The sequence below is a fragment of the Abrus precatorius genome, unplaced genomic scaffold, assembly GCF_003935025.1.
Source record: "Abrus precatorius isolate BTA unplaced genomic scaffold, Abrus_2018 Scaffold2, whole genome shotgun sequence".
Classification (NCBI taxonomy): Eukaryota; Viridiplantae; Streptophyta; class Magnoliopsida; order Fabales; family Fabaceae; genus Abrus; species Abrus precatorius.
Genome location: NW_020874362.1, coordinates 1,347,614 through 1,419,702, shown reverse-complemented (window position 1 = coordinate 1,419,702; position 72,089 = coordinate 1,347,614). Strand labels below are relative to the sequence as shown.

The 72,089-nt window shown below is 30.7% G+C and overlaps 6 protein-coding genes across 6 annotated transcripts; 2 read left to right on the top strand and 4 right to left on the bottom strand.

Annotated features, from left to right (window-relative positions):
- Nucleotides 1–5,057: 5,057 nt before the first annotated feature.
- Nucleotides 5,058–7,241, bottom strand: LOC113858468 (probable esterase KAI2). The gene is made up of 2 exons (XM_027491135.1): nucleotides 6,657–7,241; nucleotides 5,058–6,014 (listed from the first exon to the last, which is right to left on the bottom strand). Exons 1-2 carry the CDS (start codon nucleotides 7,022–7,024, stop codon nucleotides 5,564–5,566), a joined length of 819 nt encoding a protein of 272 aa, XP_027346936.1. The 5' UTR covers nucleotides 7,025–7,241; the 3' UTR covers nucleotides 5,058–5,563.
- A 12,171-nt stretch (nucleotides 7,242–19,412) lies between these two features.
- On the bottom strand, nucleotides 19,413–20,730 carry LOC113859029. Its single transcript, XM_027491845.1, has one exon. It carries the CDS (start codon nucleotides 20,474–20,476, stop codon nucleotides 19,436–19,438), a length of 1,041 nt encoding a protein of 346 aa, XP_027347646.1. The 5' UTR covers nucleotides 20,477–20,730; the 3' UTR covers nucleotides 19,413–19,435.
- Nucleotides 20,731–24,468: 3,738 nt separating this feature from the next.
- LOC113858151 lies at nucleotides 24,469–25,056 on the bottom strand. The gene is made up of 2 exons (XM_027490646.1): nucleotides 24,969–25,056; nucleotides 24,469–24,849 (listed from the first exon to the last, which is right to left on the bottom strand). Exons 1-2 carry the CDS (start codon nucleotides 25,054–25,056, stop codon nucleotides 24,575–24,577), a joined length of 363 nt encoding a protein of 120 aa, XP_027346447.1. The 3' UTR covers nucleotides 24,469–24,574.
- Nucleotides 25,057–38,181: 13,125 nt separating this feature from the next.
- On the top strand, nucleotides 38,182–39,882 carry LOC113858144. Its single transcript, XM_027490636.1, has 3 exons — nucleotides 38,182–38,301; nucleotides 38,698–38,907; nucleotides 39,004–39,882. The coding sequence occupies exons 1-3, from the start codon at nucleotides 38,182–38,184 to the stop codon at nucleotides 39,880–39,882; spliced, it is 1,209 nt and encodes a 402-aa protein (XP_027346437.1).
- A 5,894-nt stretch (nucleotides 39,883–45,776) lies between these two features.
- Nucleotides 45,777–49,002, bottom strand: LOC113858237 (subtilisin-like protease SBT1.7). Its single transcript, XM_027490767.1, has one exon. It carries the CDS (start codon nucleotides 48,494–48,496, stop codon nucleotides 46,217–46,219), a length of 2,280 nt encoding a protein of 759 aa, XP_027346568.1. The 5' UTR covers nucleotides 48,497–49,002; the 3' UTR covers nucleotides 45,777–46,216.
- A 6,237-nt stretch (nucleotides 49,003–55,239) lies between these two features.
- LOC113858142 lies at nucleotides 55,240–56,348 on the top strand. Its single transcript, XM_027490633.1, has 2 exons — nucleotides 55,240–55,738; nucleotides 55,834–56,348. The coding sequence occupies exons 1-2, from the start codon at nucleotides 55,240–55,242 to the stop codon at nucleotides 56,346–56,348; spliced, it is 1,014 nt and encodes a 337-aa protein (XP_027346434.1).
- The last annotated feature ends 15,741 nt before the right edge of the window (nucleotides 56,349–72,089 follow it).

Here is a 72,089-nt window from a genome sequence, read left to right as displayed (position 1 = left end):
AGGCCTAAACTGGTAGAAAAGTAGGGCTTCGTAGTAATCAACAAGCACGTGAGTGTTTCGAGTCCAATTAATAAAGAACTTTTCGGGTTTTCAAACCCTATTAAAGAGAGACTTTAGGCACCAAGTTTGACATCTTGTCTTTTAATCTTTGATACACATTTCATCTTGTCTCTTTTGCACGAGATTGTTGACATACTCTTGGTGGGATTTGGAGCTTCGAGCAACCGTACTTAAAGATTAATAAATCATCTCTTTCTAGTTTGCTTTTCTCTATAGCTTTGTTTATGATTCTTTTATTTCTTCTCTTTAGCATGAGTAACTAAGTCCATTAGTAGGGTTGTGAGAACTATTATTCATGAATTTATGTGATTTTAGAATTTGAATCTATATTTGATTTTCGTTCATGATTAGCTTTTATCCTATTGCGCATAATTATAATCCTAATTTATTATATCGTCAGGCGTACCTCGATTAGTTAATAGATTTATAGGATAAAATGAGACAAAGGATTAGGTGAACCAACTAATCTTTTTCTTTCAATCGTTATTAAATTAACAAGTTAATAGGTGCTTTATGCTTTCTTTAATTGATATCTTGCATGATTATCGGGAATATTAATTTAGATAAATGAATATTAGTATTGCATAATCATTGGGTATTAATAATATTTGCATGAATGATTAGTGATCACAAGGAAATTAACTTTAGAGTTAAATAAAAAAATAACATAAATGATTGAATAAGAGAACCTATATGTTCTAAGTTTCTCTCCTATAAGTTCGACCAAGTCGTGTGTTGCGTTATTTGCTTTTATTCATAATTAATTTTATAATTAAATTATAATTCTTATCTAATTTCACATCTTTTAAACTCAAATAATAAAATTAAAGATATTTTAATAATTAAAAATCAATCTTTCTGGTACATTTTCTCTTTGTAAAGTATTGTAGCTCTATTTTTAAAAGATTTGAAATACACTAGACAACTAATTTAGTTGTATTGTTATAATAAAGTCCCATATGATATTGCTCATGATCCAATATAACAAGATCTTACAATACATATTAAAATAAATAGATATTTCATTATTAAGATAAGAAAATTTTAGAATTGCCAAAGATTGGAATTAGAAATTAATTGATTTATATTCTCACCAAATCAGTTTCACAATCATTGTTTTTTAAATTTTTAAAGAAATTGAGCCATGATTAACATTTATGCATCAAGTTGAATCAACTTGTAGGGGAGTGTTAAGATTTCTTTAATTGATTCACTGTAAATAATTAATATAAAATAATTTGCTGCTTTATAGCTAATTTTCAAAATTAGTTGCAAAGATTAGCTTAATTACAGGGATTTATGTGCCTTTGTTTTTTCTTTTCAGAAATACATTATTTACAATATAATGACCATTTTAACGGTCAATATAGATATTGTATGGCAAATAACACTTCTATTATCTCGATCCCAAGTCAATTTGAGACATGGAAGAGAGCCATACGCACTTGAAATAGCGAGGAAGCCATAGAAACCAACAACCCAATGACTTGCATGATCACACAGTGCGCCTCTGAACCTTGCCATCCTTGGGTTACCTACCGCACTCCCGAGGCAACAAGGCAGCGATAACAAACAACCACAATCCCGCAGTTTCCTCTAATGCAGCATTGCATCCGCTCCTTAGCATTCTAAAGAATGGAATTCTTTATAAATTCCAACAACTCCTAAATGCCACTTTAGGATAGCTAGCTTCGTTGGTAACATGCCTCCTTTATTTCTTTGTGTTTGTCGAGAAAGTGTCCACGAATCATGTAATGGATCTCATTAATAATCAGATTAGAAAATGATATTAATATCACAACTTATATTTATAAGATTTTATTTATTCAAAAATTAAGGAAAACTTCACATAATTAGATAAACTTAAAAAAATTCTCATTCATTTATTACCTTCTCAGTACAATAATTAAGTTTTCGGATATATAAACACTTTTGCCAACTTAATTAGGAAAATAATAAGCATTTTGTAACTATAGAAGTAGTAACCAAGAGAATTAAAGGCCTGTTTGCTTCTGTTTTAGTTTTAAATTTTTAAAACAATTTTAAAATATTTTTAAAGTAAAAAAATGTTTTTAAAAGCAGAAAACAAACAAGGCTTACTCTCTCTATATTCTTTTTTCTTTAATACTTTAGTATTTTTTTTGTTTATTTTTTATTGTCAGTTTATAAAACCACTGAATATTTAATATTTATTTACAATTGTACCCTTAATAATTAATTTTTCTTTGATAGAAGATAATAAACAAGTTAGATAACTAATATAAAAGATGAGATATAACAGAAAGTTAAATAATAACTTTATAAAATATAAATAATCATTCTCTTAATTTATGTTCAAAACCTAGAAATGACAATGGGTAAAGTACTCGATGGGTATCCACAAAATTTACCTACAATGGTAAGGTATTTACCCACTATACGAGTACGAGTATGGGTGTGGGTAAAAACTCACAAATTTTAATGGGGATGGGTGCAAGTATGGGTATCTAAGTACCCACCCCGTCCCATACCCGCATATATATATATATATATATATATATATATATATATATATATATATATACTTGAACTTTATTCTACAATTATGCATTAAATTTTTATATTATTATATTACTTATGTGAAGTTATATAAGATTAATATAAAAATTTATATTTTTGATAAAATACTTTCGTATAGTATATGAGTTAAAAATACTAATATTAATATTAATATATATATATACTAATTATATTATATTATTTTAATTAAATCTATTATTTTTCTTATAATTTCAAATTCAAAAGTTAAAAAAAAAAATTTATGTATCAAGTTTCTGTTGTTAGTATTGAACTTCTCTACTCTAACTCTATTCTCATTCTCAATGTCTGTCTCATTAAAACCTAACAACTATGAAACGTTATTCATTAGAATTAGTTGTCAATGTCGTCACAAGAGGTTACCAAGTAATCCCACACGAAGGGACAACCATTGTACAGATCTATTTCGTTGTCGCTCTGACATTGTCAATCGATCAAATTTCACACAAGATAGGGTTATCACTGACAAATAACTTGTGTGTTTAGTTTTGCTTACTGTTTCTAAGAATTTTAGTGTAAAAAATTATTATATTAAGATACATTTAGCATTTATGATCTTTGAATATTTATTTTTTATGTATGTTTGTACTTTGTTCGGCAACTACATATTAAATTTTTGTATTATTATGCTACTAATGTGAAGTTATATAAACATATTTTTCTTTATAAATATTTTTTTCTCAAACAAACGCGGGTAATAGGTATAAGATGGGTATACGGGTACCCAGAGAGTACGGGTACAAGGATTAATGTTCATACCTTCGCAGATATGGGGCCAGGTACGGATTTTTTTTAAAACGCGAGTATAGAAATGGGTACTATAGTACCCTACCCATTGCCATCCCTACCAAAACCTTAAATGTTAAAGAAAAAAACAAATGAACAGAGTACATTGATTGCACTTAAAAATAAAAATCGTGACTTACATAGTTACATTTATTTCATTTAAAGCTGAAAATGTTGACTAGGAAAATTAATTATATTTTATTACCCTTAAAAGAGAAAATAAAGTTTATAACTTGTTCATAATCAACTAATTACAAAACATTATTTTCAATTCAAAAATATTAATATTACAAAGTTAAATAAAGTATGCAAAGGTATGGTTTAGGATTCATTACCTAAACTTTTTATTTTACAACATTCTAACTAAAATCTCTGTTAACAAATATTTCTTCAGCCTAAAAGTATATGAGGTGATCAAGTTCAAAAACAGGTTAAAGAGAATTTCATTTAGTTTAAATTTCTTAAACTTATCCATTTAAAGTTTTCTTGAACGTCTTAGTTTGTTTTCTTATAATGAGCCCACTTAAAATTTAAAATAAATCTCTTAAAAAAATTAGATTAAGATACATCAATCCTAATTCACATAATTTATTGTTATTAAATTCATATCAATATCCTGCAAAATTAGTGAAAAGAAACAACTTAATGTTTGCTAGTTATAACTTTCAAACCCACGCAAGATGTAACCCAGCTTATGTACTGATGGTGCTCCTACTAATCAGAAGGCTTCGAATTCACATAATTGTTACGGTTCAAACTACAAGTCTTGCACATAAATCCATTACAACTTGCTTATTATATTTTTCTTTATATTGCTAATCCCATGTTCATACCTTCCTTCTTGTTGGAGGCATTACAGATGTTACAGAGTTAGTTGAATTTAGTTAAGAGGTAGGTTGGTTTTGCTACTTTCATGTAAGGCTTATAGAGCCTTATTTACACATTTTCCTTGTTTTATCAATAATATTATGATTGTTTCTTTACATTCTCTCTTAATTTCTTGTTATCTTAATCTAACCTATTTCTCAACAGTTATTTGAATCCAAATCTATTCAATACAGGTAAAAAAACATATATTAATTTGATAATTTTAAATAAAAATAATAATAATATAACAATTTTAAAAATAAAACAACTTAATTCAAAAGAACCCAGAGAACTAATATTACATGTAGTATAAATTAAACACTAAAAGTATGATTAAGTCTTTCTAAAAATATAACTACAATCGAAAGTCAAATTTAAATTATAATTATATTGTAATTAACAAACTTAAGTATGATACAACATCCAGTCGAAAAAAGGGGAAAAAAGAGTTATATTACCACACAACGATCATAACTCTGAAAACAGAGTTAAAAAAACATGTGCACCACGCGCGCTCATAGCTTCTTGTTCACTGTCACAGTGTGCGTATGGATATGGGCAAATAAAGCCAGCCATCAAGGAAAATGATAGCACGTTACCCCAGGACAAAAGATGCAACGCAAACTATTTGTTTGTTTTTTGGTGTTTTTTTGCGCTGACAGCACCAAAAAGATGAAACACTATTCGCACGTCTAATAATAATATTTATACACTTGTCCAATATTTTTATTTTTTATTATTTTATATCATTTATTATATTTTTAATTATGATGTTCATATATTTTTACATCTTTTAGGCTTTCTATTCTTCTTTTCTTTACAACATCACATTATTCATCAAATTTTTAACTTTTTCTCTTCTTCCTCTACCTAAGTAGTACACCCAAAATCTAGTGACATGCTTGAAATTTTTCTTGCAAGACATAACCAAACTTGGATTTTCATAACGAAAATCACAAACACTCAAACATCTACACTTGGAAATTTCACACCTAACCTAGCTATAAAGGTTAATGCTAAAATATCATTAGTTAATCAGCTATGTAATTAGTTAATGAATTAACAACATAATTTTTACGCAAAAAATAATGTCGATACACAAAATAATTAACACACTGTATTAACTATATAATAATTTAGTCATTATTAATGGCGTGGACTATTTAACCGCATGTAGGAAGAACATAAAGTGACAGGAAAAAGTTAAAAATAAAAAACTATACCCGTAAGGAGGGAACTTAAAACGGGACGAACTACATGAGTTGAGAGAGAATCATTTTGGCGCAGTGAGATCGTAACGGATATGGTTAAGCAGCACAGGAATTACGATATCGGGCGAACTCAACTGTGGCAAGTGACCCTCTGTGGGCATGACCTCGACGATGGTCTTTCCCCCAATGTTGCGTTGAAGATATTCGGCAACAACAACGGGTGCGGCTAAGTCCTTTGTGCTCTGTATGATGTGGCAGGGTACGGTGACGTGGCAGAGAATTGGCCTCATGTCGAACTGGAATATGGTTTGGGCCAAGCTGAGTGCTATGTCAGGTCTCATGTTGAATAAGGTTCTGCTGAATTCCTGCACCGCCACCGACTCCATGTCGCCGCCAATCACTAGCGGAGCGAACCCTGAACACCATGCCTTGTAATTCGACCGTATCCCATCGTATAGTTGGCTCAGATCTTCTTGCTGAAACCCTCCAAAATATTCCGGGTCATTCAGAAACCTGTACTAAAACACATCAATTTTGTTATACCTTCCCGCGCGCGTTTCTAATAATCATGTATTCATGTTTTTGTTTTATATGTATAAATATATAATCTTCAAGTATAAAACATGTTTAATATTTTATTTATTTAATACCTAAGATGATTCATAAATATAAAGCAAGAAGAACATACGATAGTAATATCTACTGTTTTTATTTTTCTATAAAAAATAATTAATTTATCAGGATTAATGAAATTAGTTATATGCTAAAAATTGTATTTTATTTTGAAAATACTTCTAATATTAAATATTAAACATGTGTCTTGATGATATAAGTTTTACAATAAATTAAGAGTATACATTTTTAATAATTAATGTATTTTAAAATGATTTTTTTTTATAATTAATCTCTTTTACTGAAAGAGATACTTGTTATAATCACACAAAAATACACTCAAAATAAGAAAATTAAATAGTGTGTAATTTAATTATGCGTTAATTTAATAAAATATTATTAATCATAACTTGTTTCAAAATTATTATCATAAAATTTACATCACAAGAGTTTACAAAAAGCATAAATTATTTTGAATAAAATAGAGGGAGTTTGGTAAAGAATTTAAAAATATCTGAAAATAATTTGTGGTTAGTAGTGTACCTTGGAGAGGCAGAGATCAAGATGAGCTTAGTGAAGAGATGAGGGTGAGAGATGGAAGCGAGGAGACCCACCATAGCTGAAAGAGAGTGGCCAACGAAGATGCAAGATTGCACTTGAAGCTCTTCCAAAATGGAAAGTAGGTCATAGACAAAGCCTTCGATTGTGGAGTATCGTTCAAAGTCGAAGTAGTCAGGGTTTGTGGTACCAGCACCCATGTTGTCATATAGAATCACGCGGTAATCATCGACTAGATGCGGTACCATGTGCTTCCACACAGATTGGTCCGTGCCAAAGCCATGAGCCAGTATCACGATTTGATTCCCCTTTCCAACTACTCTTACGTTATGAGCTTCTTCAACGATTCCCATCTTTCCTTTTCTCTATTCGTGTCGCTCTCAATTTTTTGTCAATTTAGAAGGAAGGTGCATAGCCTTCAGGGGCTTGAAAATTTTTTTCTTTTGGGATGGTTTTCAAACTTCCGACATCTTTGGCTAATTTTGTCCGCCTTTCATGTCATAACCGTGGCCGAGTAATTAAGAAGGGGGGTGGGGGGGAGGGGAATTTATGGTGGTGGAGTTGACATTGTACAATTGATGCAAAAGCCAACTTGCATAATGCGGAGCGTGAAATTCCACGTGACAAGACGTTGGCATGTAGGTGCGGTAAATTACGTTGTATTTAACTTGGATAAGTATCACATTCATAACTATTTTGGTCCATGGGCATCATTTTATCTACCTCTCTCCTATATGCGGAGGGTGGAATTAGAATTTCAGTTTTCAGATTTATGTGGCTAGGTTAAGATACTCAAATGTGATATTTATTTATAGGGTAAAGTAATTTAAAGAAATTTTCCTTTTGAAATGTGCTCCGACAAGCACAAATACAGAATAAACTTGTCGCAGAAAATTTTCCACATTCACGTATCTTCAGCCTCCCATTATTGGAGATGTTAGATTTAGCATGCAGAGCACATGGCACTTGCTTCTCTCTAGGCAAACATATCTACAGTCAGATTCGGTAAGTGTTGTTTCTTTTTTGGTAAGACGGCTATAGATTTATTAAATTCATGTTAAAATTTGCTTTAATGTAAAATTTACATAATTTGTAGAATTAAAATGTGTTATATTCAAGTAAATTATAATCTAATTTAAACACATGCACATTTACTAATAAAGATTAGTTTAAGTGATAAGCGACTCAATATCATTTAACTAAAATTTTAAATTTAAGTTTTTTATATGTAAAAAAAATTTAATAGTAAACTTATCTGCTATATCTAAGTATGTAATACAGGTTAGATCATATTAAATCGGATGAAAAAAAAAATACATACACACTTAATATGTTTACTTACATTACAGGTTTTTATAAGGTATTTAGTATTTTTTTTTTTCATTTTTCTATTAACAGTACAAAAAGTTGTCATTTAGTAATGTATAAAAATTATCAAGAGTTAAATATATTTTTTGTTAGTATAGTCATTGTCTAATAAATTTTTTTTATTAATATATACCTTGAAAATCTTTACTAACACTAAGTATTTTGATAGTATATATCAATATTTTTATTAACAAATTATTTATTGATATAATATATCATTTTATTAGTATAATTTTTTAAAAAGTATACTAATAATTTAATTTTTATTAGATAAATATTATATCAATAAAAATTATCCTAATACTTTAACAATTTTTGTTTCTTAGCAAATGAGATAAAAAAAATTTCAGTGAAACCTACCACTCTCCTAGTGTTTCCGAATGAAATGAGGATTTCTTTAACATTACTCGAATAGCTAGTAGGTTTCCATATAGACCATAAGAAAATTTGAAAGATTAAAAATTTCTCGTACAACTTATATAATCAAAGCCAAACCCGAACACATTTGAATAACTATATTATTGAAGACAGTGATTGTTGGAAACGATAGAAATAAGAAAAATTAAGTAAAAAATGCACTAACCAGGAACATGAAAATATATTCTGACTGTTTTATCTTGTCAATAACTTTAATTAAAATTTTATATTTTTTTTGTAATTTGAATTTCTTTCAGTATCTCATTTGTGTCACTGTTGTACTCTGTTAATTTGTTTTTGTGTTCATTACGTACATGTTTAGTTCAATGAAGAGAAACAGGAAAAATAGACTCTTATCCATATGTTTTTATGGCAATTGAAATGGACAAGATCATTTCTAGAATAGTAGGAATTTTATCACAAATGTAATGGAAATCCATTTCATTTATCTTTTTTCAATCATTCCGTTTCTCTATAATAATAGGGCATTTTCTTTTTACACCACATGCTTTTTATATGAAAATTTTATTTCGGAATATATTCCTCCAAAAAATAAATCTTAGAAATGATTCGTAAATCATATTTCTAGAATTTAATTTTCAAAAAATAAATTTTAAAAGTAACTTGCAAATTACTTTCAAAATTTTATTTTAAAAACAAAAAAAATACTTATGAGATACAAGTTAAAAAATGGTAGGTGCAAAAAAAAAACTCTCAGAAGTTAAAGTTACAGAACACATTCCACCTACCTATGTAGCCCATTTCTCTTTTGGATTAATCTGCAATTTTAAACCCATAGCAGTATGTCAACTCAGGCTTTCTCCAAAATCGCCATATAAAGGGGAAGCATAAGAAAAATATAAAAAGAAAGAAAGAAAAAGAAAATTAGAGTTGAAGGGTCCCCATTCTTTTCTGAACCATTGAAGCCCCACAGAGGTTCTTAAAATTATGACTAGAAAATGATGTCATAAGTGCATGTATTTAATCTTTATCTATCACTGTTGTTGGGAAGAGAGTTGATATCATTATTGAGCTCATGGGTCAAAGGGAATGCTGCGGTTGAATCAATCCATGTAAACGAAGAAACTATATTATGTATTTTCTAGAGGCATAATTAATGGAAATGTGGCTAATAAGGAAACTAAAGAACATCACTTCCCCAATTTTTATTATTTTTAGTCATTAGAACTGATTTTAAGCGTTTAATAATAATATTTTTTTATTAAAAATGTAAAAGTTCATTATTAAACATGTGGATTAACTAATGTGAAATCTTTTATCTTAATAAATTTTATAATGATTTTATCTTAATAAAAATATAAAAGTATAATAAATATTTCTATAATAAATTTTATTATTAATAATTATTTAAATTCAACGCTAAAAATTAATATAGACATTCTCATTTTTTTTAACACGTTCAGACACTAATTTTAGCCAACAAATTAGTCATACAATATTTGTTCTCCTTTCTAACCTTTTCTTTAATTATTATTGATCATGGTTAAAAAAAATTTATAAGTGTAATAAATATTTTTAGTAAATTTTATTATTAATAATTATTTAAACACTATTCTAAAATGTTAATGTTCTATTTTTCTAACTCATCCCAACACTAATTTTATACAACATTTTTAGTCATGCGATGCATGTTTTCCTTTTTAACCCTTTCTTCAAATTATTCCTTTTTGTTTTTACATATTCATATATTAAGAAAGTCTAACAACGATCAAAAGCATTTTTTAATTAAGTCTTCTTCTGTTAATTTTTTAATTAAGTAAAAAGTAGTAAATGAATTATTTTTCTCTTTTATATTCGTTTTAATTAAAACAATTTTTTACATATAAACATAGAACTTATAAATAAAAATAAGACACAATGATAACTTCAAATTAATTTAAATAATAAACTTGTAAACACATTGAAATAATAAAATATATTTTAAAAAAATACTAATAATTTGCATATTTGAATGTAAAATTATGAAAAAATAATTAAGTATTATAATTCTATAAATATATAATCATATATTATAAATAAATAGTTGAGTTCGAAATAAAAATTATATTTATAAATAAAAGTTTGGTTTAAATTGGATGGATAGATTTTTAAAATTTAATCTAGTAAAAATAATATCAGATTTTTCATTTGTTATTTTTTATTAATTTAAATTTTATTCTTTTAGTTTAATTTATACCACTTACATTAACTTAGATCAATTAATCAACATTCTCATCATAAATTAAAATATGATAGGCATTAGAAACATTGTTAAGATGTCAAGGTAGGCATTAAAAGTCCTTCTACACGAAGTTCCTCTAAATATAGTAGGCTACATGTTTTGAATCAAGTAAAATAAATATTGTGTGTAATTATACACACAAATATAACTGAATATAAAGTCCTAAATTAATGCCTTGTGTTGCCTAGAATTGTGATTTAATCACGTGTAATTAATGGCTTGAGTGACCTTTTTACCAATTCCAGATCTTTTAAAAAAATGTTAATAATACAAGATAATATATACATGTTATAATAAGATAATTTAATAATTAAAAAGCATAACTAATTATTTCTCATCCTCTATGAACAGGATATTTATTTCATATACTTAACCTTTTGTTAGCTTGAAAATACGATTTTGATTTATTTTACATAGACATTTGACAGTTTATTCACTTAACTTGCAACATGTTTTTTAGGAAATTCCTTGTCAATTATAATGAAAGAAAGAACCAGCAAAATGGAATTAAAATTTACTCTCAAATCTACACATGTTTACAAATCCACAAATTAATAGAAAACAATATGGAATAGCAATTTACAAACAAATAAATTAAAAAAGTCAATAATTAACAAACAAGTACTCGTAAACAGGTAAAAACATACACACGTCAGACCAAGAATTAAGCTTTGAGCAACACACTAATCTTTTAAGTTTTAAATTCGTGGAAAAAAGCTGAAGCCCATCAGCGTAACCCTTAGCATAGGCATCATTGTCCGCGACAAGGTACAATGTTCTCTATCTTATTAAAATATTTCTTCATTGACCCAAAAATAAATAAAAGTATTTCTTCGACACAGTCGATGCCTATTCACTCAAATGCTTCAAATTGTCGTCAAACTTGGTAGACGACAGATCCTTATCATCCAAATACCCTTTGATATTTTTTTTATGGGATTACTTGAAAGTGTTTGTTTTAATTTTATTGAATGAAGTAATTCGATAATATTTTTGTTATTTTAATAATTTTAAATTTTTAAGTCTTTACAATGAGTATATTTTATTAAAAAATATAATTAAAAATTATTAATGTTATAAATATTTTTAAAAAATTATATAAAAAAATTTCTAAAAGTACCTCTTACGAGTTTAATAAACTCTACCTTCATATTTCGTGTATCAAGAGAGGCAAGCATTAGAGTTAATTAATGGCTTAGTTGTGAATTGTTTGTGGCCTCAATGATGCTTTGTTACAGGCCCATACGTTCTTTGTATCCTAACTTTGAATATCTTCTTTACCAGATTTCACAATCTTAACGTGACAACTGTATTAATTACATAACGAAGCTTAGACATTAATACTTTTAATGATAATTTAATAGTCAATAAATTCTTCCATCGCATGTTAGTATTGTCAACGGTTTAAAGTAACGTGCAATAAAGTACGCAATTAATGCCACATTAGCAATGGCATGGCAAAAAATATTAGGATTTCGTTAATTCGATTATTTTAAATGTGGGATCAGTATCATAACTTAAAAAAATAGAAAAGAAATTTTACTAAACTCTTTAAATTATTATTAAAAAATATTTATTAATTTTTTTATAGAAATAATAACTATTTTATCTTTTTTAAATAATTTTTAATTTTTAATATATCTCTAAACATATACTAAAAAAATCTTTGTTAATTGAAATATTTCTCTTATCTTTTCTTATAAAAGGTTAAAAATTTAAGTTATTTTTGTGATGCCTTAAAGATTAAAAAAATATTTTATGTTAATAATAAAATAATCATAATTATTAATGTTATATTAAATATATTAAATAGACAATAAAAGTTAGTAGTCTATATTAAAAAGATATAAATATTTTTTAATTTTTTAAAATATTAAAATAACTATATTCGTTGATTTAAAAAGAATATAAAATATTTTTTAAATTTATCGGGACAGTAATAAATACTTTTTTTAATCTTCAATATAACATCTTTATAAAAGTATATTATTTTTATATTTACTGTTTATTATTAATATTTTTAAATTTTTAATAATTAATATAATAATAAACAAATTTTGATTTTAACTAAAGAAATACTTAAAATGTCATAATTATCTTTTATACTAATTGTTTTTTTAAATTTTTTAATTTGTGTGATTTAGTTGAAATTATTTTATTAAAAAAAACTTATTGTGATTTTTTTTTTGTACTTCCAAGTGTTTGGTGTGTCAAATAGAATTGCAAAATAAAATGTTCTGTAACTTGCACTTTTTATTGACAGAAACATTAGTACATATATACATAGCAACAAGAGAAACTAATTATACTAACGTGGCAACAGAAAAAATTAATTACAGTAACATTACAACCAAAATCTCTAAAATAGTGTTATTGCCTTTTATATGATTGGCTGTGATTGATACAGGATTAAAATCATATCCATGAACATCGTTAAGAATTCCACAAATGCTTGTTACTCCCTTTCCTCTTAGGTTGGTGTATGAAGATTGTGAATATCCAATATGCACAACAATGAATTAAACTGAGAGCAACCGAGAGAATTTGTCAGAATATCAGTTGATTGAAGAAGAGTGCATGAAAATTATAATTTTTGGTTATATGAAGTGTTACTTGACTATAACAGTACAAGTTCATAGGTTGAAAATGTAAAATTCCTAGACATTGCAAAATATGCTTTAAACATGTTAGTTCACAAGAACTGATGGTCATAGATAGAAATTGAAAGTGTTATTTCAGCCCTTCAACAGAATGAAAGGAAACAATTTGTCTTTCGTGTGTGTGCTTGAGAGAGGATCCTAAGTAAGTGTGTGTGCTATTCATACAAAAATGAAAGAGAAAAAGTACAATCTATCTGTGGGTCCTCTTAATAGGTGGAGAAAGATAAAAGAAGTAAGTCCTTTGTCGTGGTTGAGGGAGAGAGAAAACAAAAATATGTTAATTAGTTGTTTGTTGTTTTTATATAAAATTAGTTGAATTTTTGTAATAATTATTAAAACTATATTTTAGTCTTTATTTAAATATTTATTTTTTTATTAAGATAAATGAAATATTAGATTATTTTAATCTTTTACTTTAAAAGTGAATTTTTATTTCTTAAAATTTTTTTTCTGAAAAAGAATTTATTACTATTATTTTTAGGTGTATTTTATTTATTTTAGTCTTTAATTTGTCTTAGTTGTATTTATTTTTATGATTTAATCTTTTTTATATACGTTAAAATTGAGTTTGAATGAAATTGAGTGTTCACAACTCTCTTGTGTCTATATTATATAATTTCCAATCTTTTTTAGCTATAAGAATATCCAACAAAGATGCATTGCTTGGTTCTATTGACAAATTCTTTTTTGTTATGGGCGTAACACAAGCATCCATATATTTTCATGCAAAGAAATTTGGTATTATTATTATTTCTAAAAATTTTGACTTCTTTATCAATTGTCTTTAAATAGACTAAAGAAATTCAAAAGTATATATGACATTTTTTTCTTATCAACAAGTAGTTAAATCCATACACTGTGAATAATCCTCAATTATAATCATGAAATAAGAAGTACCGTAAGAAGAAACAATTTTATATGGACCCTACAAATCATAGTTGATTAATTCAAAAATTTCACTCGTATTATTGTTACTAATGGAAAATTTATCATGTGATTGTTTTGTTTTTTTTTTAAAGACAAATATCACAATATTTATTTGATAATCCTTCACTCTTATTTTTGTTAATATCATGTATCGACTAGATAATCTTGTAAATGTCCCATCCTCCTATGCCAAATTAAGCTCTAATTGACTCATACCATTAGGTTTGCATATCTTAACCATCTATTTGCCACAATAATAGTGGACTTCATCTTGATGCTTATCGGCAACAATCAACAACTCAAATTTGGCACACAGGGAAAATTTGTTAGATCCAATCCTCCTTCTAAGAAAATTGTACCCTCTTTTGTTGCATTTGTTTGTCCTTCATCTAACATCCCTATTGAGTATGTGACGATGCCCTATTTAGATAAGCTTGTAAATAAGTCATTATAAAACAATATAAAAAATTAATAAAACTCTTCATACTTCATATAAGTTAAAATTAACTTATAATTATCTATTTTTAAAAGTTAATATTATTTAATTTCTATAAAATTTAAAGAGAGAAATTATTTTTAACTTATGTAAAAAGATTTGTTACTTTTTTATATTATCTTTTTTTCTCAATTTCACTAATTGCAGCCAAATATCACGTATGACACATTTCTTTCAAAATTCCCAGTCATATAATTTGATGCCCCGGTATCAATAATCCATAAAGGGTTACCTGTGATATTCTCGTTAGTGTTTGGTTTGTAAATCATCTCCACAGGTCTTTGCCACTAATCAACGATCAAACGTGGGAGCTCAAGTTTGCCTCTTCTGTTATGAAAATAGACGTCCCTTCACTACTCCCAACGCATGCTGCATGGGCTTGAACACCAATCCATCTTCGTTGACCTGATGCCATACGCTGGTGGGACTTGCCCTTGCCACCTGATTTTTCATCACTTCTTGGTCTACCACTCACCATTCAAGATAACCAATTACCTAGAAGCACTCATTCTCATCCTTTTACGACATGAGTATATGTTTGTGTTTTGTCTTGGGTCTCTTCTCGACCTCTCCCTTTTACACGAGCAGCCAGTCCCATGACGTTGCTTTTATCTTCCTTAGGCTTGACAATAGTTCTCACACGTTCTTCCTATATCATTGTTGAGTAGACTAGATTTAAGGATAGCAGAGGATCATTTGCCAACAGATTAGAGCGCACGATGCCATAAATAATGTCATTCAATCCCATCAAGAACTAATGTACCTTCTCCTTGTCTCTTCGCTTCTCTAATTTTGAGGCTGTTACACTTGCAGCCTCCACACTCACAGGTTGGAATCTGTTCACAATCAGTCAACTCATCCCACAAGGTTTTCAATTTTTCATAATATGTTGCTACCGTGTGTTCGTTCTGCTTACAATCCACTAATTCTAATTTTAGTTTATGAATTATTGGGTCATTAACTATCGAAAATCTTTCTTTGATGTCCTTCCAGAGATCTTTGGCATTCTCCATATAAAAGATCGCAGAACGTGTGCTTGGCTTTATGGTATTCATTATCCAAGAGACAAGTATAGATTCGACAGTCAACCAATCTTCCATCTTAATTAAGTTTTCCTTTCTTCGGCTGTTAATTGTCCCTTCAATCTTCCATTAGGATTGTCGTTTGAATTGAAGTCATACGGAGAAGCTGCTTGCTTCCCTTGATCCACATGTTGCTCACATTGTTCTGGTATTTGATTTCAAGTGTTAACCATAACAAGAAGCTAGCTTCTGGTACCATAACAGGTTCTGTAACGCTTGCACTTTTTATTGATAGGAAAACCAGTGCAGATATACATAGCAGTAGGAGAAACTAATTACAGTAACATTGCAATAAAGGAACAGTGTCATTAACTTTAATATGATTGACTGTGATTGATAGGTGATTATAATCATATCTATGAAAATCGTTAAGAATCTCGCAAATCCTTGTTACAAGAGTTGTTTAGTTGCTTTATGTATTTTTTCTGTCACTTATCAATTCTAGGAGAAAATTTCAAGATTAATCATAGAAGAGTAGCACATTTATTTTAGTAACATTTTCTTGCCAAATCATAGTTAATTTTCTTTATAACTTATGCTATATTACCACAAAATCACATTAATACATGCAACTTTTTTTTTCTCTGCTCCTATGCTTCTTTCTTTCACTTCTCCATTGAAAGTTCCTTTTTAAGAGGAAAAATATTCATTGAGATATTTTTGCAAAGCAACCAAATTTTTGACATTTTATTTTGTGATAGATACTTATTGTCACATGCACTAAAGCAACGTGCTTTTCATTTGAGAGAAATACCGCTTGATAATAAATTATTGTAGCAATGTATCCTGTAATAACGTAAATGTTGTCAATTATTAATGTAGGTACGTGGGAGTAAGTAGACTAGAAATTGGTGATCCAAGATTAATAAAGACATTCAAGTAAGATTTTTAGTTGTTATTTTATTAGTTTTCTCTTTTAATGTTTTCTTCTTTTTTATTTTACCCTCCCATGAGTTAAAATTTAATTTGTGATTGTGTTCATATTTAATTTAATAATTATTTATTTCTTTCTCTTAAAACAACCAAAATGCTTCAGAACACTAATTTCTTTTGTTATAAATATTTCTCAAAACGGCCATAATTCTTTCACACATTGTAGTAGTTGATTTTGCTTTTGTATGCTTTAGCTTTTATTGAGCTCGTTTTGATCGTAGATAATAATTTCTATGAATACTAATCCCTTAGCCTAATGGGAAGGGAAGTTAGCTTTGTTTTGTTTAGTTATGGACTTGTGTACTTCAACCAATGAGGTGTCCACTATAAAGGTAACTAAGATATATAATGTCTGTCAAATTCATCAACTTTGCAATTTTTCAACGAGAGACCATCATTCCTTTCCAAACAAGATTATTTATTTTGATTCAAATGTTATATTACCATACATCATATGTTGTTCAAGCTTTCTATATTGTTTTTTGAAGACTAATTGAACTGTGTATTTAAAAATAACATGTTTTTCTCTTTAACTTCTTAGTTATCAATTCATTTAGTATATTGTATGAAAAAGTAACTTTAGAAGATGATTAACATGTAACCATTTTTAGAAAACAATTATGTACTAATTATTATCTAAAATCACCTTTAAAGAGTGGTTAAATATTAATTACTCTTTAAAATTATCTTTTGTACGCAGTTATATTAGTTTGTTATACAAATAAATGTTTTAAAAGATATAAAATGATGCTGTGTTTGTTATCAAATTTTTTAGCTACTAAATTAGTAACTTAGCATCCAATAAAAATCTGGTTACTAAAGTGACAAGCAACTAAAATTTAACCACCACCTTTATTCGATGACTAGTGACTAATTTAGTCACTAACTTAATTTAGTGGTTTTTTCAATTAATTTGTTTATTTTCTTTATTAACTTAGCTTTAAGTTTTTTTATTTTATTTCATTTATCAAAATTTTGCTTGGTTTGATTATATTTAATAAATTATTTTTTATTAAAAATGATTTTTAGACATCTAGCAAGGTGTATCCATTCAAAGAGAAATATAAAATAAAAGAAAAGAGAGAAATAATAAATATAATAGATGTTGTAATGTGATAAAAAATTAAACGAAATGAAAGATACTATATTAACACTATTAAAATATTTATAAATCAAAATTATTGTTATTTAGTTCGTTAAGTATTTAACTGCTTAATGTTATAATTTTTTCAAAACCCATTTTATCAAGTTAGACCTTATGGTAACGCAAAAGTTGCTTGTTGCATTGATATTTGTATCTTTGACTTTATAAAAAAGTTATTTTAAGATCTAATTTTATAAAATGTTATTATTAAAAAATATTTTTTAAAAATAAACTATTTTTTAATTAAATAAAATAATTAACATAATTTAAGAGACAAAAATGAATATTTACTTTTAAAAAAAATCTAAGAACTTCGTTTTCCTTCGAACCAAGCAGCCTTCAAAGCCTAATTAATTTGTTTTTATTCATGGCATGCATGTCTATGCTCTTTTTAATGTAAAAAAACAATGTTTTTAAATTGTATGATGATAAAATATTTTTGAAAAATTATAAACGTAATTTTAGTGTTTTAAAAAAACCGAAAAGGATAGTTTCTAGAAATAAAAAAATATATAACTTATTCTTAAGCATGGGTTAATAAGAATAATTTGAATTTAATTGTTAAAAATAATTCTTTAATCACAAACTGAAAGTATTCAATAATTTTGACATTTATAAGATATTAAATGTTTTTTTATTTAATTAAGATCTTGTGAAATAAATATGTTAACCTAAAAACAATTAACTCCTGCGACATTCTCTCCACCCCTTTATTTTAGCTCAAATTTCGTCGTCTCTATTGCAGATTCTGAGGGGATAAGATAGGATTATCTTCTAATCCCAAGTGGTACTTGGGATTGGACCTATGTATTTAAGCATGATGACCAAAAACCATTTAACTGCTATCTTCGTAATGCCATTGACCACAGACAAAAACATTTTTGGCCTTCTACGTGTACATCTTTAACAATAGTACGAAATGAGAAAGACAAGAATCAAAGAAAAACCTTCTTTTCCACCTCCGTATCACTTTATTTCTAATCTTTTTTTCATTTCACGGCTTTCCCATCTTCGTTTCGTCTTTTCTCCCTCTGACTCTCGCCTCGCGTGACTTGGTGCAGTCCCCAAATCCTATTTCACATTCTCCACCCAACCAACCACAAAGCATTGAAGTTCACACTTCAATCATGACAAGCATAAGCACCAATTTTCACGACCTTTGGTGGAGCTTATCATCTAAGACGCCATCATGCCCACTAATCTCTCTCAATAATATCTTAATAAGTCCATTTCAATTATTGATTTACGCCCAAATTAACACCAACCCAATTTAATTCAAAAAAAGGGAAATTAAAAAAAGAAGTACAATTTTGATTACATCCTCATCCTCACGAGAAAGTAAGAAATTTTGATTACAGAGCCTACACTGGAATATTATAATTTAATTCAAATTAAAGGAAACAAAAGCAAAGCCAGAAAGGCAATCTAATCTAAATTAATCTAATCTTAAAGTAAACTACAAGCATGCGACTACACCACTCATGATTATTCATTTTCATGGGTTTGATAACAAAGCCTCCTCATCAATATTACTTGCATTTGCATGAAGCTCCTTTAACCATTCAAACGTTCGACGACGTGACATAACCTTCTTTCCCTGCTTTTGCTTATGCTTCTGCTTCTTCAACTCCACAACTTTATCTTTCAAGGCGTGCGTTGTACTTTCTGTCTTGTTGGCACTTTTGATCATGACCGTGTTCGATTGCACCGTTTCAAAGGAACAATCACAACCACTCAATAAACCACCACCTTTGCCAACTAACTGTTTCAAAACATGATTGCTCTTGTTCCCATGATGACCCTTGTTATTCGTTTTCACACTTTTCGCATTGGAAACACTGTTACTGCTACTGTTACTGCTACTATTGCGACTGACACAGTTTTTGTTTGCACTGTTACGAACCTTGAGGTCTTGCAACCCTATCTCAGGTGCAGGGACCACACCCAAACGGAAAATTTCCCATGCTGATGACGATTTTCTACCTTGACTCGCTAATTGTCTTGGGGTAGATACTCTTAATTGAGGTTTGGGACTTGGGTGTGTGTGAAATTGGTTTCGAATTCGTGGGGGTGTAACTGTTGTTATGGTGGTGGTGGAGCTGGTGCTACTTGATGAGTTCTGGCTTCTAACACTACTGCTTCTACTGCTATTATTACTTTGAAAATCACTCACAGAACCGTGGTCTAAGGATTCAGACCTTGATTCATTGATGAATTGCTTACCACGATGTTGAGAAGGTGTGGTTAATAAGCCAGCTTCGGAGCTGAATGAAAGACGCAATGGGAGGATTTGGCCTTTGAAGAAAACTTCATCTGCGACACACATTTCGGATTCTTTGGAAAAGAGACCACCCCATGAACGAAAATCGAATTCTTCTTGCGTTGCTTCGTTGATCTGAGAGCGTTGTTGGTTTTCTTGTTGCTCCTTGTGGTTGATCAAAGTGACGGGGAGATCGCAAAGAGACAATGCTTCTTCCTCTTCATCATCCTCTTCTTCTGCTCGGTTCCATTTTGCTTGGACACTGTTTGTCGCCATCTAATGAAAGGAACAGGTTAAGGTTTGAAAGCTGCTGGTGTCGGAGGTGGGAAGGGATGAATGAATAAGGTTAAGGTTTATAATGATAGGGTAAAGATAAATGTTTAAACAGAGGAGGGTGAGTGTGGGTGACAGAGTGACACGGACATAGACATTTGGAATATAAAAAGAGGTTAAAAGAGGGTGCTGACCAGCACTAAAGTGAAAATTAAAATGGGACAGGGTAGTGATCACTTACCAGTGTAGTGAGAGACCCAACAAAACAGTGTTTTAATTTACTTGTTTGGGAGTGCAGAAAGATAGCAAGCGTCACTTGTTGGGCCTGCCACTAGTGGAACCAGTACCATCGCTTTAGATGCTATTCTTCTGCTCCTAAAAGAAACAATGCTATTCTTCCCGAATCTGAGCGAACCAGCGCGAGTGGCTTTGTCAAATGTTTATGCCTAAGTGCGGGTGGGGACTACTGTGGACTGTAGTATACATTTCAAATTCAATTTTATGGGGAGATGAAACATCAACTAGGTACCGTGCTGCATTATCTAAACAAAACAAAGGAAAAATAAATGTTGTTGATACTTTGAATATTTTTTATTGTTAGATATATGTTGGTCTTATTAGTAAACGCATTTGAATTATTAAATACCACCATCACAAACAATTTGTCTATCAATAAAGTACATCTAAAAGATAATAGAAAGTTTGTTAATGACCTTCCTCATCGAAAGAATGATTCATGAGGTAGCAACACTTTTTTTTAATTGCCATTGAATGTTTAAAAAAGTTTATCTAAAAAAAAACTGTTAAAAATTTATATTATAATCATCATTTCACACCAAGTACTTTGTCACTCTGGCCTACCTCCAAATATGAAACCAAAACCATTATACAAGAAATTATTATAGGTAAAGGTTAATTTTCATGATATTCGTATTTTGTATTAATAACCGTGGGAGATAACATTAATTTCCAAGACCCTCAATATGATAAGGTATATTTTATTGTAAACTATCTTTATCTGATATGGTCTGGTAAGTCTTTTTTTTTTCAACAATACCTATGAGTGGCCTAACTTTATTCATCCAAGGACTTTCTTCCTTGATAGTTATGGCAAAACCCAACTTAGTTTTGGCCCAGTATGGGTTTGTGTTAGGCTAAAGCCCAGTTGGCTGGAAAGTACAAAGCATTGGAGAGCAGAATAATGCTGAACCAAAATGAGAATTTGACCTCAAAACGATGGACAGTGTAAAATAGCGTCTTGTATCGGATAGAATATAAGTTGAAATTCATTCATCTCTTTGCAGTGAGATATTTGTAAGTGCTTTTTTAAATTTCATGATTTTTCGTATCTTGAAGCGAGGAACCATTTTCTTCTCCTAAAATATTATGTGTAAAAAAATTAACAATAAAAGTAAAAAACAATTGCATGTTTGGAACCAAAAAGACGACTAGGGATGACAATGGGTAAAGTACCCAATGAGCACCTGTGAAATTTACCCACGATGAGTAAGGTATTTACCTGCTATACAGGTACGGGTATGGGTGTAGGTAAAAACCCGCAAATTTTAATGGGAATGGGTGCGGGTATGGGTATCTAAGTACCCATCCTGCCCCATACCCGCATATATATATATATGCTTGAACTTTATTTTATAATTATGCATTGAATTTTTGTATTATTATATTACTTATGTGAAGTTATATAAGATTAATATAAAAATATATTTAATAATAAAGTAAACTAAAATATTTATTTTGGTTTATATTTTTAATAGAAAAATTTATTTACTATTTTATATAATTTAATTAGGCTAACACAATTTAATTATTACATAATTAATATAAGATTGACTTTTTTTAAAATATTATTTATATATGACACACATAAAATATTTTTTACACAAATATTTTTGTTAATAAAATCATATTGATGTTTAAATCATAAAGTGAATGATAAATAATAAATATATTATAAATATTTTATAAATTTTATAATCACTTACTATTACCGTAAACTTATTATTTATTAATAATATTTAAATTTTATTTTTATATTTTAATTTAAAATAATATTTTTCTATGTAACATATGTATTACAAGCACAACTATAATCTATTGAATCTAAATAATATTATTCTTACTATTTATTCACATTTAAAGAAGTTTTTGAAAAGATATAAATATAAAAAATTATTGTTAATTTTTATTTGTTAATTTTTTTAAGATAAAAAAGTATAATTTTTTTAATATACACGTATATTTCTTTATTACAAAATTTTATTGTAACTATTTATCTTTTATTCAAATTCTTTTTTTAAAAAATTATATACATTATAAATATTTAATTCACTAAAATAATTTTTCAAAAATTTATATTTTTGATAAAATACTTTCTTATAGTATATGAGGTAAAAAATATTAGTATTAATACATATATATTAATTATATTATATTATTTTAATTAAATCTATTATTTTTCTTACAATTTCAAATTCAAAAATTAAAAAAAATATTTTATGTATCAACTTTCTGTTATTAGTATTGAACTTCTCTACTTTAACTTTATTCTCATTTTCAATGTCTGTCTTATTAAAACTTAATAACTATGAAATGTTATTTATTAGAGTTAGTTGTTAATGCCGTCACAAGAGGTTACTAAGTGATCCTACACGAAGGTACAACCATTGTATAGATCTATTTCGTTGTCGTTTTGACATTACTAACAATCAAATCTCACACAAGATAGAATTACTACTAACAAATAACTTGTATGTTTAGTTTTTGCTTATTGTTTCTAAGAATTTTTGTTTAAAAAATTATTATATTAAGATACATTTAACATTTATGATCTTTGAATATTTATTTTTTTATCTATATTTATACCTTGTTATGTTTCTTTATAAATATTTTTTTCTCAAACAAACGCGAGTAATAGGTACAAGACAGGTATGCAGGTATCCAGGTACGGGTACGAGAATTAATATTCATACCAACGCGAGTATGAGACCGGGTATGAGTATTTTTTTAAAATATGGTACTGTAGTACCCTACCCATACCCTACCCATTACCGACGACTTCACATGAAAAGTAACGAGTAACTTTACCACCATGATCAGTTTCTTGTGATACATTCTTACGGATGACCGGGATCCTCATCTTGTTACCTATGAGCAACTTCGCTTTGTGTCAAGTTTTACTTCATGACGTAATACGAATTTCTACTCAAGTTTATTCAATTATAATTTATTTTTCTTGAGCTTTAATATCGTTATTCACCTAAAACAATTCCTACCTCAGTAGATTCAAGCATTTCTGCAATCATCTAAGTACAAAATTATTAGGAGGAAGGTGTTATATCCTAGATGCCAAAGCTATCGCAAGATTTTGATATATAATGAATTGAAAGTGCCTTGAATGAATATCATTATTTTCATTCTCTTAAAAACAGTTAATTTGCACACAGATGATGAAATGGAAGATCATCATCATTTCCAATCAGATAATAAACAACCTTTGTGCCTGAATATATAAATATCAATTCATTCTGTCTTTTGGAATCAAATAATCATTACCGCAAAGAGCTGAAACGAACTAAACAAAAAATCTTTATTTGTGTAGTTATATCATTAATTAGCGATGGACCTACACAGCTGGAACGAGAATCCCCGGGAGAAAGAATTACTTTGCAGCATCATTTCAAAAAGGAAAATTTGACCCAAAAAGATATATGGAAGAAAATTGAAAAACCATCTTCCGATACGTGAAGACACAACAGAGGACCAAAAACCACAACATCCGCAACACACTAGGGTGAAGACTGACCATGGTTCCTCCAATTCCATACACGCATTTTAATATAAAATTTAAGATTAAAATTAATTTATCCACACATTTTAATTTCAATTAAGAATCCAGAATTAGCTCTATTATAATTTAACTATACAACCTTAAAATAAACTTATTCTAAATTGAAATACGATATACCATAACATCCGCAACGTGTTATATAGCTATTACAGTATGCTAAATGCAAATTTAAGCCACCACAAAAAAAAAAAAAACGATTTCTTATTGCACAAAGGAACTATAGATAGTGCTAATTAAGGGACTCCTTGGCGATTAATGGCATCAGTGGCAGCAAATTGGGACTCAGAAGAAACTGCAGCACCAGAGAGAGTGGGTGCCTCAGTGGCACCAGCTCCACGACCTTGATTTGGTTCTTGATGACCTTGGGTACCATACCCCTTAGACTTGTATTCTTCCAAGTCCTTGTATTGCAAATAGGGACTGTCCTTCATTGGAAGCCCTTCAAGGCTTTCTTTTTCTGATTCACTCTTTCTACCCTTCTCCCCTTGCTTCTCCATCTTTCTTTTACCTGTTAGAATCACTTCTCTTTCACCTCTCTTTCTTTATATAAGACACTTCTGTTTTCCATTGTGTGCCATTTGGCTTAGTGTAACACACGTGGTGATCCATGAGACATTTAAGAGACACGTGGCAAGTTTAAGAGATGCTTCCTATTCCTATCCACAAGATGATTAATCGATGAACCAGCTAATCTCCTCGTAGTTCTCACCTCCATGTGTTCTTTGGTTTATGCTGATTTTACGATAATTATGTTCATGCAACGTTGACACCTTCTATTTGTCCTCGATCCCTCTTTAATTATTAAAAGAAGGGAACTTTGCTGTGACTTCCTCTTTTTCCTGTATTTATGTCAATCTTTGTGTGTTTCTCTGCGATGAAGACAAATTTGGCCACTTTTGTCGTCAATCTTTAAATACAACTTGAGATTAGGGTCAAGTTAGGTAAATTTTTAGATAACAACTTTTATATTTTTGAAAAACTAAATAAAAGAGTTTTAAAATATATAATATAATAAAAATATTCAAACTACGCTATAATACGCTCCGTATGTTCGTGGTTAAAATGTCTCTTTTTATCTTCACATACGGCTAAATATCTTTTACATGCCATGGTTTATTCTATCCTTTGAAATTTGACCAGAGGTTGCTGTATAACAACGCAGTTCCATAGTTTGAGTTATAAAAACTCACATTAAAAAAAATAAACTATGTATTCTTTATATATATACATACACGTATTATTAAAAATGTAAAAAAATTGATAAAAAAAAATAACAATAAAAGCTTGATTATTTTTGTTTTAATTTTTAAAAATTATATTTTAAAAAATGTTTTTTTAAAAAATAAAATTTATATTAATAAACAAATTTTATTTTTTTTAACTTTTAAAAAGTAAAAAATTATTTTAAAAGTAGAAAACAAACAAGATCTCTAGACCTTTCCTTGCAAATCAAAGCATATACATCCCATGGCGTACTCATTCGAGGTCACCTTTACCATCCAAAAAACCAGAAAAGAAAGAGAAGCAAAAATATAACTCAACTCTTATTTAGTGATGCTTATCAATGAAATTATGAAAGACGTGTCAGTATAGATCGAGTCAATTGAAAGACGGAAATTTCAACCCAATCTAGAAGGATCATCTCCATTTTGATTTAGCAAACCAATGCCTTAAGCTACCTTGCTCTTCTTCCAATCTACTTACCCAATACCAAATAAAGTTATTTCGTTAGGCTCTAAAAGCCCAAAGTGAAGATATAAAGCTTTACGAATGTGCAATCTTTAATTCAAATAGATTGTCTCTTCTTTCTTCCATTTCTTTAGCAATATATGTTTTCGAGTAAAAAGAACGACGAAGAAAGAAAAGGAAGATTTACCACTATCATGGGATTCGTGTTTAGGATATGGCACATTTTTCATCCATGAATACATAAAGGGGAGCAACCTCTGTCACATTGCCAAAAACTATTACTGCCTCACTATCTTGCTATAATACATTTTACGAATAAAAATAATAAAATTCTAGTTATATTACATTTACGTTATACAAAAGGCACTACTAATAGTTTATCTGAAGTTCTGCGTATATCTTGTTATACAATACGCAAAGAACTAAAGAAAATTTATGAAATTGTCACTAGAAGGTCAAAAGATAAAGATATTAATTTGTTTGTGCCATTTTCGAACTGAAATATTTGCTCCTATTATTAGAAAATTTATTTAATTCCTTTATGAACATATATTGCAACTATTGTACATATACACACACATTGAGGAATAAATAAAATCAACTCTTCTACATTTCTTGTTACGGTATCAAAGCTGAAAATCTACAAGCCAAAAGCATCATGTCTTTAAACAATAACAATTTATCTCTCTCCAAAACAGAGCCAGAACTCTCTGTAAATTTAGAAAAGCCAAATGTAAATCATAATAAGGCTATGCGGAAGCAAAAGCGAATTAGAATACTAACCTCCAGCCATTACAAGTTGACTTGTGATTGAAATTTTTGGTCTTTCCAAATCCTCATTCACTCAATCATGATGGTGTGTATTATTCTAAAAGAGGAGAGGATTTAGGAGACCTAAAACCATGAGTGAGTAAAATACATATAGGGCTCTTTCCATCATTGAGTCCATTCCGAAAAGTTAGTAAAAACCACCTCTGCGTGGAACAAACAGATGTAGATAATGGGGTTATGTGATCACATAATGTTCCTTCAAAATCATAACTACAAACAAAAGTCAATTGCTAACATTCTCCCACTTGATCCATTAATCCCATTATCAACTATAATAAGAAACTATATATATGAATCATGGCGACAGTTCCTCTAATGTGAGTATTATCTTTTATCTATCACAGTATATCAAATCTCTCAACACTAGCTCTCAACTTAATGAATAAACCACATGTTCATTCAAGGTCAAAACTAAATGATATTTCTCAAACAAATAAAAGTGTACACAAAACGAAAGAGAAAACATCCAGTCTAAATAAAAGTCTTATCCAAAATAATAAAGGTATTCATAATGATTGTTACATCATGGAACCAAGTCTCATTCGTGCTACATGATCCTTAAAATTCTTTGGTGGCATGCCTTTAGTCAAAGAATCGGCAATCATCAACTCAGTATAAATGTGCTCAATGACCACTTTCTTTTCTTTAACACGTTCTCTTATGGCTAAATATTTGATGTCGATGTGTTTACTTCAACTTCCATTCTTGTTATTATTAGCCATAAATACTGCAGCAGAGTTGTCATAGTACACCTTCAATGGCCTAGATACAGAGTCCACAACTCTAAGCCCAGATATAAAACTCTTCAACCATGTGAGGTAGCCTCAAAACAAGAAAAGGATTCAGCCTCCATAATGGAAGTAACAGTCAAGGTCTGCTTCACACTGCTCCAAGACACAGCTTCACAAGCTAGCATAAAAATGTAACCAAATATAGATTTTCTGGTATCAATGCAGCAAACAAAGTCTGAGTCAGAGTAGCTTATCACTTCCAAAGCATCAGTCCGTCTATACATAAGCATGTAATCATTTGTTCCTTGAAGATATCTCATTACTTTCTTTGTAGCTTTCCAATGGTCAACACCTGGATTACTCTGATATGGAATATTTTTCATGTGTTCCCACCCAAGGCCATTTTTCGGACATTGGCTCAATTCAAGCCTATCACCCTTCACAATGGGAGCTACACTTGGTGAACAATCTTTCATGTTAAATCTATCTAAAATCTTATTAATATAGGTCTCTTGAGACAAACCTAAAATGTCTCGAGATCTTTCTCTATGGATCTTAATGCCTATGACATAAGATGTCTCACCCATATCTTTCATATCAAAGTTCTTTGAGAAAAATTGTTTCACTTCATATAGCATACACCTATTATTAGCCGCAAGCAAAATATCATCTACGTATAAAACAAGGAAACAAATCTTACTTCCACTAACCTTAAGGTATATACATTGATCCATGATGTTTTCTTCAAAACCAAATGAAGATATGACTTAATGAAATTTTAGATACCATTGACGGGAAGCTTGTTTTAATCCATATATAGATTTATTAAGCTTGCAGACTAAATGCTCACTGTTACTAGAGAAGAATCCTTTAGGTTGTTTCATGTAAACCTCTTCTTCTAGATTACTATTGAGGAACATTGTCTTCACATCCATTTGATGTAACTTAAGGTCAAAATGAGCTACCAATGCCATAATCACTAGAAGAGAATCCTTTTTAGACACAAGAGAAAAGGTCTCCTTGTAATCGATTTCTTCCCTTTGAGTGAACCCTTTGGCAACAAGTCTTGCCTTATGTATCTCAATGTTGCCTTGTACGTCTTTCTCGGTTTTAAAGACTCACATGCATCCAATGACTTTTACATCATCAGGCAACTCAACGAGATTCCAAACTTTGTTAGATGTCATAGAATCCATCTCATCTTTCATGGCATTGTACCATAAATTCGATTCCTTAGAATTCATGACTTGTGAAAACGTTTCAGGATCATTTTTGGCTCCTATGTTTATATTCTTGTAAATACACCACATAGTCACTAGAAATCGTTGACCTTTGGACTCTAGTAGATCTTCTTAATGTTGTCTCATTATCTTGATGAGGAACTTGTTCAACCACTTCCTCAATAGGTTGATCAACATTTACATGTGGCTTCTCATTAATAACTTGATCTACCAAATCGTATTCAACAGTTTGTGAAACTTGGATAACTGGTTGTCTAATACGCTCTTGAACTGGAGAAGTATGAATGACTACCAATCTATCATTTGACTCAGAGGGTTTAGTTTTATAATGATCTATTTCAAGAGCAGTGTCTTGATTAGGTCACTCCCAATAATTAAATTATTTTCAAGAAACTTTGCATTTCTTGATTCCACAATTCTAGTGCTATGAGATGGACAATAGAACTTATATCCTTTGGACTTTTCAGCATATCCAATGAAATAATCACTACCAGTCCTAGGGTCAACTTTCTTCTCTTGTGGATTATAAATTCTCACTTCAAACGGACATCCTTAAACGCGTATATGTCACAAACTAGGTTTCCAACCTTTGAACAGTTCAGAAGGTGTCTTTGAGACAACCTTAGTTGGAACTCTGTTTAATATATACACAGCCATCTTAAGTGCTTCAATCTTTAAGAATTGAGGAAGCTTTGCATTGCTCCTTACCATGTCCATCAAAGTTCGATTCATTCTTTCTGCCACACCATTCTGATCCGAAGAACCAGGCATAGTGTACTGAGCAACAATCCCATGTTCTTGAAGAAATTTTACAAATGGACTAGGTGCTTGTCCATTCTCTGTGTATCTACCATAGTATTCTCCACCTCGATCTGATCTCACAATCTTAATTTTCTTTCCACATTGAAGCTCCACTTTAGCCTTGAAAACTTTAAAGGCACTCAATGCTTCATCTTTAGGACGAAGCAAGTAGAGATACATATATCATGAGTAATCATCTATGAAGGTGATAAAGTATCTCAAACTACTTGCGTCCATGTCTGGACAACAAATATTTGTATGAATGATCTCCAATAGGTTTGAACTCCTCTTGGCACCAATTTTAGACTTGTTAGTTTGCTTACCCTTAATGCAATCCACTCAAGTGCCAAAATCAGTAAAGTCCAAAGTACTAAGTACTCCTTCATTTACTAATTGCTTAATTCTCTCAATGGAGATGTGTCACAATCTCTGATACCACAACATAGAGGATTCCTCATTCACAACACATCATTTTACCCCAGCAGTAATGTGCATATAATTATGAGTGACATTATTTTGCAAAGCAATAGAATAAAGACCATCACATAGTTTGCCAAAACCAACAATTTGGGAATTATTCAATAAAGTAAAACCAGAGTCCAAAAAATTAAAGGAAAAACGCAAAGGTGCAAGTTTTGAAATTGAAATCAAATTCTTAGAAAAACTAGGAATATAAAATGTCTTTTCTAAATTCAAAACAAAACTACTACTTAAAGTTAAACAGCACGTCTCAACGGCCTCCACATGTGAACTCATCCTACTCCCTGAGTAGATGCATTGCTCACTTTTCACTGGCCTCCTTGGGTTTTGCATAACCTGCAAGTTATTACAAACATGGATTGTAGAACCAGAGTCAATCCACCATGTGTCATGATTAATATCAACCATATTAGATTCATAACAAACAAAAGCAAATAGATTACCCTTCTTGTCCAACCAAATCTTGAATTTCAGACAGTCTTTCTTCATGTGTCCTTTCTTTTTACAAAAGAAATACTTTGACTCATTTTTTATGTCCGGCTGAACAGAAAGCTTTCCCTTGTGATTAACTTGATTCTTTTTATTCTTCACAGAAGTGGTCAAGTTCACCCTCTCCTCTTCTTCCATCAGTAACCTTTCCTCTTCTTGAGCACACATGGTCAACAATTCATTATCAGACCACTTATCCTTATATATGTTATAAGAGATCTTAAAGGGGCATATTCATGAGGCAAGGTCCACAAAATGTAGTGTACCAAGAAGAAATCTGACATGGTAACCTCCAAAGCTTTCAGTTGAGCCACTATATCCCTTATGTGCATGATGTGATCACGCACTCCTCTAATCCTAGTGAGCTTCATGGATGAAATTTGTATTATAAGGGTGCTGGCAAGAGATTTATTAGAAGTAGTAAATTGCTCATCAATGGCCTTCAATAAATCATTGACTTTATTATGCTGATCAATAAAACCCAGAATACCAGCAGAAATGTTGGTCTTTATAAAAGTCACAGAAAGACAATTAGACCTTTCCCACTTTTCATAAAGATCAACTGCATCTAGAGTGCTGGTCTCAGTAATTGCTAATGGTTCATCTTTCCTAATAGCATAATCAATGTCCATTCAGCCCAAATAGAGAAGAATTATTTCCTTTCAGATCTTATAATTGCCACCCCTTAATTCGGGAATACCACATTTAATATAAAAAATATTCACATATTTAGAAACTGCAAAGTTCAAAATACCACTTGCTTATCATAATTTGAAGATAAAATAAATATCATGTTTTACCAATGCAAACATGCTTTAATTCATGGATCTAGTGACATAAAACTTGCCTATGGACTAAAGTCCTATTTAATTAGACTCATTATATATTGTTATGACAAAACTATCAAATTATGTTCCTTTTTCTTAATTCCTATGGGTAAATTAAGAAATATAATCCAATATTTTATCTTAATCAATCATAAACATGCAATAAAATTCGTATGGGTAAATTTCATCACATCATATATAATCAATTACAATTAATGCTTTTCAATGTGATTTAAAAAACTATATATATATATATATATATATATATATATATATAATTTTTAATCAATCAAAGGTGCTGTGACTACTCTCCAATTGATTAAAATTATATTCATCACTCAACGTTAATTCTCTCCAAAGAGTCAAAGGTTAGCATTAACATCAAATATATTAGACATAAAAATAAAAAATGTCTTGCAGTCACAAAAAGAGGACATATAGAATTTAGACAATATACTATTCAATTATAAGGGTTTGGTTCAGTAGTGCTTACTGTATTTCACCACTGCAGAGGTCTTGGACTCAAACCTGTGTAGGATCGAAACTTATTTTTGGATTCATTAAGGGCGAAAAAATTTTGAAGGCAGGTTTCAAACTCCCATCATCCACGAAGACCAAGGCGCAGCTAACCACTAGGCCACGCGCCATTAACTGACATTGTCTCCTTCCAAAAGTACATGTTCATTTATTTGTAAATTCAGAAAAATACAAAATGACAGTAAAACTTGCGTTGCTATCGTCTTCCACCTCTAGCCGGGTCAATTTGACCCGGTTATGACCCGCGAATCCAATTTTAGAATTTTTGCTTTTCCAGTATGCATTAAATGTGAAAAAATATGTTTTTAGATGCAGAAAAATATAGAAAACATTTTTCATATTCGATTTTGATAAAAGGGGTCAAAAACACAACATCCATATCCAAAAATAAATTTTTGAATTTTCAGAACAAGTAAGCCAAAGGACAAACAAGCTCTGATACCAAATGTAAATTTAGAAAAGCCAAATGTAAACCATAATAAGGCTATGCGGAAGCGAAACCGAATAGGAATACTAATTTCCAGCCATTGCAAGTTGATTCGCGATCAAAGTTTTCGGTCTTTCCAAATCTTCACTCACTCAATCACGATAGTGTGTATTATTCTAAAGGAGGAGCGAATTCAGGAGACCTAAAATCATGAGAGTAAAATACTTATAGGGCTCTTTCCATCATTGAGCCCATTCGAAAAAGTTAGTAAAGACCACCTCCGCGTGGAACAAACGAATGCAGATAATGGGGTTATATGATCACATAATGTCCCTTCAAAATCGGAACTACAAACAGAAGTTAGTTACTAACACTCTCAACATCTAATCCTTTCATTAATGCTCAAGTTTTATTTCCTTAAAAAGGGCACCAACAACTTCTTACTAGGGCGTAATCAAAGTAATCAAATCACACCTTTAGTTCAAACTCTTGGTGTTCTTCACCACCTTACCAATGGAGAAAAACCAACAAAGAATGTTAAAGATAATGCATGTGAGAATAATCTAAATCCAAACTATAAAAGATGGATCAATAATGATGGTCTTTTAATTTTCTAGCTTCTTGAAACCATGAAAGAAGAAGTGTCGACCATGATCAATGGTGACACCACATATGAGATGTGGACTTCTATTGAAAAGTAGTTGTTAATTGCCATGGTAGAAAAAGCACATTGCTTGAAGAACATGTTAATGACCATTAAGAAGGAACCATGAAAGAAGAAGTGTTGACCATGATCAATAGTGACACCACATATGAGATTTGGACCTCCATTTGAAAAGCAATTAATGCCTACCACGATAGAAAAAGCACGCTACTTGAAGAACATGCTAATGACCATTAAGAAGGGAAATATATCAATTAAAGAATATCTAAGGATTGATTAAGATTTAAGCAAAGGAAAGAATAGCTTTTGAAACAAGGCCTTAAAATCAAAGATGAAAGGGATGTGATCGTGGTCAAAGAACAGGAAATCATAATAATTTTGATAATAATAAAGATAATTATCAATCTACTAAAAATCGTGGGAGAAAAAAAAGTAAAGGCAGAGACAATTTTAGTAAAATAAATAAAAAAAGTATGATAAACTTAATGTTGAATGTTTCAATTGTCATAAACATGATTATTACTCTTGAGAGTCTAGAACAAATGTAGAAAGCTAATCTTATTGGAGAGAAGGAAGAAAATGAAAAGCCATCATTATTGCTAAATTTTAATAATGAAGATAAGGATGACAAATTCTTATGATATCTTAACAATGGAGCAAGTAATCATATGTGTGGTTTCAAAGAAAAGTTTATTGAGCTTGATGAGAAGGTGGAATGAAATGTTTCATTTAGAGATTCTTAAGCATCATTTTAATATCTTTAAAAGATGATACTCACATACTTATCATGCATGTTTCCTATGTTCATAATTTAAAAAGAAATATTTTAAGTTTGGAATAACTCGTTGAATAAGGGTATGGAATTTTTATGAAAAATTGTTATTTGTGACTTAGAGATTAAAATTCTAATTTGATTGTTAAAGAATTTTTGTTAAGAAATAGAATATTTTCTTTAAACATTAAGATCATTGAAGTAAAATGTTTCAAGGCTAGCACTAAAAATGAATCATAATGTTGACACTTAAACTTTGGTGCACTCAAGATTTTAGGAAATGAGAAGATGACAAGAGAGATGTCTTTCATTAATCATTCCAATCAATTGTGTGAGGCATATCTCATTGGTAAGCATGCAAGAAGAAAATTTCCTAAAGAAATTGAACTAGGAAAAAAGTATTTCTAACTTGTTCATATTGATGTGTGTGGTCCAATTGATCTTTCTCATTCGATGAAAATAACATTTTTGTTTTTCATTGATGATTTTAGTAGGAAGACTTGAATTTATTTTTTAAGGCAAAAATCTAAGGCTTTTAAAAAATTTAAAATACTTAACACAAAAAAAAATTATGTATCAAAACTCTAAAATTCAATAGAGATGGCAAATTAACATAATTGTTTTTAATAATTTTTGTGAAAAGCATAAAATTTATTGTCTTTTAACAGTTCTTAGAACTTTTCAACAAAATAGGATAACATGGAGAGAAAAAATAAAAATATTCTTAATATGACAAAATATATGTTAAAAATTAAAAATATGTCTAAGAAATTTTGGAGTGAAGTTGTACAATTTATTTATCTCATTGCTTTCTTGCAAAGAATGTTAAAGAACAAATATTGCAAGAAGCATGGAGTGAAGTGAAACTAAAAGTTGATCACTTTAAAGCCTTTGACGGCATTGCATATGCTCATGTACCTGACTAAAAAAGATCTAAGCTTGATGTAGTTTGATGTGTTCATTGGCTATGATGCAAACTCAAAAGGTTACACTTGTATAACCCAAGCAATAACAAAATAGTAATGAGTCAAGATATTGAATTTAATGAAAAAAAGTGATGAGTCACTGACTCATTTAGAAAATTAAAAGTTTTTCGACATATTTTATTGAATTTAAATTATAAGTTAATGCAATTAATTGAGAAATTCAATGGAATGTGGTATTTGCTGGAAAATTCATGAATCACTAATATTCTGATGGCTGACAGCTTTATTTTAAAAGGATTAGAAAGAAAATTTCAATTAAACTTGAAGAGTTATAATTGAGTGCTGCAGGACTCATTTGTGAGGACACGTATTTTTATTGTGAGGACACGATGCTGACTGAGCATATAAAAGCGAAAAATTTCTGAAAAGACAACATCTTGGCATCTTTTATTCTTTCCTTTTTAGTACATTCTAGAGCGTAGAAACCTAGGTTTTGACATACAGCTTATGTAGAATACGGTAGCTAGGATATTTTCTTTACATCTTTGCTAGAAGATTCTTATGAGAACTTGGATTTCAACTCATTTTCTCTGGCTTATGTAATGGAACAGTAACTTTCTCATTTCATCTATTTTCTGCGATATATTTCAGTTTTATATTATTTACTTTTATTATGTCTAGCTAAATATCTTTGGGTTGAGTGAGGATGAACCTATACCTTTGCCCTTTGCAATGAATTAACATTGAATATAGCTTAAGATACATGCTTTAATATAATATATTGAATCTGAACTTAATGCTTTTCTGTTCTACATGAATGTGATTGATGAAAAGGAGTTTATTACGGGAAAGTATTGAACTTTCTTGCAAAGGGATTAATTTGCTCATTATGAATTGTCTAGGAATAGAAATTTTTGATGATGTGGTCAATAGATTTAATTCTTATTGTTGAATGTCTTTAGTTATATCTAAGGAATTAGGACACTAATTTCATTTTAGAACCAATTACCAAGGAATTGGGGTTGAGTACTTTAGAAAATCTTACTATTAGATGAAGTTGTATTTTGAATTATAAATATATTTGTATGCAAAGGGAAAGGGATAAGAGATTCCAAACTCAACCTGCTTTTAATTGTGTTTAGACCCATCTCTAGTAATTTAGACATTTATATTCTACAATTATTTTAATTCTTACTTCATTTTTAGTCTCGCAGTTTCTATTCATTTATAAATATTAAATTCGGCACTTTTAATTCTATTTTTACCATTCTGCATTGAGTTAAATTTTGTTATATTTCTATTTTGTTATATTCCAACTAGTGTCATTCTTGTGGTTTGGTATTTAGCATTAATTCCTATGGACGATAATCTTTTGTTACTTCAATAATTTGGTGCACTTGCTAAAAATTTTATCAAGTTTCTAGCGTCGTTGTCGGGGATTAATTGTTAATATCAATTGTAATGAGAATTCACTAGCTTGAGTTAATAATTTCTGCTATATTTTAAGTGTTCGCAGAAAAATCTAAGTGCAGCAGCTGAATTAGTTGATGCGAGGCAAGGAGAAGATCAAATAGAGTGATTCATCTCCAGAACTTAATCAGCCAATTATTAATTTCACGAAGAAAAACAAAAAGAAGGGACAAACTTCAGAAAAAGAAAAAGACCCCACAAGAACAGAATTCTGCAGAAATGGCAGGAAATCCCAATGAAAAATAGAGGACCTTGGATGATTATGCACGTGCAAGAGTGAGAGAAAACTCCACCTCTATTGTTCGACCTCCCATTCAAGCAAACAACTTTGAGATCAGATTTGACTTTATGAGAGTAGTCCAATGATAACCACGTCGCAATGGTATCAAACAAGCTAGATTTTCTCAAAAATTTGTGCAATACAAGAAGCAAACCTAGGTCATTTCTCAAGGACATAAAATGCATTTTATTTTTAGTTCCATCATGAAATTTCAAATTAGATTGGGGAAGGATTTGTTTTGAATTTAAACGACAAAATAACAAAAACGAAAATTAAGGATTATGAAATTCAACCAATTCAAGATCTCAATCCTTACAATGCAATTCTCGTCGTTCACACAAATATGATCCCAACGAATTTCCAATCACACTAATTCAATGCGCATCAACAACCCTAAAATCTAAATCTAGATTATGAATTCCATCAAAACAAGAACTGCAATCGCAAACCCAATGCTTTAACAAAATTTAGAACAATTGATTGATTAAATTAGGTAAATCCAATTAATTCAAATCTGAAATTAACCTATTCTTTCTATTTAGGATGCAACGAAAATTCCATATCATGAAAAACGTAATTAACCTAATTAGAAAAGAGGAAGGAAAGGAGGAATTCGATAAAACCTATTTTGAAACTCGAATGCAATGTAGTTTTTGAAACCTTGAACCGGTTGATGAATTAGCCTTGCTTCATAATCATGTTGCTCGACCAATTAGAGAAGGGGATGAAGTTTCCGAAAATAAAAGAGAGGAGACGAGAGGAATCCTTACGAAAGCTTTTATTTAAAATTCTGAAAATTAAGGCAAAAAAGAGGGAAGAATATCCCCACGCGAAATCATAAACCCTATTTAAAGACAAAATAATTTGGCTTAATTAAGGCCCAGCTTCCTAACGAGGTTCCTAAAACCCTAATTAAGTAATGTCAACAATAAAACCAAATTCTAAAAAATTTATTGTAGGACCACAACATTGTGACGCAGTTTTGGGCCTGAAGATGTTCGAACTGGGCTTTTCTCGCAACAGAGAAGTTGTAGATCTCTCTCTTATCTTTCCAGGGACACCAATGTTGTCCAATTCCGAGTAGTGTAGCTTCAGATATGGTCTTTTCAAGAAACTGTGTCAAAACAAGAATTTATGGCGGGAATTAAGAAAGATTTAAATTTAAATCCTAAATGACTTACCAACACAAATCTAAACTAACACATCAAAATAATATACTAAAAAGACTCAATTAAATCGAAAACATAGAGAGAAAGATGTATTAAAATATGACTATCATCCAACAAGAACAATTTGTTGGACATCCTTCCAAAGACTCCCACTTGCACATTCAGAATTTTTTGACCATTTGTGGAATGATTAGAATGCTATCCGGTTATTACTGTTTCTATTTTCTTTAAGAGATAAGGCAAAGAGCTGACTATTATCCCAACTGGAAGGAAGTATTACTATTTAGGATGATTTAGAGAGCAAATTTTTGACAAAGTATTTTCCAGCCTTTAGAACAACTAAGTTAAGGCAAGAAATTCTGGCTTTTTCTCAAAGGGAAGATGAAACATTGCAAGAGGCATGAGGCTAATTTAAAGAACTTTTGAGAAGTCGCCCTTATCATAAGCTACCTGAATGGCTTCAATTGAGAACTTTTCATGATGGGCTGAATGTAGCAACAAAGACAATGGTGGATGCAGTAGCTGGAGAATCATTTGCTCAAAAGACTTTGGAAGAAGCACGCCAACTTATTGAAGTTATGGCATCCAATAATTACAATTATAGAGAAAGGAATCTTCAAAAAGAGGTGTGCTAGAGCTGAACACTTTAGAACAAATTGATGTCACAACAACTAAATTCCTTCAATGCAAAACTTGAAAACATGAAGTTAGAAGGGAACAACCTAGTGCACTATGTAGTTTCTATCAGCTAAGAGGAATATCATGAAGAAACTAGTGAAAACAGAGAAGAATTTGTGCAGCACCCTTTTCCTGAACAAGTGAGCTACATGAACAACATACCAAGGTAGCAATAGAATTTTCCTCAGAAGGCACCATGGCAGTAACAACAGAACTTCCAGCAGAGGCCTATATATCTAGCCTCAAATCAACAGAATTTCAGGCCAAATATGAATTTTTTTGTAAGACAATCAACTCCACCTCAATTCTAACAAAGTGGGCAGTATCAACAACAAAATTTTCAGAATTTTGGTGAGAATTTTGGAGCCATCCAACAGCCCCCACAACCCCAAGTTCCAAATCAGGTATCTACCCTTGAGAAGGTACTTTTGCAATTAACGCAGACCACCAACTTGTTTATGCAAGACACAAGCACTAGGATGGCCAACCAAGAAGCTTCCATGAAAAATTTGGAAAACCAAATGGGGCAGACTATTAGAAAAATCAGTGGCGAGGTAGTGGAACCACAAGTTAAGAAAAAATAAGATAAGAAGGAGGACAACTCAAGTTTTAGATAGGCCAGAGATACTGCAGAAAATAAAAATGAGGAGAGTGAGCTTGAACAAGAAAAACCAGAAGAGGAAGTTAGGCCTAAGCAGAAATTGGTGGTGGATGAGACATACTGTAATAAAACCAAGGAACAGATCTTAGAAGACTCGTGCAAGCCTCAAATTCTCCCTCCCTATGTTAAGTTGTCATATTCACACATCCCCAAGAACAAAGAGAAGGAAGAGAAATTTTTCAAATTCTTGGACATTTTCAGAAAGCTGCACATAAATATACCATTTGCAGAAGCATTAGAGCAAATGCCTTCGTATGCCAAATTCATGAAGGACTTGCTTTCAAAGAAGAAGAAATTGAAGGAGGATGCTATAATCGCTCTTACCGATGAATGTAGTGCCATATTGCAGCAAAAGTTGCCTCCAAAGTTAAAAGATCTGGGAAGCTTCACAATCCCTTGCACTATAGGGAATGTGACCATTGGAAAGGCTTTATGCAACTTAAGAGCCAACATCAACTTAATGCCGCTCTCCATCTTGAAGAAATTGGGAGTTAGTGAAGCTAAAAATACAAGAATGGCTTTCCAAATAGCTGATAGATCCATCAAGTACCCGTATGGTATAATGGAGGATGAGTTGGTGAAGGTGGACAAGCTAATTTTTCCAGCATATTTTGTTATCCTGGATATGGATGAAGATTCCGAAGTGTCTGTGATCCTTGGAAGACCTTTTCTAGCCACTGGAAGAGCGCTAATTGATGTGCAACAAAGCCAATTAATTTTGCACCTCCATGATGAGAAAGTTACATTCAAGGTATTTGAGGCAATGCAGCACCCAAATGACAATGATACTTGCTTTAGAATTAATACAATGGATTCACTTATTGCAACAACAACTTTGAAGCATAACACTTATGCAGATCCATTATAAAATGTGGTAGCCAATGCAATTATGAAAATTGATGAGGAGAGTGATGAAGAAATGCAAGAGTGCATGCAATAGCTTGAGGCTCAACCAATTTTGCAGAAAAGTTCAATAAGAGAATCATTAGAAGGAGGAAGAGTGGAAGAATCACGAAGGCTTGAGTTGAAACTTCTTCCTTCACACTTAAAATATCCTTTTGTGGGGGAGAAGAAAACACTTCCTGCGATAAGAAACAACACCCTATCACAGTTAGAAGAAGAGGAGTTATTGAGAGTGATGAAGGAGCAAGTAATAACCAAAAAGGAGTTTCTTAAGTTGTACAAGTTAGAGTTTGGGGCAGGACTCAACCCAATCATCCAACAACCAATTTTATTTATTTATTTAGTTATTTATTATTAAACTAATGTTTTACAGGCTAGAAAAGTGCTGCCTTTTTGTTGTAGCAAATACAATTTAGGTAGCAGGCACACTTCACGTTTATGATTGACTCAATACAGTATTTTCTCTTCACAAGTTTGCCCTTGCTCTATTTTATTCTCCCTTGCTGAAGAGTTTAAGCGCCCATAAAGAAGGAATAGGATCCAACAGGTTTAATATTTAGTTATTTGTTATAATATTTTTATTAGTAATTAAAAAAATTCTAAATAACTATATATTAAATAAAAAATTTAAAAAAAATATTATTATAATAATATTATATTGTTATAATAATATTTAAAAAAGTTACAATAATAATAATATTTTTAAACTTTAGTTTTATATTTGAAAAAGAGGAAGGAAGCCCAGCATTTGGCAGTAACATGCTCAAACTATGTCTTTAAATTCCTCTTGATGCTTATATCACTAGCTAAGCACACCCACTCACCTCACTTTATGTTTTTCTAACGCTCTCCATCTCCGCTATCTCCCTGTGCCCCCCATATTCCTCTTCTGAACCCTAAAATCAATTGTTTAGAGTTTCACAAGGTATGTTTTTTTCTTTTATGCTTTCAACTCTGTTTTTGGGTGCGATTCTTCTTCTCCTTTCTTCTCCATTCATGAATCTGTGTGTTTGTGTTCTCTGTTCCCTTACTCTTTCCCTTGCTTCTACATTTTGTTTTATTTTATTTTATTTTATTTTTATGAGTTTTCTATAGCATGGGTGTTTGATTTTGTTCCTTCACTTGTTCTGAAATGTTGGATCCTTATCCCAAGAATGACGTTAGCTATTGTTGAAAGTGATTTTTCCATTTTAGGGCACAAACTCTCCCCATGTTATTTCTTGAAAAAAAATTTGTGGCTTTATTTTGTGATTTCTTTGCAATTTTTGTGTATGTCTTTGTCTCTGTTTACTACAATTTCTTTAAAAAAAATATTTAAACAACAATGTCCTCTTGTGTTGCTGCTCAGTTTTCAGATTTTACGTAGTTTGCATCTTAGTGTTGATTTTCTAATTTTTCTGAACTTTTGATTTTTCTGGGTGTGAGTTCTGCGATGTATTGAAAAATTTTGAAACTCCATACACTTTGGTCACTGTAAATCTGTTCATGCAAGCTTGCATAATGCATATTATTTTTCTTTATGCATCTGGGTGTTGTAGTTGTGCTCTGTATTTTTTTAAAAAAAATAGATGTACAGTGTTTTAAGATACTAAGTGTTGTAAGTGTAAGTATGTGTGCTGCCACCATAGTCCATAGTATTAATTTTAGTTTCTGCACAAATTCTGTGATAAATTGAAATTTTTATGTGCTTATATGATCTCTTTTTCTGAGAAATTTCAATTTTTATGGACATTGGTTGCATTTTCTGTTTGAAAAATTATACTGCACTTTGGGATATAAGCAATTCACTGTCTCCTTGGCTGATTGTTGTGTTAACTTCATGGTTGTAGACTTCATTGAGTAACCCAATTGTTATTTTGAAACTTCATGTTGCCTTGCTTTTTGTTGTTCGGTACCCTTTTATTGCAGAACTTATTCATTGCCAATTTTTCTATCACACGCAATTGTCATATATGATGTTATTTTTTTTATATACTATTCCCCTTGTGTGAATTTCTGAAATTGGTCTTACTCATTGTTTATACAATATGCACAAATTCTTGATAGCTTTCTTCTCTTTTGATGCATTTTCAGTTTTACCTAAAAGTTCATTAATGTTCTCAGCTTTAAACAATTTTTGAGGCATATTATTATTTTAATTCAATGGGTGCTGTAGATACTAAAAAATTTCAATGATATATGATAAATTGACAGCATACCAATGGCAACACCAAACCAGTGCATTTTTTGTCACTTTTATTGAGTTATGCCTTTCATATCTTATGAATTTTTGCACAACAATGTTTTAAATCTATTCTGAAATTTTTTTTGTGTAGTCCTCTAAGTTTTGTTCATTGTCACTAATTCTTGAACATGGTTTTAACAGTGATACAATTTATTTTATGTGGTTTATTTACTTTGCTGTGAATTTCTCCCTTGTACAAATTTTATTTGAATTTTTAAATTGGTCATTGTCAAATTTTTGGGAATGTATGTTACCTGTGCATGTTAATTTTCTGGGAATGAGAGTGCAAATTTTTTTTATTTGTAATAAGCAGTGTATGCACAACACACTATGTTTTCTCTTTCACATACTCTTTCCATTGTTGCATTTCCTATTAACTATGGTTGTCATATTTTGATTCCAGGCTGCAAATTATTTTGAGTGACCAAATTTCTATTCTAAATTTTTTTTGAAACTCATTGTCCTTTAGTGTTGTTAAATTTGACTCTACAAGTTTTATCTTAGTTTTGATGAAGTGCTGCCTATTTGTTACTTCTTAGTGCTAAAATTTAGTTCATACACAATTGCCATAGACATTTTTTATTATTTTGCTGCACAATTTTTCAGCACACCATAGGTTCCCTTTTTAATGCAATTCATTTTTACCATGAGTATTCACAGTTTTGTAGCACTTGAATGCACAATGTTTTTAATTTCTGAGTGTTGTAAGTGTAAGTATATATGTTGTTGCTGCATAATTTTGTTATAAATTGCAATTTATACATGCTTTTATGGTCCTTTATCAATTTTGATATACATTGGCTGCACTTCTCTTTTTGAACAATCAGGCTTGGATTTTTCATTGCTATAAATTTTGTTTTGTGCAACATGTATTCTTAACTATTACTTCATTTTTCTAGCTGCAAAATTCTGTCTTGCTCAATAATTCTTTCTTCATTATGCAACCTGCAATTTGCACAACAAATTTCTTCATTTTTATGCAGTTTATATGCATATGTGTTTGCAGTCATTTCTATTCTAAACAGTCCAAGTATTTTAACAAAGAAAGCAAGAGGCAAGTCCCACACCTCAACTTGATTCACATGCACAAAGAAGTCTCTTTTTACTCTCCCTAATTGTGTTCTGTTCTCTGAAATGTGATCCTAACTGTATAAATCTTGCATCTCTCTTGTGTACCACATTGTTTGTGAATTCACACAATTTTTGAACATTGTTAACCACCATGATTGTTTTAAATTTCAAAAATTGCCATGGTAAGCATTGAACTTAATTTTTCTTGATGAGAGTATGCGTGCTGGATTCTAAAATTCTTTGCATGATTTGTCACTTTTCTTATCCTCTCCCCATGCATTGATGTTCTAAAATGATTGAGGCCATTATTGTGTCTAACTACTTTTAACTAAAATGTCATGCCTTCATTCAACACTTGTTAGCCCTTTTTGAGCTTGGCCAAATTTTTCTCTCACCTCTACACTACCACCAACCATGCCCAAACACTTGTCCCTCCTTATAACTTAGAAAGCATGAACACTAATTTGGATAACTTAGCAAATTCTAAGTTTGGGGTTTCTATTAGAAATTGCTTGAGGACAAGCAATTCTTTTAAGTTTAGGGTCAAGAAATTGTATATAGGTGTATAATTATATATTTTGAGAGAGCCATTTTGGTCAATTGCTGCAGTTAGTAAGTATTCAAATTGAGTACCATTCAATTTACTTCAAAAAAAAAAAAGAAGAAGAAAGAAAATAAAAAAGAAAAAAATAGAAAACAAAAACAGAATGAAAAGAGAAATCTAAAATAAAGATTTAAGTATTGTAGCAGTCAATTAAGAAAGTTGAAAAATACCCAATGGAGGAGTGCAAATAGTTTTTCAATTTCTTAGATTTTCTAAGTTATCCCTCATACTTTCTTTGATATAGTGATCAACCAGCAGCCAAAACAAATTTTCCACCTGGAGTCTGACTAAGTTTTAACTCTTAATAAGTCCTCTTGATTATAACTAATTGCATGAATAGATGTGAGCTAGAAATTTGTCAAATCTAGGTCAAGGAATAACAGCAAATGCATTGAAGAAAGTTAAACACAAGCTGATATATTGAAGAGAGTATGGAGTGAAACAGTAATCCTGAGAGGAAGTTTAATTCAATCCTTGATGTCAAGAAAATTGATGTTTGCTTGTGATTTTCAAAAATTTATTTTGTTGTTGCAAGAGAGAAAAAGGGGACAGTTTACTATAATTCTAAATTCTATTCATGTAAAAAAAGAAAAGAATTTGGTTGTGGATAAGCAAACATTTAAGTTTGGGGTTGTGATGAGTCACTAACTCATCTAGAAAATTAAAAGTTTTTAGGCATATTTTATTGAATTTAAATTATAAGTTAATACAATTAATTGAGAAATTCAATAGAATGTTGTATTTGCTGAAAAATTTATAAATCACTCGTATTCTGATAGCTAACAATTTTATTTTAGAGGTATTAGAAAGAAAATTTCAATTAAACTTAAAGAGTTATAGTTGAGTGTTGGACTTATTTGTGGAGATACAAATTTCTGATTGTGAAAACACAATACTGATTAAGCATATAAAAACGAAAATATTTTGAAAAGGCAACATCTTGGAACTAAAAATCATGTAGCATAAAAATTGAAAACTCTCCTATAGTCTCAAGTTATTGTTTAAATTTACAATTAATAAATTATCAAAACTTGGCAACATCTAGCCTGTTGGTGTCTTTGCAAAATAGAGCACGATTTTTAAAGTAAAATTAACGGCTATAAGCAAGTCTAGCACAAATTATGAAACACGTTGACTGACAGTGAGTTAAGTGGATGTTTAAATTTATGCTTGATATTCATGTTTATTGTAATGTTATTAATTGCAACTTGTAAGTTAACGCAATTTTAAAGCATGTTAAAATGCAGTTCTAAATATGGTATTATTTTTCAATTCAGATAAAATCAATTTTGCTGCTTTTACAAGCGGACCCATAGTTGTTCTAAAAATCGTTTTCAACGACCTAACATTCTTCTTTTCTCTCCCTCCCCACCACGAAATTGCATTTCTAAGAATGATATTTTGCCATACTCTAACGGCTATTTGTTTTTATAATTTCCACTTCGTAGCTAACGATCATTTAAATCTGATATTTATTTGTAACATTTTGATTCTAACTGGATTAACTTTATTCTTCAATTTATATATAATTTGAGATATAATATAAAAATCCAAAAGTTTAATGTTTGTCCTACTGTACAAGTATTTTTTTTCATCATTCAAACTAAAAAAAGAAAAAACTGGGCTTGGGCTTGGGCTTGGAGGACCCGGAAGACCTTGACCCAACACTACCCTCTACTTACACTGCTCAGCTTGCCAACTAGCAGCATCATCGGCTTTCCTTGATATTTAAAACTTTAGAGGCATATTCGGTGAGAACTCCTTCAGAGTATGATTACTCACTCTTCAGTTAATCCACACACGCAAAATATATTGTCCTTTTTAGTTTCAATATATACCACAACTGACATCACTTCATTATTCGGCGCTGTCAAATCATCAATATAAACTTTTATGGTCAGCAAAGCAATTGCAATCGTTTATCGATTATGATAAGGCTTAAAAAGTTAAAGTGATCGATGAAATATCCACCGGCTTTTTGAATACCATTAATTGTGTATTATTAGTTAACGGAGATCTATCGCGTGTGAAACTGGTTGCAAAACTAGCAGGAGGGAAATAAAACAGTCTGAAGTCTATTAAATTAGGTAGGCAATAGTTGAATGAAACCTAGTGCCAGAAAGGTCATATTCATCAATGATTAGAACGCTGTACACTGGAAGAATTACATAAGGCAAACGTTATCTCTCCCTTGCAACATTTCTCCCAGGTCACAAACAGCCCAACACCAACCAAACACAAGGTCCCAGCCATCATCAATTTCCAGCTGGACAAACCCAACATTTTGTTCGCGAAATTCAAATATATATAAAACTATATAAATATAAGTTATAACCACTAGCCAATCAAGACACACCCAATCAAGACACACCCCTCTTCGAGTGAGTAATGAACCTATGATCAACCCCAATTAATCGAAATTGGGGTTCCAACCACGTGCTTCCCATCAGACCATTCCAACCGCCCAAAAGCATTCACCTTCTGTTGGGGCGAACCCGAGGAAGTAAAGGTAACGGTAAAACTTTTCTTCTCGTTCTCCTTGAAACTCAACACTTGCGGTTCAACCGAGATTTTCACGGACGGTGTATCTGACGTCATGGAAACCTTGTACGTTCCCGCGGGCCCCACGTTAGTGAGAATTCGCGCGTGTTTAACTACGCTGGACCCACTGTCAAACACCACCGCAAATGAAGGGTAATTAAGCTCAGTCACACTGTATTGCTTGCTCGCGTTGCACTGGAATTTTCTCTTTGCCAGTGTTGCGATTTCAGAGGCTGTGTAGTTCAGTGCACAGAGGAAGCCTAGGTAATCATCCACCGTCAGATCATACACCAGTCCCGGATTAAGGGCAGCTACGGGATCCACGTGTCCAGCTCCGTGATCGAACGGTGTGGATGGTTTCCCCGAAGCACTGTCCTGCAATTTCTGACCGTTTCTGTAAGCCGTATAAGCCGTTGTCATAAGAGCCGATCGAATCGCGGCTGGGCTCCACTCCGGGTGAGCCGATTTTATCAACGCGGCTAGACCACTCACGTGAGGGCAGGACATGGACGTGCCTGAAATGATGTTGAAATCCACGCGCCTTTCATCAACGGTTAGCCCGGTGGGACCCACGGCCCTGGACCACCCTGCTAAGATGTTGACACCTGGCGCGATCAGGTCGGGTTTCAGGATCTGCGGGACGATTGAGTTCGGGCCTCGAGAGCTAAACGCTGCAACCACCGGAGATGGCTGAATTCCCACCTTAGTTCCCTCAAACAAAATCTTCACCGTCGGTTTCATGTCAGAAAACAGATACTTTTTGATGGCATCGCCGGCTCTTTCACCCACCGCCGTCGCCGGCAAAAGATGAGCGTCGGCAACCAGTTCTTCGCCGTTAGCGGCGGTGTTGCTCAGCACCATGCCCAAACCTCCGGCGGATTTCACCACCGCCCCTTTCTGAACCCTGGCGGTCAATCCACGGTCGCACAACACAATCTTTCCGGCGACTTTCTCCGGCGTCAAGGTGCCCGTCACGCACAAATTACCGTTGGTGGCGTTACTAGCATTCCCTGCGTAAACAAATGGCAAAGGAGAATCGGGTAAAGCATTGCCACGGTAGAGTGACACACCAGAGTAGTTAAGTCCATTTCCGAGGCTAACATAAGCCGGGAAGTCACGATCCAGAGTGCCAGCGCCCACGGTAGTGATCCACGGTGCCACATTGGAGAGACTATAGGGACTGGGACCCGCGTTCCCAGCGGAGCAAGACACAAGAATCCCTTTCTCCATTGCCGCAAAAGCTCCAATAGCGACACTGTCTCTGTAAAAATCAGCCATTCCACCACCGAGCGATAAAGACATCATATTAACGTTGTCCGAAATTGCCCTTTCGATCGCAGCCAAAATGTCGGAGCTGAAACACCCTCCGGCCCAGCAAACCTTGTAAGCAGCGACTCTAGCGTGCGTGGCCATCCCACGCGCCGTCCCAGCCGCGTAGCCGAATAAGCTGGCGCCCGAAACCACCGAACCCGCGGCTGTGCTCGCGGTATGAGTTCCGTGGCCATCGTCGTCACGCGGAGATTTAGACTCTTTGGTTTCATCGATTGGACCCAACATGGCCTCACAACCCTTTGAAAAGAACCTTGCTCCTATCAACTTTCTGTTACAGTTGGAAGCGGTGAAATTTGTACCCGTTTCGCACTCGCCTTTCCAGCCACTGGGAATGGGTCCGAGTCCAGTGTCGTCAAAGCTCTTGCTTTCGGGCCAAACACCAGTGTCGAGGACTCCAATGATAACATCGCTCCCTGAACTTGCCTCAGGGAACATGTCGGCGCTCTTGTCCAGTCCAAGAAACTGAGGTGTCCTCGTTGTGTGAAGCTCGTATCTTAACTCAGGCAACACCGCTAGAATCCCCGTTTGGCTCTCAAGCAAACGTGCTTCTTCCTCCGTTAATCTCGTGGCGTATCCGTGGATCGCGCTGTCGTAGGTGTACAGCATTTCTGCTGTGTCGGACACGGATTTCAGAGACGACTCGTACCACTGTGTGTGGTGGTCGAAGCTTTCCGGCATTTCGGATTTTGCCACGTGTACTATGTAAGTGCTCTTCTGGTTCTCCGTTGCCGCTAGGGACACATCATAGAGACCCAGAAACAGAAAGGAGAGAATTATCAGAAGGAAAGATTTTAGAAACGAACCCATGTTTCTTTCTCACCCTCTCGATTAGGAAATGAGAGTGAGATAGGGGAATGGAAATAGAGAAGTGGGCTTTATGGAGGGCGGTTTTTAATGCAGTTTGTGCCAGTTGCAAACCAAAGTGTGCGAGGAAAAAGTAAGGAAGTTCGGTGGGTGGTTGTCTGGATCTCAAAATAATTGCGTTGAGACAAAAAAAAGAGAAGAAAGAGAGTGGGGATATGAACACCTCAATTAGACTCTGAAGATACTGTAATTGGATTTTCACTCACATGAGCGTTTCCGTCCGTTCTCCATTACGACCCTATCTCTACTCTGAGTGCGCTCTCTTTCCTATTTTATTTTTCTTATTGCTTTTGCTTTTCTGTTTCTTGCATAGGCTTTTTAACAGGGACCTAGCAGGCCCTCCATCACATAACCCCATAACTTTTCATACACCAATCCTTGACCTACTACCTTCAATTCTCAACTGCGTCTCTTTGCCGATATTTTTTTTTCCCAATATCTTCCCTCTGTAGCATGATGCTACGCATGCTTCATTTATTAATGTATAAAAACCATATCAACGTTTTCATAGAAAAATTAAAATATCACCATTTATAATCTACAGCAAAATTAAAAAACATTACCCTTCCACTTTTTATTAAAAAGATAATATATGTCTTTATATCTTTAATGCTAAATATTTGTAATAACAAAATTATTTTTATATAATTAAATCCAATTCTTAAAATTAAGATACCAAGATCAATAAAAAAATTGCCGATGTTTTCAAATATTTATATTTTTAATATAATAATAAAAATTTATAGTATTGTTTTTAAACACAATTTAAAATGGTGCATGCAGACAGTGGGAAAGTGAAGATAAGGTGAAGGCGCAAAAATAATTGTAAATTGCGCATTTATATTCACGGGTATATTAATTTGCAGTGGACATTAGACAATGTTCACTTTACCTTATTAAATGCGATTGCGAGATAATTTAGTTTTATTTAGTTTTGGAGCTTATCGTTCCTCCGTCTATACCTGCCAACCAACCAAGTTTTCCTTTTCTTTTGCAGTTGCTCCTCTGATAAGAAACTCGGGTGTCACGGATTACCAAAAGGAAGAAATTTCAGTCACGGGTTTACTTCTGTTCTGGGAATTTACGAGAATTGACAAGGGAGAACGACATTATCTAAAAACAATTAATTTTACGTAACTTAATCAATTATTTTAAAAAAAAGTATTTGTCTTTTTTAATAAATATCTTTAGTTATATTATATATATATATATATATACACAGAGATAGAGAAGGAGTATAAGGATTTGAGGAAAAATATAATATAATATAATAAAAACTAAGATATGAGAAACATTCACACATTTTTTTAAAGAAATTTACTTTTATCTTTTTAATCTCAATTTTTATAGTTAATGTTAATCAAAAGTTTGTTGAAATTATGAATGAAATTGGAAAGCTCGTGGAAAAGTTTAGTTTATTGTAATAATATTATAGTTTTAATGACAGTTAAATATTTAATTAACTAATTTTTAATATAGTATAGTATAATTTTAATGCAATGTGTTTGTGTGTTGTTTCTTTACACTAAAACTGTTATTATTTTTCAATTTAATTCAGATGTAGTAGATAATTTATTATTAAAGATTTTTTTTATATATATAAAAACTCAAACTCAAAATCTTATGTGACTAATATATTTCTTGAACTAATCTCCATTAATAACTAAGTGTTAATTTATGTATTTAGTGTAACATTTATATCATTATTATTTCAACAAATATTGTGATAAATAAATTAAATTAATGATAATATTTATTAAAAGTTATATTTAATTTATCAAATAAATAATAATTTTAAAATATTCACATCTTACTTTTGATATTATTATAAACTAAGTGTGCTTTTTATTTTGTATAGGAACACAAAAGAATTACTATTTTTTAATATTAAAGGCTCATTTTGGATGAGATGTAAAATAAAGAAAAAAATAGGACAATAAAATGTAAAATAAAAATAAAGTAAAAAATTTAATTAGATTAATTTAAATAAAAAGAAAAAATATTTTATTTGTTTAAATGAACAAAAATAATATTTGAATTATATTTAAAACATTTTTAAAAAATTTAAATTAATTTGGATTTTTAAATTTATATTATTTTAACATTTGAAAAGAACGAAATTAAAAAATTAATGCTTCTGCTGCCACTTCCCTCCCACTCCCTCTTTCCTTCCTTTCAAATTGGAAATTTCTTTCGGTAGGATAAAAAAACTCATCGCTTTTCCTCGTGTTATCCAATCCAAAGTTAAAAAAAATAATTAAATAATAATAATAATAAAAAAAAAAAACAATAAACTTTCTTCCCTCTACTCGGACTTCACAGCATCCAATTCCAAACAGGAAAATAAATGACGGACACACATACGTTGAAGGAGCAGTGGAAAAATCACGTGCATTCGAGTCATTATTATTTTTTTCCTGACCAAAAAGGTCATTATATTTTATCAATTTTTAATATTATAAATTTAAATTTTAAAATGACTTTTTTCTTATTTTTTATCAAATTTTGAGAATTTTTAAATATAAATATATAATTTTTTTATAATTTTTTAATATTATTATTATTATTATATTAAAGATATAATGTTTAGACAATTAAATTTACGATTATTTTAAATTTAGTAAATCATAATTTAAACTTAGTTTTTAAATCGTAAATTTGAGATATATTTGTCTTATTCAAATATTTGTAGAATAATTTCTTTAATTTTAAATTTTTATTTTTATCTAATAAAATATTAATTAATGATAATACAAATATCTACTATTTCTTTAATTAAGTTTTATTTATAAATTTTATTATTATACTCATATAATGTACGAAAAACTTGCTAGTAATAACATTTATTGAATTTATAAAAGACATAAATTTTTAAGTATGATAATGAAAATTGTAATGTAGGACATGTTTCGAATCAAATAATTTTTAAAAGTTAATACTTTTTTATAAAGTACTAATATTAAGATAGTTTTTTTAAAAAAATCAAACTGAATTAAGTACATACTTATGATAAAAAAAAAAAAGTGAGAACAAAATTGTTTACTTAATACATAAGATTTTATAAAAAAAAATTAAAATTCTCTGTTTTTTAATAAAGCTTGCTATTACTTTTTGGTAACGGGATGTCTTAGGTCAATACGGACACGGAAAGTGGAATTTGATATTCCAATGCAATCATTAAACAACGCGGAACACGGCTTAACAAAGAGTCACTCTAGCTTATTTTAAAAAATTTGAGGAGTTTTTTCTAACGTACATTTATTTATTATATTTTTTATTTATTTTTAATAAACTGAATCAGTCAGATTTTAAATTAAGTTTCACATCGATAAATACTGATAGTAAAATTAGGTATGATATATTAAATTAAGATAAATTATTATTTAAAGATAATTTAAAAAATTTACAAATAACTAATTTTTACTGTTTTATTAATTTATGTAATTTGATTGAAAATATTTAAAAAATAAAACAAATAATGAATTAATCGTACGTCATAATTTCTATGCACGTGTGGGGACATTTTCTAATACACATAAAGATAAAACAGATTATGATAGTATTAATTTCATCCCTGAGATTATCTTCAATCGCGCAGAAAGAACTGGCAAGAGCGTCGCTTTGTGGCATAGAGAATGGAAATGTTTTGTGCTTCGATACTTCATTCATTGTCAGTCATTCACGGGTCATGTTTGCAATCTTGACGTGTTTTCTCAGTGCCTTCGTGGTTACGCACTAACAAGGAGAACCACCCCACAAGTACTTACTTGCATCATGTTACGTATTATCCATTTGAGATGGCATTAATCTCTGATTTTCATCATGTTACGTATTATCATATATACACACACATATATTCATTACGGCTTGCTTGCTTTAACTGGATTCACAAAAAGAGGTTCATAATGATTTTTTTTTAAATAATATATGAACAAATTAGCCTTTTCATGTTAGTTATAATTGCATGGCTCCAGACCACTCGATGTTGAGCTTTCTAAATTTCAATGTTTGATTATGACCTAGTTGATTTTTGTGCTTTTCTATTGCAACTGATTGCGACTATGTCAGCTATATTCTATATTTTCAAGATTTTACTGAACACTATAGTTAAATATGTGTCTTGGCATTTGCCTACAAATCTCTTCTCAGTTCTAGGACCAAAATACTTCTATCCTATTTACAATTTAATTAACAAAATTTATATGGATCTTGTAAGGGGTGCGTAGTATGCCTTCTCCATTAAGGAGTTTACCATCATAGTTTGCAGCATTGGGCTACCCTATTTTATTAAAGAACCATTGTATGTGTATACAAGATAATTAATATTATCATTAAAGATATGTTTAGAAGGCTGATGAAACAGAAAGGAAAATAAATAAATTGAGTAAAAAATAGGGCATTTTTATTTAAATAATGTTAATTAAAAAACAAATTCTTAAGTTAGGGTATATTTGAAACAATTTTCCTGTCTGGGGTGGAGCCTCCAATGTGGCAAGTACGTTTCGCCAAAAGGATTGGCGAAATTATATTTTTTTAATAAATTTTGCCAACAGAACAGCGAAATTAATTAAAAAAGTGACACATGTCACACTGTGGTTATTTCACAAAAGTCATGGCGAAAATATTTATTATTTTTGCCACCATTTTAGTGAAACTGGGGCTCTACCATGTGTCAAGATCTGGTGAATATTTCATAAAACCAATAGCAAAATTGTTAATAATTTTCGCCACCAAATTAGCGAAACAGGGGGGCACATGTTAAAATCTGGGAAATTTTTCACAAAAGTAATGGCGAAAGTCATTGTTATTTTCGCCACCAGATTAGCGAAATAGGAGGGTACGTGTCAAAATCTGGGAAAATTTTTGCAAAAGTAATAGCGAAATTTATTGTTATTTTTGCCACAAAATTAGCGAAAAGAAGGGAGAATTTCGCCACTCCCCTGGCGAAAAACTTTCCAAATCCGCAAATGATTTGGCAAAACCATCACTATATATACGTTTGTGTGCTCACCGAGATTCATTTACCTTTGAAAGAAGAGGAAGCGAAAGACTAATTTTTCTTTGAAGGAGGTAGCAAAAAAAATTCAGGTTAGTTTTATTTAATAAATTTGAACGTTTTATTTTAAAAATTAATTTTATATTTGGTATTGTAAAATTTTCTAATTATGATATTTGTTATTGTTTAGTTAATGAATGAGAGTATCAAATTGTTTATAATTTGTTTAAAAATAAATGTTAAATAAAGTTTATTTGTAAAAATACAGGATGAGTGAGATTATTATTCTTATATATTGGAATGGTAGAATATATGAAGGAAATGAAGGAGTGAGCTTTGAAGGAAGTAAGAAAGTGATTTAGAGAAAACGAAGAATAAGTTTTGAAGCGTTGAAAAGAAAGATTCGTTTGAAACTTAATCTTAATCATAATTAAGTGATATCTAGATTAATTTCTCTTTTTTGATTGATGAAAATATTAGACAGTATACAACTTTGGATATATGTGATGATGAAGATATTGATTGCATGATAAGTGCATTTCAACAGCAATCTGATAGAAATGTTATTGAGTTGTATGTAGATATTACTGTTGGTGGAAGTTCATCAGTGCCATTGCAGATGATGAATTTAAATTTATCAATTTCATAACAAAATGATAACACTCTTGTGAGTCATGATCGTAATGAAGGTAAAATTTATTATATTGTAATATTTTATTATTAATATATGTAATTATTTTTATTAAAAGTTATATTTTTTGCTATAAAAGAGTTAGAAATGATGTTGATGAAGATAATGAAGACTCAGATTATGATAATTACACCGATGGAGATGATGAAACAGAAATTTGTTATAGCAGTTCTTTTTCTACTGATGTTGAAAGGGAGTTTCATTCCAACTTAAATATACAAGAATGCGAAAATTTAGGAGGTAATATGAAATATTGTAAAATAGAATGAATTTTTAGTTTGATTGATAAATATTAATGCTAAAGATTTTTGCAAAAAATAATGCAGGGATACTGTAATTCCTTTTTGGAATGTTACTCCGCAGTATAAGTATATTAATTGAGAATATCCTGATGAAGAAATGAATGAACAGTAATGTGAAGAAGTCAATTCATGGGTTGAAGGAGATCCTTTATTCGTTGGGTTGTTATTTGACAGTAAAAAAGAAGTGAAAAATGCATTAAAACATTACGCAATGAAGATTCATCGAAGTTATTTTGTGGCTGAGTCAAAACCAACATGTTTGTATGTTAAATGCTTAAACCATACATCCAGTTGTCCATGGAGAGTGAAGGCTTCATTGGTGAAGAATTTGTCCAAGTAGAAAATTACGAGGTGGGGTGGTTCACATACATGTGTTAATGTTAGCATTTCTCAAGATCATCAAAAGTTAGATTATGATTTAATTTGTTCATGCATCCTTGGTAAGACAAATATTTTGTATATGTTTTTTTATTTTTTTACAATTACATTGTTATTAACTAAACGAATTAGATTTTATGTAAGAATGGTGAATGAAGAACCGTCGATACAAAATTTATTGCTTCAAGAGCGAATTTGTGCTCAGTTTAGATACAAAATTTCATTTAAAAAAGCTTGAAAGGCGAAGCAAAAAGCCATTGTAAAAGTTTTTGGTGACTGGGAAGAACCATATGCTGTCTTGCCACATTAGTTAGATTACATGCAATTACATGCTCCTAGATCTGTTTATAAAATTGAAACGACAGAGTATGTGGCTGGTCATCAAGTAGATAACAGGTTTAGAGTATTTGAACGAGTTTTTTGGTCATTTAAACAATGTCAAGAAGCTTTTAAATTCTGCAAACCTATATTACAAGTGGATGAGACGTTCTTATATGGTAAGTATCATCATACGTTGCTCATTGCAACAACTCAAGATGGAAACAATTGTGTACTTCCAATAGCTTTTGCAATTGTTGAAGGAGAAACCTTGTCAGCATGGGAATGCTTTTTGTCAATGATTCGTTTGCACGTTACTAATAAGTCAGGGATTTGTTTAATATCAGATAGGCATCAAAGTATAAAAGGAGCTGTCGCAAATTCACACATTGGGTGGCAACCTCCAAATGCATATCATGTATATTGTATTCGTCATATTGCCAGCAACTTTAATCACCGATTTAAAAATATAGCCTTGAAGAAAGAGCTCATCAAATTAGGTATGTAATGGTTCTTTTACGTATTAATATTTATGTTACACTTAATTGAATGGTTAGCCACATTGATGTAAGGTTTTGTAATGTTCTATGTGTAGGTTATACACCATCGAAGGTAATATTTCACCAAAAGTTAAGTAGATTTCATAATGAATCTGAAGATATACAAAGGTGGATTGATTGCATATTAAAAGAGAAATGGGCATTATGTTATGATGAGGATGGGCGACGTTATGGTCACATGACCACAAATCTTTCAGAAGCTGTGAATAAAGTGTTCAAAGGTGCTAAAAATTTACCTATAACTGCCCTTGTTAAAGCCACGTATGGATGTTTGGTTGAATATTTCATGAAATATGGAGAAGAAGTCATATCTGACCTTCAAAATGGAAGCATGTTTTATAATAAAGTCATGTTGCAAATTCAAAAAAATCAACAAGAGGCTTCATCACACCAAGTTCATAGGTATGACATACAAAGAAAAAGTTTTGAGGTTGAAGAAGCATTTAATCCAATTACACAAAGGGGTGGACATAAATTGACAGTTATATTAGTAGGAGATTTTGCGAGTGTGGAAGATTTCAACCCTATCGATTTCCTTGTTCTCATGTGATAGCGGCCTGTATAGTTGTAAGTATTGATTTTTGGCAATATGTGGATCCAATTTATTCAATGCAATTTGTTGTCAATGCATACTCCCAACAGTGATGCCCCCTTGGTAATAAATGCAACATCCTTACAAATAATGAATGGAAGTTAGTGCCTGACGTTGAAAGAGCTAGAAGTAAGGGGCGACCGAAGTCAACTCATATTAGGAATGAAATGGACTTGGTTGAGTCACAAACTAGACAAAGGTGTTCGCGTTGTAACGAAGTTGGTCATAATCGACGTCATTGTCCTCAATAAAGCAATGTTGTTTAACGATATTTTATGCATAATTGATGTAATGTAAGTGTTAAAAATGGGTAACGAGATTAGAATTTATCATAAATGCTCTCAAGTAGTATATAGAAATAATGTATACCAAAGTGCTAACAGTTAAACGATACTTTAAATACAACAAGTAAACAACTCATAGCTGTTTCTCCCTATGTGCATGATGATCGTGATCCTGTGGAGTCAATATGCATTGTCTCTGTCTATCTCGAGCTCCTCTATGGGGGTTTCAACGAATCTCTTTGACATCAGCAATAACACCAAACTCAGCATTCAGATCAATACCTGAATCCATAGGGCTCACGAAGAATGGTATAGGGTCTACCTTTACGTATGGTGCACCAGGAGTCAAAAGGGAATGGTGATCGTGAGGAGGTGTCATAAAGAAATCAGGTCATGGGCTATAGTCTTCTGATCCAGTAAACAGTGACAGTGGAGGTTGTGATGGCTGATGAGAACCCTGTGATGAATGAAAATAAGTGGGGGCAACCAACAAATGCAATGTCTAGAAAGGGAACTGTGATGGTATGGGGAATACACCATCAGGGCGCTTTGGTATAGCTGGCACAGACTACTCTGCTGCCTGCAATTGTTGACGTCGACGTGCCAAACCCCTTCCTTCTCTTCGTTGTCGCGGCTGGTCTATGTGTAAGACTGGATCTATTGAATTACCACTCTGCACTGGAGGATCTGAAGATGAAACAGGCTCTAATATGCGATCCTGCTCTTTCTTTAAAACTAAGAGAGTTTCAGACAAGTCCTTTAATTCCTCAAAGGTAAAGGCATCTTGTCCATTAGTGCTTAAGTAGTGCAATCTCTCCATAGCATCACCCTGAAAATGATTAGCATGTTAATGCATATGTATATTTGTATATAAAAAATTATCTCAAACATGAAATCAAATAACAACATACCCTAATAGCAGATATGGCTACATCCTTGCTCATCCAACGACGAGTGTGACTAACATGCCATCACATGTATTCTGAATTAAAACTCAGTAATCCATACTGGATCTCATTAGTCATGACCCACAGTCGTCTACTCTCCCAAATCTCTAACATAACACTGAATTTGGCTAACCAATCCTCTCCAGTCTTTCCTCTAAGGGTAAGGTCATGAAGCTGGTCAGGCTGGTAAGGAGCTCTTGGTATGTGTTGAACCATATCAAACTGACGCATTACTCGGTCAGGTTGATGCCACTCACAAACCTAAAAACATATCAGTGGCACAACTGCCCTCCATAAATCCATACCGTCTCTACAAATGGGTGGAAGCATGTTGATGAGTTCCAGGTTGTAAGGCATCCATACAATCTATACGAAGGAATAAAAATACGATCAAAACCATATTAATAATATTAATTTAAACAACTATCTCAGCTAATAATTAGGCTCTATTACCTCATCATGTGCTAGACGATCAAAGATATATCAGTAGAACTGTACATCTTTCTTCCTCTTTCTTGTTCCTTCTTATACCCATCTGCAAGTTATGTTTAACAGAAATATTAGTGTTTCGATAAATAACATTACATATAATATATGCATAGACAGACAGTAACATTACATATAAACTTACCTGACACCATAGGGAAGATAGAGACGTGTATGGGGGGATTACTAGGTGCTATTTGAGGAAATTTATCCCAAGCCCACATCACAATCAACCCAGCAAGTCCTCCTATAGCAACACGGTCAATGTTGGTAGCCAAGCATAGCTCTAGGTACAAATAACCTAGAATTGCAGAACCCCAACTATATTGACCAGTCACCTCAAAATCTTCAAGTAAAGGCAAATACATCACAGATACCCTGCTACTAGAGTGATCAGGAAGCATGAACCCTCCAATGAGCCTCAATATATATGCCCTAGCAAATCGAGTTATCTGAAGCTAACTGTGATTATGCATAGCAATATGACTAAAGTGCTCGTCTAACCAGCTCATCTTCAAAAAACTCCCTACAAAATGCTTAGGTCCTGGTCTGATACCAAGGCTATCTTCCACAATCTGCGCCCAATCACCTCCAGTGGGTGTTATAACTGGTCTCTCATCTATGCGTAATCCTAATAGGATAGCAACATCCTGAAGAGTAATAGTACACTCTCCAAGGGGCATGTGGAATGTATGTGTCTCATGCCTCCACCTCTCCACTAATGCAGTAATCAATCTCACGTCTGTGGAAAACTGGGACAAGTTAGCCATTCTAATAAACTCTGCTAACTCCAGATGCAGAACAATTTCTTCAGGAACACCCTCTAATCCACTAGGAATATTTTGACTCTTCCTGACCCTCAATATCGGGTAATTACGTTCATCCCAAATATGCTTAGAAACATGAATACTTTGAAACCGAAGAAGTGATGAATCTTCTGAGCCAGAATTAATAACCCTACTCTGTCGTAAAGATGATGTCATCTATACAAGAAAAAACATATTAGTACTACTAATTTTTCATTTCAATAATACTAATTTATAATTTTCTAACATAATTTAAAATACATACTTTATATTACATTTACATTAAAAAATATTTTTCAATCACTAATGTTATAAGTCCATCTAAATTATAATACATATTACTATTATATATGTATTATAATTATTGTAATTATTTTTCATATAATATTATACTTACTAAAATTTATATAAATAATTTGTAAAAATTAATTATTACAATTACACTAAATAAAAGAATGTTTATACTAAAATTTATATTAATAATATTACGTTTTTTTAATAAAAAAATGCTCTTATAATTTACATATAATTTATTTTTAAAATTTCTTTTATTAGTTTTTAAAAGTTATTTTATCATATATTCATTTTAAATCTACAATAATTGTATATTAACAAAATCTAAATATCTAAATTACACTCAAATTAATAAATGGGTGTAAAAATTATTTATTACAATTATACTAAATAAAAGAATGTTTATACTAAAATTTATATTAATAATATTACGTTTTTTAATAAAAAAAACTCTTATAATTTATTTTTAAAATTTATTTTATTAATTTTTAAAAGTTATTTTATCATATATTTATTTTAAATCTACAATAATTGTATATTAAAAAAATATAAATCTCTAAATTCTATTTTAAATAATTACAATTTATACATAACTTCATACAATTTTTACATTATACTTAAATTATTAATTAAATGTAAAATTTATTTATTACAATGAAACTAAATATAAATCATTATATAATTATAGAATTATATTATTTTATTTAACTAATTTTGTATTTTTCCTATTCTTATAATATATAACAAATATAATATGATTAATATTATTATACAAACATATTATATACAATTAAATTTAAATAATGTTTATTACACATATATTTATAATATTACATTTTAAAAACATGTTACAAAATAATAAAAAAATATTTTAAAATATAAAATTTTATTACTAGTCTTAATAAACCTTCAGCCTAATTTTTTTTATCACACTTCACCATTTCACCCACCTTCATAAAATTAAAAAAATTCTAGATTTAATTTTTTTCAAACTCTCAGATTTTTAAATAATATATAAAATAAAAATAGAAATAATGATTATTACCTCGTTTAGACGTTTTAGCACAAAAAATGTAAAAACCAAATTATAAATGCAATGAGAAATTTCGAAAGAGGAGGATGCCATCAACGAAGAAGATGAAATGACAAACATATTTGGGAGAGAAGAGGAAGAAGGACGGGAAGAGTCTCTGAATAGTCGAATACGTGTCCATCATTGATTGGTTTTGTCATAGTTTTGGCGAAACATACTTTCGCCATGACAGTCGTGAAACGGCTACGATGTAGCCACGTGTCCAAAATGCTCCCTAGCTGTTCATTTTTTTTTTTTTATTTACTTTATGATTGTCACTTTTCCTTTGGCGAAACACAGCACCGTGACCGCAACATGTCTCGCTCCTATTGGTTTCGCTTTGGTGGTGGCGAAACTTAAAGTAAAATTTGCCTTTTGATTAACGAAACCATTCCTTTTTTGACACGTGGTTCAATCCTATTTATTTTACGTTTTCTATGGCGAAATCAATTAATAAATATTTTAAATTAATTACTATTTCGCCAGTCGTTATGGCAAAAATTATGGACACGTGACAAATTCATCCCAGATAAGGAAATTGTTTCAGATCTACCCTAACTTAATAAAATGTTTTTTAATTAACAATATTTAAATAAAAATGCCAAAAAATAGAATAAAAAATATAAGTCTCAATCATTTTTTTATTCTTTCTATACAAAATCACTTATCTAAGTTTCTTCTTTTCATAAATTTAGCACATTCAAGCACAAGGTTAGGAGCGAATCTGTTTAGTGAAATAAGAAAAAAACGTTGATTGGACGGAGAAAAGGTATGATAACTTACAAACTTTATTTTATGGTATTTTAAGACGTCACAGTTAGAATCTCTAAAATTATCAAGTGTTTTTAGTAAATGAAATTGTTTATATGTGACTTTTCTCAACCCTTATCTGAAAATATTTTGTCATTTGCAATGTGATTCTCTTACTAATGCTTGATATATACCATAAAACATATCTCAGCAGGACAAATCTTCCATTAGCAATCTCGACCGCTGACTAGCAGTTGTTGCGAGATCATCATCGTTTGCATCACTTCTATGAGCAATCAAAGCAACTATTTTCTACAACTTAAAATGCTTGAAAGTTTTACATTGCCTGTTTCAATTACTGTGATGCAATTTATATACTTGTTGAACAACATGACTTAATTTCTACTGATTTTAAGATGGAACAAGCAATTAATTAGAGCTTATTAGCCATTTTTATTGCTTCTGAAGTTTGTGAAGGGGATCTCATCACTTGCCTCAATTATTGAAGTGCGTTTTATATATTTAAAATATAACATAAAAAATGTAACAACAATGGAAATAGTTTGCAATATAACTTGGGATCTAAATTTCTTCCCATACTACAAGTTGAACTTTACGTTGACGATCGATCATTTGATATATACGTGAAAGTGTTTCAAAGAAAATTCTCTTTAGATGCAACAAAGATAAATAATATGACCATTGTAACAAGTAATACTAAATTAATTTAAAGGGGTCTGAATTTTTCAATATATCATATTTGCAAGCACATATATGGGAGCTATATTATATATCCTCCATGTTCACCCATTTTGAACAAAGTGTTTGATCAAGAGGGAGACATCTCTTATGATTTGGGAGAAAATAAGTGCTTAATCTATTCATTTTTTTTCCCTTAAAGATTCAACATCTCATCCGACCTCGTTCTAAATTTATCCTTTACTAATAACCTTCTCTTAATCTCTTTCACTTGGAATGCCTCAAAATGTTTCCAAGTGCCCAATTCGTCGTAAATAACGTCATGAATTTGATACTTTTCCATTATTTTGGCATATTATGAAATATGCTTTGTATAGAGTAAACTACTATTTTTGTCCCTATTATTTTTAAAATTTACTAAAATAATCTTTAAATTAAGTAGAACATTATTTTTATTCACAGCATATATTAATCATACCATTCTATGATATTTATAAGATAGCTGTAGAATAGACTTTTAATTCTTGATTTTATTTCAATCTAATCCTCTATTTTTTTTTTCTTATATTCCTTAACTAGCATAAGTGTTTCAAATAAATTATTTTTTATAAAGAAAGCAAATTAACTTCATCAAAAAAAATTATTGTTCATCATTTTCTTTTTTATAAATTTATCTTATGATTCTAAGATTTAATTGAAAAACTCATTGGAAAAAGCAAAAAAAATTTAAGTTCAAAGAGGGAAGTGGCATAGATGAGAAATAATAGAAGGAAAAAAAAAACAAGAAAACAATAAAACAAATTCATTCAAATATATTATATTTTTGTCAGAGTTCATAAGAAAAAAGAAAATGAGCAATAATTTTTTAATAGAATTGACATTGTTGAAAAAAATGACTTATTTAAAATATTTTTGTAAAATAAAAAATTAAAATGAAAAAAAAGTCAGATGACAAAAATAAAATAAAATAAAGAGTTAAAAAATTAATATGCTAATTAAATCTTTTAAGATTCATTAATATAGTCTTTAAATTAAGTAAAATATCAATTTAGTTATTATCATATACAATCATTAATTATTTTACTTATTTTTGAGCATTATAATGAATTCTATAAACAATAAAATTTAAAATAATTAATAATTATATAGTTAAGAACTAAAATAATATTTGTTTAATTTAAAAACGATTTTGGTAAATCTAAAAATAATAGGTAGGAAAACTATAGTTTACTTCCTTTGAGATGGAGCCATATAATAAATGTCATATTAGTTAATAACGTTTCTTCCGGGTTCTACGAAACTATCCCCATGAATGAATACGAATAATACGATTCTATGTGTGTAATCAATTTTGTTCCGTTCTCTCTTGCGAAAGGGAAAACGTGTAGAAGAGGCTGACCTCCTAAGGTCTTGACTCGCATCTGTCCTACGTACCTTCAATTTCGTGAAAGGAAATGACAGCTGATGGAAGTCTTTACCAACACAACTCCAACCCTGCAATGTAATTTAATTATCCTGAGTACAAAATTTATGTGCTATTACTATTTAAATACTTTTAATGTTGTTTATTAACTAAATTAGAGTTTTATTTTATTAAATATATTATTATAAAATATTAAAATGAAACTTTAATTTAATTAATAAATAACACTAACTAACTACTCTTAATTGAACTTAAATTTGATCCTTGTCATGACAGCATAACAATTATTAAATCGCTGAGGTCATTCAAGGTATCAGGATGCTTTTATACTTTGGTGTCACATTCTTGGATAAGTAACAATTTGTTCTCTAAGAGAAAAACTCTCACATTCAATATCAAACTAGTTTAGTAGCTGTTCCAATATATATGTATTATAAAATATCAAAAAAAAAATATTACAAAGATTGAAGACATAACAATTAAATCAAAATATATATTTCAATGAAAATGTAATTTATATGTATAATATTTTGTTAAAAAGATATAAGTGTCAAAAAATAGACATCCTGACTTTAAAAACAATTTTGTTATGATTAAAGAATTATGAGAGAGTATTTGAGAACAATATAAATTTTTAAGATAAAAATAAATGAAAGTAATTAACTTTACAATTTTAACAAAGAAAATATTTTTTTCATGAAATTAAAGATATATAATTATTAAGAATTTTGATAAGAATATTATAAAAAGTTAAATATTATGAATTTTATAAATATAAACATAAATATTTATGATAAATTTGAAACTTATATAATATAACAAGGACAATTTTATAAATATAAATATTTATAGAAAAATTTAAAAGTTTATTTAAGGTAATAAAAAATTTATATAAATATAAAAACATTTCATAAAAAACTAAAAGTTTATACAAAATAATTAGGAAAAGTTAAACAAAAACTTTGATTATTAAAGTTTAAAATAAAATTAATAAAAAGGTGAATAAAGAGTAAAATGATTACAGAGATAGTGTAATTAACACATTATTCTTAGAAACTTTTAATTCTAAAATATACACATAACGAATTATGAAAAAGAATAGTTCATAAATATTTCATTTTTTAAACAATAGACTCTCGTTTGTATTATTATAAACATTGATATATAAAATTTTATAATTTCTTCAAGCAATTATTTTTTCAAATATTTTTTTTAATACTCGAACAAGAGTGTCTCGAATAATTTTTGTCAATCATAATCATAATCTAAAATCAATGCACAACTAAGATAATATTTAACTGTACTTTTCATTGAATTTGTTACGTTGAGTAAAAAAATAAATGTCCACATAAAACAACTATTATTTATAAAATAAAATTAACTTACTTTCAACTTAAAAAATGGGTTCTATTTAAATTTAATTTACTGCATTTCTTCCAACCATTGGACTCAACAAGTGTAATGTAAGTGTAAATTAAAAATTTTATTGAAGATAAATAAAGATAATTTTAATTTAATAAAATTAGATGTTAGAGTGCAACTATGTCATGAATAAAAGAACACTAATATTAACAGGATCCTTAACACTTTGATAGAAATATAAATTTTCTTTGGATCTAAAAAATGCATTCTTATTTATTCAAACACAGAGGCGTATTTGGTGGACTTCTAGTAGATCTAGGAGGATGATAACCTCAGGATTGTTTGCCTCAACAATGTGACACTTTTGATGGAGTATATGGAGGGAGAAAAGCACTCCACTAAAGAAGAGGACTTGATAGATTGAAGCAAGAAGAAGAGCAAAGTGGGTTCTACTTCATTAAGGTTGGATCTAGAATCAAACATGCAAGAGGAAACTTCAATGGATTACCACGTTAATTAGGTATTTTTTGACCTTAACTCTTCTAATCTTGTCTTGTATAAAGATATGACTATAGGATCTAAAGATTTAAATATAGTTTTACAAGATGATGAAATAATTAAATAAATGATGGAGGAATTTAATATCTCTTCTGACAATGAATATGAGAAAATAGTAATTGATAACGAGTTTTCCCTTATGTCCAGAACAAAAGATTGCTCTTGATGACTATGAATAATGGTGTTCTTTGAGGACCTTTACTCTAATGGTTAAATTGTTAGGTAAAACTATAAACTTCAATTATTTAAGCCAAAAACTAAGAAGTATTTAGGGCAAGAATGATTTAATCAAATTATTATATTTAAATAATGACTTTTTTTTACAAAATTCAATAAAATAAAGGATTATAAACATGCATTGTTTGATGGTCCATGGCTTATTCTTGATCATTACCTGTTAGTTCAATGTTTGAGGCCTCTATTTAGGTCAAAGAATCAAAATCTTAGAGAAATTGTTGCTTAAGTGTATATTCCAGACCTACTTTTAAAACTGTACAATGATAAATTTTTATGGTAAATAAGAACTTGTTTGGGAGCAATGCTTAAGATTGACTCTCACACTTCTTTATTATCTAGGAGTAGATTTGTTAGGATATGCATTGAGCTTGTTTGGGAGTATAAGGGTATGCATTGATAAATCCACATTTTACTAAATTTTTAGCATAGCTTTGTTAATAAATAAGTACTAAAGCACTAAATAAACTTGAAAATACCATAAAAATTACATTAGTATTCATAATTGTGTAGTTGATGAAACAAATTTTGCTACTCATTATGCACAAAGATTGTCGTTAATCATCATCAAATATGCAAAGAAATGAATGCAGTACTAGAGTGTTGTCCTAGGTCGTCTCCAAGAAATTTTTGGTTGGGAACATACATCGAACAAGTGTAAACATAAAATTTAAAGCAAGTAAATTGGGGGGAGATTTGTCAATTTTCATATTTTAATCAAGAGCAAAATGTAAACTAGTGAAATTCAATCAATTAAGGAGAGTAATCCTTAGTCAATCAATGAGTTCTATCCCTATTCTTTCAAATGATTCAATAATCCCCTATTTTTCCCTTGAATTAAGTTAATCTAACAAGCGAAAATTAACTTTAACATCCCAATTAAAATTAAGCATCTTAATGGGCTCCAATCTCTATCCCTAAGATTAAGCAATCTCAAAGATTAATCAAAATTAAGCAATTTTGGATTAGAATTTCATTTGGGTAATTTAGGGTTCATTAAGTAATGTTCCCCTCATGTAAATTTCATTTCATTCAGAGATTGGGTTAATAAATCTAAGGAAAGAAAGAGTAATATTGCCATTAAACCTAAGAATTCAAGAACCATATGAGTTGACTAGGAATTACAAGAGAATTTAGCCCTCCATATGGATGGGCTTCACAAATAAAAGAAAGAAATTCAGAAACGTAAGCAACATTAATGTAAGCTCAATGAAAATCAAAGGAAAATTGGAAATTAAAACCTACAATGGACCCATGGCTGTCACCCAAGGCTCCAAAGCTCTGGAAAGAAAAATGTCCTAATTTGGCAAAGAGAATGAAAGAAATATAAATGTTCAAGTCCCCGTACCCTAATTCCTAAAATCTATTTATAGTGGGGGACATGTCAGCAAAGTGTCCACTTGTGCCTTTGAAAGTGTCCACTTTGGGCCTTGAAAGTGCCCACGCGCATATTTACGTAAGCTTGCCAATTCTCTGGAGTTGCCACTTTTGGACTTGAAAGTGGCTACTTTGAATGCACGTAGCCACTTTGAAAGGCAATAGTGGCCACGCGCAAATTGCTTCCAAAAGTGGCGTCCTGGAGCTTTCTGGAGTTGCTACTATTGGACTTGAAAGTGGGAATTTTGGATGCGCATAGCCATTATGAAAGTCAATAGTGGCCACGCGCAAAATGCTTCTCAAATGGCATCCCTGGAGCTCTCTGGAGTTGCTACTTTGGAGGTTGAAAGTAGCTACTTTGGAACCTTTAATGCCCAGACTTGTGTAGTTGCCACTTTTGCTCCTAAAAGTGGCTACTTTGGGGGCAACTTTCATCCAAGGGCCAAGATATCTCAGAATTAACTTGGGAACTCTGCAAAATTATCAAGATAATTAAAATTGCAATCTATATCTATGTAATTAAATGCAAATTAACCAAAAATTAATAAACCTATGATATTTACTCAAAATGTGATTTCTATATTATTTGCACTATCTAAGTCCATTTTTTCTATCAAGGAGCAACAAAAAGGCAAGTAAAAGTATAATAAAAAGTGGATTCATCAGTAGTTAGTTTGAAATTTTGGATTTTATTCTAATTCTAGAAAAATTTTGCTTAAAAAGACTTAATTTTTGTGTCGAAGCTTGAGCTGAGACTTTGAAGTTGATATTGAAGTAAAGAAGTAGAAGAATTGAGTTTAAAAGATCAAGAATCAACTGATAAGTGTTGGGCGTAGCTACTTTAGGTTCATAGAATTAACACTTTGAAGAAGAAAATTCATGAAGAACAAGTGCATAACAACTCTAAGTGCTGAAAGTGATAACTTCAGCAATAGAATTCTCAAAGGATCTCGTAAACACTTCTACTGCTGAGAGTAGCTATGCTCAAGGCTAATTTGGCCATACACCTTGCGCGTAAATACTCTACTACTGAGGTAGCCACGTGCAAGGAAGAATTTCACAGAACAGCTGCGCGTAAACACTCTTACCATTGAAAGTGTTTACGCAAAATAACATAATTTTGGAAACTACTTTTAAGCGTCAACTTTAGACAATTTGAGTTCCTACTTCAGCAATAGAAGCTTCTGGAGGGCTTTTCATATTATAACTCTCAGGGATTAAAGTGTAAAAGTGAAAAAAGGCGGGAAAACTTTGAAATAGTAGTTAGGAGTTTATATTTAGGGACTTTTGGAATCTTTTTGTCATTTTTCACTTTTTAACTGTTTTAACTTTCAAGGGAAGTCAGAGAGAAGGATTAGGAGCAACTTTTAAGCTTCATTACTAGAGGAATCAAGGTGAAGATTGGGTCTTGGAAGATGTTCTTCTGCTCCTTCTCTTCTTCTTCTCTTACTTTTCCTTCTTCCATTGTAATGTTGTTCTAAACCTTTGGTTAGGGATCCATGGATCCAGATTTGATATTGTGATATAATTTTGGATCTGAACCTTGAGGTTTTAATTGAATTGAGTATGTGATTCTGTTCTTAATGCAATTGCGAACTAATCATTCATTCAATTAAAGTTAGAGGAATCTTTATCAATGAAAATTGAGTTTATTTCTCAGATCTGCATCATATACCTAGGTTATTAAGGCCTTAGGAATAAGTGATCATAATCTAGTAATCCTATAATTTTTAAAACTTAATGCAATATTTGATTGAATTTTACTTAAAGAATTAGGAAAGTTTAATTAGGTATTAGGATCAATGAGGCAAGAAATTGTCCTTTGGTTAAAGAAGTGAAATTGATTATCAATCAATTAGAATTCTTAAGAATCCAAAATATTATTACACTACAATAGAAAATATGGTAAATTGATTCCTAACTATTTTTCATATTACATTTTAATACAAAATTTGTATTCTATTTTTACAGTATATTTGTTACCTTTTATTATTCTTATCTCTTATTTTTACATGTTACAAATCTTTCAAATGAATTGTGTGCCTCAAATAATTGTTAAATTGTGAAGTGATAATTGAAAATAAGATTCTTGTGGAAGATACTTGAGACTCATATTGATTTCTAAAATTGTATTACTTGTTACAATTACCTAATACACTTGCTAGTTAGTGATTTTACACAAAGCATATTGTTGTATTCTGAAGTGTAACATGTATCTCATATGTTTTAGCTATGGGAAATATGGACATAAACAAAAATTCTATTTAGAAAAGACTAGTTCTAAACCTAAGTGTATTATCCTTGATGTGAACCCTGAGAGCACTGAGATAGGAGAAATAAATGAGCCAATTCCTCAAGTTTGCCATTCCTTGAAGGGAGTTTGGGGGTTAATGAGGAAAATGTTGACATTGAAGAAGGTAAATTTGGCTCCTAAATGATTGTCAAAAAGCCTATAAGGGAAAAAAAGAATTCAATTAGGGTTATAGGTGCTTCAGGTTATGGTAGGAAAGGGAACAGATCTTCTCTAGAATCTAGGTTTGATTTTTTGGAAACTTTTGGCTTTGAGCACAATCAAGAAACTGGTATTGTTCCTATAAACTCTGATAACATCCTTAGTAAACTTAGAAATGATAGATAAGATCAAAATGATCTAGATAATCTTAGTTTACTCAGAAACCTTAATAATGAAGCCAATATGAGTACTCAATCTAGAAAACCAGTCAAATCCAAAGGTAAGTTTAGTAGTGGCAATTTGAACTATGTTAAAAAGGATAATCCTAAATTTAATGATCTAGAACCTCCTCTCCATAATCAGAAATACCTTAAAAGTAATAAATAGAACCATAAACAAGTCCTTTGGCTAATGCCACGACCCCTTTCTGTAAGGAACCGAAAACATTATTTCTACACCACTTACTTATTTGAAATAAATAAATAATGAAGAATATAAGTATAAAAATCACTTTTCAATTCAAAATAAATAGAATTCTCTATGACAAATATCCAACTAGACAATATAATATTACATTTAATTCATAATACTCAAAAATACACAAAGTCTTTACTACAACACTTCCTTTACATGAGGTCTCAAAATATAAAAAAAAAAAGACTTTAATGCAAAATTACTCGACTCTAGCTTCTAACATTTTTTCACTAACCCCTCAGCCTGTGAAGTAGATGCAACACCTGCTACATCTCCTCACGTACCACCGTACGATCATCGCAATACATACACATACAACAGCATAGACAAAAATGCAAGGGTGAACTTACAAAAATAAAATAAAATTATATATATAGAGCGAAATATTACTCACAGCAACAACCCTATGCATTCCTATCCTATCTAATGCACAACATGAAAACGGTTTCCAACTGGTTTCACAGTCTAAGTAATTCAGAAGAAACCAAGCCTGTCCGTGAGTGACCTATTCTAGTATCTGGATCCAGACATCACAGCACAACACAACTCAGCATGCTCTATCGTTACACGTCTACCCACCTAAACGTATAACTCGGTTCTATAATGATGCAAGACATATATCTCAGCATGATGCAGCACGACTAAAATCATTTCAACAGCTCAGCTAAAACAAGTTTATGATAAATCAGTCAAATCTTAGTGTAATTAAATTAGTTATCAGCAGTTAGAGCATAGAAAATAAACTTTCAAGTATTAAATTCTTTATATCTCAGCTTTTATCAAAAAATCTAACGAAATCAATTCAAACCTTTCTTTAATAACATATCAAACCGTTTAAAACATAGTTCATAGGCTAAAGTAAGCTCCCCTTACCTTAGAACGGTAATTCACACCAGATCTACCAAATATTACTTGTTTTAACGCAAGATTCACTGAAGATTTAACTTTAGAACGAAGTCTCTCTTCAAATCCCTTAGAACGGACACAGAATCATAGATCTGGAGAGAAATTTAAGTTTAAGAAGGTTTAGTATGAGAGAAAATGGTGATATATGGCCTTGGAACCTTTGAGAACCTTTAAGAAGGGTGAAAAAGTAAAAATTTCGTGTAAGGACCCCTATTTATAGAAAAAAAATTTGGTACTGTTCATGCTGCCACTATCCACGTATTTTGTACTGTTTACTGACACTGTTCACGCGTTTTGCACTGTTCACGACACTGTTTACTTTTTTTTTTAAAAATAAATTTCAATCTCTATCTAAATCTATTTCAATACCAAATAATCATTCAATTAACATTTAACAAGTACAAAATATTATAGATTACTTAATAATAAATTACAGGCTTGACAGCTAATGAATAAGCTAAATTAGAAGATTAGCAACAATCCTAAGGGAATCTCTGTTCAAGACTTGTTAGGCATGAATCTTAATAATTTTTGGCAAAATCAACCTAAAGGAATTAGGGAACCATTTGATAAGCCCCTTGATAATGATCCTTCTATGGACATTGATCACCTCATCAGTCAATCTAATTCAATTTCATTTGGGCCAATAAGCCCTATTGATAATCAAACTTTTATGCCTATTTTTAGGCCTCAACATCCTGTAAATGCACTTTAATTCAATTTCATTTGGGCCAATAAGCCCTATTGATAATCAAACTTTTATGCCTATTTTTAGGCCTCAACATCCTGTAAATGCACTTTGAATACCTTTATTTGGTTTCTAATGAATTGTTTCTTTTGAAATTATAAGGGTGTAGGTAGTAAATCTTTCTCTATATTAGTTAATGACCTCATAGTTATCTATAATTTTGATTTTGTTGCTTTATTTAAACCTAGAGTAAGTTTGGATAAAGCTGATCAAATTATTAAAAGGATTAATTTAGATGGATCTATTAATATAGATGTTATAGGTTTCTCAGAGGGAATTTGGTGTTTGTGAAATTTTGATAAGGTCAAAGTGTCTTTGTTAGGTAAATTTAGATTCGTTATTCATTTAAATATTAGTAACCATGGTCAATATAATTGAGTTCTATCCTCAATAGTTACAAGCCCTTAGAAATGCCTGAGAATTGAATGTTAGGATGAGCTAATTGATTTCAGTTCTTCTGTGAATTTCTCCTGGTGCTTTTTAGAGATTTCAATTCTATTTTATATGAATGTGAGAAGATATGTGGCAAATTTGCCAACATTAATCTTTGGCAAAATTATTCTTTTCGTCATTTAACTTTAAGGTAAAATTCACTTTCATCCTCTAACTCTTTTTTGGTTCAATTTGCTGTTTTGTGCCATGTGTACTATGCGTCATTGTTCATCGTCTTCCTCCTCAAATCTCAAACATTATTTTTGACACCTCTTCATTTTCTTTCTCTCGTTCATCTTCTTATTCTCAAAACTCTATTTTCTTGCCATCAATAACACCAAGCACTCACCTCCAATCTGATAAATATAAAATCAACTTCTTGCCATCAACAACAT

What these genes read in the sequence shown, in the direction of transcription:
- LOC113858151 (XM_027490646.1), bottom strand. Translation starts at nt 25,056, where the DNA reads ATGGAGGTGAGAACTACGAGGAGATTAGCTGGTTCATCGATTAATCAT. An exon ending in GCATCTCTTAAACTTGCCAC is followed by an intron (nt 24,850 to 24,968) that starts GTGTCTCTTAAA and finishes TGATTCTAACAG; the next exon opens with GTAAAAGAAAGATGGAGAAG.
- LOC113858468 (XM_027491135.1), bottom strand. Translation starts at nt 7,024, where the DNA reads ATGGGAATCGTTGAAGAAGCTCATAACGTAAGAGTAGTTGGAAAGGGG. An exon ending in TTGATCTCTGCCTCTCCAAG is followed by an intron (nt 6,015 to 6,656) that starts GTACACTACTAA and finishes GTTTTAGTACAG; the next exon opens with GTTTCTGAATGACCCGGAAT.
- LOC113858142 (XM_027490633.1), top strand. Translation starts at nt 55,240, where the DNA reads ATGCAATTACATGCTCCTAGATCTGTTTATAAAATTGAAACGACAGAG. An exon ending in GAAAGAGCTCATCAAATTAG is followed by an intron (nt 55,739 to 55,833) that starts GTATGTAATGGT and finishes TTCTATGTGTAG; the next exon opens with GTTATACACCATCGAAGGTA.
- LOC113858144 (XM_027490636.1), top strand. Translation starts at nt 38,182, where the DNA reads ATGGTGGATGCAGTAGCTGGAGAATCATTTGCTCAAAAGACTTTGGAA. An exon ending in AAAGGAATCTTCAAAAAGAG is followed by an intron (nt 38,302 to 38,697) that starts GTGTGCTAGAGC and finishes CAAAATTTTCAG; the next exon opens with AATTTTGGTGAGAATTTTGG. An exon ending in TTAGAAAAATCAGTGGCGAG is followed by an intron (nt 38,908 to 39,003) that starts GTAGTGGAACCA and finishes AAAAATGAGGAG; the next exon opens with AGTGAGCTTGAACAAGAAAA.
- LOC113858237 (XM_027490767.1), bottom strand. Translation starts at nt 48,496, where the DNA reads ATGGGTTCGTTTCTAAAATCTTTCCTTCTGATAATTCTCTCCTTTCTG.
- LOC113859029 (XM_027491845.1), bottom strand. Translation starts at nt 20,476, where the DNA reads ATGGCGACAAACAGTGTCCAAGCAAAATGGAACCGAGCAGAAGAAGAG.